Consider the following 71750-nt stretch of genomic DNA (forward strand, 5'->3'; position numbering starts at 1 on the left):
ATGGGGATCCAAGAAGTTGAGTGCTTAATTATGATACTAGTTATAGCTTAAGAACATTATTCTCCTCTCCTTCCTCAAAAAATCTGCCTGTGCCATTGATGATGACTGTCGTGGCGGAGACAGGAAGAGCACAGCCACATAATAGAGTGAACTTAAATGTCCCAATTTCTATACAACCTAAATCTGGCTATTTAACAATGGATAATTCTCTATATGAAGACTGACTTATTAATATAAACAATAAATAATTCTTAGGCACAGAACCCCCAGGGATCGAAAAAAAAATGGTAGAAACTTTACAATAAATCAAGGACAAAACAAACGGCCAAACTTTAGTCAAAATCATCAACAGTAAGCCAGTCATTTGAATCCTCACCTTCTGAATCTTTATCTCGAATATTTGACTGCCCTTCCTTTTGCTGTCCATGGCCACACTGAGTCTCAGGACTTCGATTGAGTTGAACCCAGTCATTGCATCCATTTGAATGGCCTTCCTTTTGCTGCTTTAGACTAAGGCATGAGAGTCTATTAGAAAGATCATTATCATCATCCTCCAGATCACTGAACAATACGTCCTCCTCATGTTCAACTTTGTTTTGAGCATGCACAGAAGTCCCTGTATCAATATCTTCCTCTTCCAACCACTTTTCAGTATCCCCTTCATCATCCATTGCAACTTCTGCTCTTCTGATATCAGTTGAATCAACTTTTAAATCAGATTGCATATTTTCCCCTTGTGTCTTGCTTGCCTTGCTACTATCTTGAGATCTATCAAGAGTCTTACTGTTATCATTCTCCAACTGTGCATTCTTTTGCAGCTTTTGCAGAAGTACATCCCTCGCTTCAAGAATCTGCAAAGAAACAAATTTCAACAAAGAGACATTTGCTTGAAAAAGGTTTGTTTGAAAGGGAAGTTTCTTACACAAAATGAAAGTGGGAAAGAACATATATATTTTCCTTACTAGCTTTAATAAACAAATTTCCTGAACAATACTATACATGGGAAGCTCAAGGTCTGGACAAATATAACAGTAGACATTTTGAAAGTGCAGTTTTTACTTTTTTTTCTTTTGACCACTCTCATGGGAAAAACTTTAAATATAATGAAAATATAAATAAAATGGAAACAAATTATTTAGTACTAGTAGCACAGAACAGCCAATTCCTTTGAAGTAATAGTTCACTCTTTCAACAACTGATTTCTATCTAAATACTATGGAAGTACAAAAACTAAACGTTTAATAGCCAGTTTAGAAGAAACAGAAAAGGAATCAGAGCATCATTTACATCAGAAAGGCGGGGAAATGTATCTATGGACTTTTAATATCAAAACAACAGAAGAAACAAGATTTTCAGTAATATGAACTAGAAATATAATCCACAAACATGTAATACTAGAGCAAGATGATGGATTGACCATCCCAGCAGTATCACGGGATAACCCTTCAGCGGAACATAACACAGCTTTCCACAACCTATGCTTTGGGATTAGTGAAAGGTGGCTATAATGTTTACAAGTAGGGTGGCACACAATGAAGTTGAATGCTCAAGGAAAGCATGGTGCGAGAGCAAGAGAGACGAAAAGAACCACCAAAAAAAAAAAAAAAAACAACAACAACAACAACAATTACTGACTGGGTTGCATGATGGCTCATAAAAGATTACAAGTCACGCATATCATGGGTCCATTTATTTGAGTCACATAACAGGAACTTCAGGTCACAAGTATCACAATCATTTGTAACAAAAGATCGAACATACAAAGAAGCATTCAAAATCACATACAATATGCACAAAAACTAACTTTTTTTTTTTGATAAGTAAGAAGAGAATATTATTGATAAAAGAATAGCAAGAGAAACACAAAGAGTTCACGGTAGTGGACAAAGGAAAAGAAGAAACAAAAAGACAGAAGCATCCCCTAATCTATTCTAATAGATGAAAGAAAATCCAAAAGGGTAGAACTATCCGAATAACCCCAACATCGAGACCAATAAAAGAGGGTCCACTGGCAATACTCTAATAACTGAACCACAGTTTTTCCCTCATTCTCAAAAGACCGTCTATTCCGTTCAGTCCAAATAGTCCACATTAAACAACTTGGAACCAAATCCCAAATCCCAAATACCAGAGCTATGCTTCCCAAGCCAATGATACCAGCAAAATAATAAGTCTACAACTAAACCTGGCATGACCCATTTGATCCCAAACAACCGAATCATATACATCCACAAAGAATGAGCTATCGGATAGAAAAATAACAAGTGATCCATAGATTCCGCATTGTTACAGCACAAACAATGATTCGCCAAAGGGCGACCACGAAGCATAAGATTATCCAAAGTTAGAATCTGGCCATTGGCTGCTGTCCACATAAAAAAAGCCACCATTTTAGGAATCTTAACTTTCCAAATTCCCTTCCAAGGGAAAGTGGGAGGAGCTGCATTGCATTTCGAATCTTATGATAAAAAGACCGAGTATCAAACTTCCCACTGCCATTAAGATCCCAACAAAGTCTGTCACACCCTCCACCCCTTGGAATTCGGGTTTGGATGAAATGAAGAAAGGAGTAAGAAGCCGCCAACTCCCAATCATTGAATTCCCTATGAGCAAAACATGCCAACGTCATGCCAAAGAACCTTTTTGGAAGAAGAAGAAGTACTTTTTGGCTGGCACGTTGGGTTTAGCATTGTGAAGGACAACAATTTTAATTATCACTGTAAATTGCAGAAAATACGTTTCCAATAGTATGATGCTTGCACCTAATAGGCATAATTTTGCGCTGAAACGCCAGAAAACATGCCATAAGATCATTTCCAGGCCCATTATCAATCTGCCCGTGGGTTTGCCAATAGCATATTATATTTGAGTTTATAATGCATGCAAATGCAATTGAAAAGAAACAAAGGATAACATAGAGAAAAAAATTCTTGCCTTAGACGTAGATAGAAGCTCAAAATCATGTTCACTTAATCTTGGCAGCAACAATATAAAATAAATTATCCAAAACTGTTCTTCACTCATATAACTTTGAAGTTTAAGTCTGAGAGCCGCCAAACTTGGGGCCAAACGTTCAACAGTTGAAGCATGTTCTTTCTGAACATCAGACATATTGAAATCTGCAATAAAACCAGCCAACCCGTAAAAATTATTTTCTTAATATGCATCTCCATTCATTTATTCCATTGTCTTAGATAACAGCAATGCATGACTTAAATATAAATATGCAATGTTCTAAAGCTTTGCTCTAATCATCATCAGCTTTCATGAACACAAATGTTTTGACTAGCAGTCAGCAAATTTTCAATTGATAATCCACGGTATACTACTACATCAATAGAATTGTAACTGAAATCGTTACCATAATAGAACCACATTCTACTGTCGCCAACGACAAGGAAAAGGTATCATCCATAGCCCACTAATCCTCAAAGGTTTTAGATTCCTTCTGTATCCCACCAAGCCCAGTTCTTGGCTCTGTGCAATTTGTAAGCTATTTGTTTCTTCTTCTTTCTCCTTCTCTGGTCTTTCGCTTTCCTTATGCATATAAGGACCATGCCCATTTCATTTTCTTTTCTAAATTGAAAAGTTAACTTAAGTACTTGTTAATTAACGAGGTGATAAAAGTGTATGATTTTGATAGAATACTATGACAAAGAATAAATAAATGCGTCCCAAATCCGATTAGTCCGTTGAGGATCAATAAGAGCCCATCAAAATCCAACAAGAAAAATTGGAAACAAGTAGCTACTAAAGTTTGACTATCTCACTATCTAATTCCTTAGCAATGAAACTAAATTGAAAAAGAAAAAAAAAAAAAAAAAATTGTAATCAAAGCCAATGTCATGCTATTTCACCTAACTCACTAATATTAATCAATTCAAAAATATTTACAGATAAACATAAAAGCTACCATTATTATCGAGTGGTAAAGGAAAATCGGTCCAGAGCTCGGGTCGCGTGGAAATCTCCGAAACGAAATCGAGAACATCATCGGTGACTCCAGGAACATCATCGTCGTCCTCGTCTTGTCGAAAAGCTTCTTCTTCTTCTTCCTCTTCCTCCTCCTCGTTGTTTTCGAGCAGTAACAAGTTGGTAGCGAGCTTCGAGATCTCACTCACGGCTTTGGCACTGGACAGAAGGGACAACCTACTCTTCAAGCTCCCACCGATTTCAACAAGATCGTTGCGAATTCCAACGAGAGCTTGAGATTGCGATTGCGATTGCGATTGCGACTGTGATTCTGATGATGATGATGATGATGAGGGATCAACGGCTGCGATTGAAGAAGGTGGTGGCGGGGCCAGGAAGTTGGCGACGCCGCGGAACTGGCGGCCGAGGGTTTGGCCGAGGGCGGAGAGGTCGTCTTTAACGCCACGTGGAGTGGTGGATGGGCTGTGATCATCGTGATCCTGCTCCGACGAATCTGGACCGTCGGATTGGAACGATTTGAATAGCCAAGACATTACTGTAAATTTGAGTTAATGAAATTGAGAAACAAAGGACATAATCGAAGAATGAGGATTAGGTACTTGAATCTGAAGCTATCTGTTTTTGTTTTTTTTCAAAGTGCTTTCTAGTCTTATCTAATCAACTATTTAGCGAGAAGCCGAGGGTAATGCTTTTTTTTTTTTTTAATTTTTTTTTTAAATTAAAGAGTTTGGGTTTTTGTTTTGCTTCGCTTTTTGTTGTCGACTTTGTTTTTGTTGTTTAGGAACAAAGGATGTTTTGTTGGAGTTGAGTTGCCACGTCAGTTTTCTTATAAAACCCGTGACTCTGTCTCTTTCTTGAGTCTTTTCGGTGGTAGAGTCGTAGTCGGTAGTCGTATGCTAGTTCATTCATGGTGATTGTATTTTGCACCATTTTCACATTTTTATTGTTGTTGTTGTTTTTGTTTTAAACTTTACCTTGCACATTTAGAACTTGAAAGCTGTGTGATAATTATTAATTTATTATATGGTGAAGGAAGTTATTGACCACAAGAATGAAATTCCAAATTAAGCACGTTAATGAAAACAAGGGTCAAGGGGCTATATATATATATCATTGTCACCCATGTGGGTATTATTGTGTGCGGTGGTTCTAGTGTAGGGTAGTGTGGTGTCCATTGAAAGTTATACGAATTTATGGTGCACTATTGTTTGGTTTGTTTATGGAAGAGGGATATAGTATAACCCAAAATAAGCCAAATTCATTTGTTCTTTGGAGAATATTTTACAACTTACACCGTTTCTCCTTCTCATTAAAAATCTTAACCACGCAATGAAGATCTTGGTTAAGTGAGTCCCACATCTAATTATTAAGCACGATTTTAAAACTTTTGTTATTTGATTGTTTAAATACAACATAACCATAATAAGGACTTCAATGAAGATCAAATACTCAGCTTAGGTCTTCATTCTTGGTTCCTTGGATTTATCCTTATTCGACTACTCAACTACTTGATCTGAGTTGCTTGGTTACTTTTTCAGGGCTGTAGGCCCAACCCCCACAAGTATAAAGATTAATCTTAAACTAAAATGGGCAAAAATAGATTAACAAAATACATTATTATTAACTTTCATTCTCTTAAATTCATAATATGGTACCATACTATCATGGTGAAATTCTCATAAATTAATCATTGAGTATCATGTAATTAATGGATTTCAAGAAGATTGAGATCCTAGAAGTTGAGTGCTTAATTATGATACTAGTTATGACTTAAGAACATTGTCCCCAAAAAATGTTAGCATTATTTGCTGAAATAAAAAGTTGTGATTCGCAGTTGGCTGCTAAGTGCTAACCAATTCAACTAAAAAAATGCACCAAAAACCAACCACATGTGAGGCAAATTAGTACCTTCCCAAGCACTATTAGTGCTTAGTGCTTGGACTTGAAGAGGGGGAGAGTGGGTTCAAGCTTTTAGAGGCAGTATATCTACTTATCTTCTAGTATTTATAATCAACTTCTTAAATAATAAAAAATGCGCCAAATAATCCTCAACTACAATAAAATGGACAAGGAAGAGTTAGAGGTTAGGAGTGAGAAGTGGAGAACCATAGGAGGTAAGAAAGGTTTTCTCCTAAAGCTTCATTTGAAGTTGTCAATTTATTACCTAAAATTGTATTCTTAATGGGATGATAATATATCCTATTTTATTAATTTAATGTTATTGACCCGTGATTATGAGTATGGTTTTCAGATCCAGATCGTTCAATAAACCGTAAATAAAAAAAGTTCAAAATTTTTAAAGTTCAATCGAGGTCGGACTATAATGATGTAATAATTATTTTATTAATTTATTAATACAAAAATAAATCAAATACATGAATCAAATTTAAAAATCTTAACCAAAATAATATTTAAAGGTGATAAAGTATATATGATCTTTTTGTAATTTATTCATAAAAATAAAAATAAAAATATTTTGTAATTTACTACAAAGATTAGAAAACATCTCTTTTAAAGAAAAAAATAAAAAAAAAAAGTCAACTAATCAAGTGATGGAAAAGGTAATAATAAAAAGCTGAGAGAGTGTGGCGTGACTTTTTAGGTAAAAAAAATTTAAAATAAAAACCATTCTCGTATTTCCAATATCAAATCCTAGTTCTCGTTTTTCTCTATTAGAGCATTCGCTTTAGTTTTTTAGCTATATAAAAAATTATTTTATCTATTTTAGAGCATTCATATCAGTTTGTAGATACTTATCTAAAATATAAAAAGTACTTCAATTTACACATTTTATTCCAAAATCCTTCCACATCAGTTCATGTAAAAATGTCTAAATATACATAATGTCTTGCAAAATGAACAGTAACTGTGCATATATACACGATTACTGTTCACCGTGTAAACGATTTTTTTATATTATTTTCTCTCCTCTGTCCAACTACTTCTCTTCCCCAACCATTACAACAACCCAGCACGCTAAAATAACCACCCAACCACCAAACCCAGCGCCACCACCAAACACCGCAATCTAGCACAGAGTATTAATCAAACTCAACTGAAAATTAACCCAAACACATCCACAGACAAATCAACATAGAGATACACTTGCTCAAAAGTGGGAAAAAAAATAATAATAACACAGAGATACACTTGATTGGAACGATCGGAGCTCGTGGGTCTCGCTTGATCAGAGCTCGTGGGTATAGGTCTTGCCTGATCAGAGCTAGGAAGATACATTAACTGATCGGTGCTTGTGGATCGGAGCAGAGAGATCTCGGTCAAATCTAATATGATCAGTGCTTGTGGATTAGAGCTAGGGAGATCGGTGCTTGCCTGGTCGAAGCTGTGGATCGGAGTTAGGGAGATCGGTATAGAGATGATTCAGAAAGGGAGATCGATATAGAGATGATCGGAGCTAGGGAGCTAGGGAGCTGTGGATCGGAGCTGTGGATTGGTATAGACCGAGAGGGAGAGTTGATTCAGATTTGGGTATAGAGATGGGTTATGGGTGTAGAGAGCTGTATCAGAAAAAATGGATTCAGAGAGAGAGAGAGAGCTGTATCAGAAAAAATGAGAATGCGCGCGTATAATAAAGGGGTTGGTTGAGGAAATAATAAAAAAAATTGAGAAAATTGATTATTTAAATAAAGGAGGTAATAAAATAAATGAACTGATGTGGGTGTTTTGTAAAAGTGAATGTGTAAAATAGAAAAAGTAGGTTTTTAGTGTAAAAATGGATGTGTAAAATACATGGATTGATGTGGTTGCTCTTATCTTCTCACACTTTATTGCAGTAGAGCTATTTTACCTTTTAACACAATAAAATAATATAAACACTACAATAAAATAATATTTCATTCAACCACCAACACACCACCATAACCACCATCAAACCCATAAAAATCACTGCACAACCACAACCCCACCGTGCCCATCAAAACCAGTGAAGAAGAACAAAACAAAAACCTAGAAAAATCAACACAGCCAAACCGAAACCCATGCCTGATACTCTGTCCGATTCGGTACCAACCGACGAGACTTGTGCCGATCATCGATCAGTGATCATAAATAGTGATGATAAGTGCAAAGCGAAACGGAATGCTCCAATTTGAGGTGAGTCAGGTAATGTGGGACCCAATCAGAGCTAAAAATAGAGAGAGAGAGAGAGAGAGAAGTGGGTCTGAGGCGATCGGCGGCATGGGTCTAAGGCGGATGGCGGCGTGGGTTTGAGGCTAATCGACAGTTTGGGACGGCTGGTGGGTCGGTGATGTCGAGCTTCGGTGGGAGTTGAGAGAGTGAATTGAGAGAGATGAGCTTCAGAGTTAGAGATGAGATGAGAGTGAATGAGAGAGAGAGAGGTACGGATAAAAGAATGAAAAAAAAAATGCAAGTGGAATTATTTTAATCACCGGTAGAATAAAATAATATATATTTTTTTAGCTCTCATGAACAGTGCACATCTATCTATAGATGAGCACTGTAGCAATGGAGCTAAAAAAAAAAAGATTTAGCTCCACTGCTGGAGCATCATTTTGGTGTTTGATGAGCTAAAATATAACAATATAGCAATATAGCACTACTGCTGCGAGTGCTCTCACTTTGTTCACTCCACCTATTCTCTATCAGTTTTCCTTCTCTGTTACTTTGTTATCTCTATCACTCTCGCCTCTCTCTCTCCCTCCCCTCTCGATCTTTCATCTCCAAACAAGAAAAACGATCCTTCTAATGGTTAGATCTAGTGACAGTAGAGCTTTTTGTGGTGGAAAAACGAGATCAAGACAGAGATTTTTTTAGCAAAATTTTGTGAGAAGAAAACCGAAAAAATCGTGCACGATTCAACAAACCGTACGGTTGAATCGAAGTTCAGACGGTTCACTGCAAAAGAGATAATTCCGGTTTTTTATGTTAAAAAACCATAATGATGACCCGTTCCTGATTAATTCGGTCCGACCATACGATCCAGTCCGATTTTCACAACCTTGATCATGATTTTTCAAAAATGATGAAACTACTAAATGTGTTTTTGTCTTTTTGTTTTAATTTTAATTTAAAGAAAAAATATTTAAAATTAGTTTTAAATTTTTAGATAGTTTTTTTTATTTAAATTATTTGGTCACTTTCCATCCATCACAATAGATGGGGTATACAACAAAAAGAATAATAATTTCATCAATTCTCGAACTTAAACTTGTTTAACAATAATATTAGTAAATTGTTAATATAAGGGGTGCATCTGAAATAAACCTAAACAAAATTTTTTTTTTTAAGCAAACGATATTGGTTTTCATTTTGATCATTTTTTTTTTTATTTGTACATTTTACGGTAATATTTATAATTGATTTTATGAGTTCAGCTTGTATATACTTTTCCTCCCAAAGAAAGACAAAAAAAATTGTTTTTACTTTATATTATACTATTTAAATAATATTTTACCCACTTTTTTTATCATAATTTTTAGCGCATAAAGTAGAAGCAGTGTTGACCTTTGATCCTTTTGAGGCCAACAACTTTTGAGTGTGTCAATTGCCTTGGAAACATCACTCATCACTATCACATCACTCCCAAGTCCCAAAGCCAAACTCAGTTTTAAAGAGCGTTGGGCTGTCTAATCCACAAGAGCCAAGTACATGAATTCAGGATATCTGTCACTGTGAGCCATTGCGTAAGGAATATGGGAAAGTTCCTATCAATATTAATTCACTATAAAGATTTATAAATCCACTGTAAAAATAAACATGATTAATATCACACATATTACTAATAATAATAAATAAGTATTTATATTTTATATTTAAAATTTGATAAATCAACTAACAATATCTTTTTTATGTAATTGAATTATTAATACTATTTTTATTATGAACTAATCATCGAATAAGCTTTAACCATTGAAAAAATAAATTGTTAGAAATTATGTCAAGTTTCAACAAACTGTTTGTAATATTTGCTGGGGGTAGGAAATGGAACTTATTAGAAGCTTAATTCAACCTTCCTTCTCTTCACCAAACTACCCTTCAAAAAATTAAATGTGATATCTCTTTTTGACAAACTGCCATTTCAATAAGGCTAAACAAAAACAAAAGCAATACAACTATCGTGCCTTCAAGCTTCAAAAACAGGAGGCAGCAAATTGCAATTTAAACGTGATATCTTTTATTGGTTGATTAACAATTGGTTGGTTGGTTAATCAAGTACATTCATTAACTGAAATATAATGTGAAAGTTATTAGGAAGAAAAGTCTAAACCAAACCAAAGAAAAAAAAAAAGACCTTGCCATCTTTGGGAAGTAATGGTGGTTGTAGGATTCTCAATCAACAAGTTATAGACCTTATTATAAGTATATTAAAAAAAAAAAACACAAAAGTACACTAACAAATAGTTGAAAATAAGAGGTGACAGTGGAAATAAATGTCAAACCAAAGCTGACCAGGAGCCACAAATTGAAATGCCTATTCATTACATGAATGTAGTATCAACAGCCATAGTTTACAAATCATTCCTATAATCTATAAAAATAAATAATAAAAGACCAAAAAAAGAGGGCGGAAGAGAGGAATATCAGAAATTAACAAGAATAAATTTCCTGCTTAGGCATGAACAATAGAGCAGGTTCAAAAAATTCCAAAATCCAAAGTAGTCAGGAAAACATTATTACCAACCTTCTTGTCCATAGAATAATCAAATGATCCAAAGCCCTCTCCCCTCTAATTATTAAACAAAGAATCTCACCCTAGCTAACTACTGCACATACACAACATATGGTACACATCTATCTAATCTTCATATTTTGCACTCTCAATATTTATAGAACCGACTAATCTCCACATGTTTCCTGATAAAGAATGTGTTTCTCTGGACAAATGATCTAGATAAGGCCTGTATATGGATTGTACGCTTGAACAGGCATACCTGAGCCATACGGGTGGACAGTGGCTCCATAAGGAGCTCCGAAAGGATTTGAAGCCGGTGGTTGTTGTGGACCCATCATCATCATCTGCTGCTGCTGCTGCAACATGAAAGCCTGTTGCTGGTTGGCCATTGCTGCCATTTGTACATTATGTGGTGCAGCCACTGTGTTTGAGGAATAGAACGGATCTTGTGCTGTTGGATGCATCATGACACCAGCCATTGGGACTGGCTCCCAAGGGTTGTAGCTTACATTCTGGTTGCTTCTTCTGATTGCATCGTCATAAAGGCTGTCTAGTGTAAGCTTGTCTAATCCTCCCGCCTATTTTCAATATCAATAGAGTTGGAAAGAATTAGTGAAGTATCAGTCATTATGCTCAGCCAAAAGCATCATTCAATAGCAAAACAGCAATCTCGCTCATTACTGAAACAGCTAACTTGCGTTTGCTGTGCATCTCTGTGAGCGTGTGTGTGTTTACTATAGCCGTTAAATGTAAGAAAATGTAAACATCTTAAATACCAGTTTACTGGCAGCCGCAGCAGTCTCATTTGAGCTTGGAGCTGTAACAAGCGCCAACTCCCAGCCTGTAGTTCCATTAGCTTGAATTGGAGCAGTAGATGTTGGATGAATATCTGTAACAACCACCAGCAGAAAACATATGAGCTCGCCCCTATAAATTTACAAATTTTTAAATCTTGATTAAAGCTTAATCCAATTGGCAAACTAAAGCTTATATTCTCAATTTCCTTAAATTTCCAGCTAGAGCTTTATTATTTAGAATAATCTCTCTCAATCCTGGAACAGAACCAGTTCAAGTTGACTCTATCTGGAACAAAATTCAGTTCTCAACCTTCAGTGCAGGCTAAGCATTACAAATCAATTGGATAAACTAAAAAATGGAAAAATGACTTACCAACTGGAACAATAGCCAAAGCCATAGCGTTCTTCTCATCTAGTTCTGCAGCTTCAGGAGTAGGATCATTCAAACCCTAGAAACCGAGAAAAAAAGGTCACCTTAGGGAAACTATGAAGGACTCATCAAGTTTATAGGCATGCTAGCAGTAAAAAGGTATGTTCGACTATATTTTAATTTTTCCGAGATAAAAATATGTTACACATAAACATAAGATTCAGTTTAACTGAAAACTTTCCAATATAATAGTATGCAAAATACACGAAAGAAAGATTTTGAGAATTACCAACAAATCAGGTGGTTCGGTTACAGCATCTTCTTTTTTGACTGGTTCAGCTGGAGGTGGAGGAGGCGATTCAGGACGTGCCTCCTGCACCTCTGGGGACTTCTTATCTTCTATGGCCAAGACTACATTGGGGGAAGCTATTTTATTGTTAACCACCTACATGGTTTAAAATAAGAATCAGAACAAATTGATATGGTCAGAATAATTATTATTCTGAACAATGACGACACCAGGATTACAATTCCTTCAATAAACTAAAACAAAATGTTGAAGAATTTTTCCACAGTTCACTAGGATTAAAGTTTTCCAAAAAAGATAACATTTAAACAACTATTAAGTGGCATATGCCACAAAGATAATGCAAAAAATTCCAAACAAAATAAGAGAACTCTAGGGGAAACCCAACAGGAAATGTGAATAATGAACACAATTCGCTCCAACTGATACCTAATTGTCCAATATGCACAGAATGGTGCATTATCCTTTTATTAAAAAAGAAATATAGGCTAAACATTACAAAACATGAAGTTTCATATTTTGTTTTTGTTATCAAACAAAATATGAAATGTCATGTGTGCAAACTGCAAACCTACACATGCCTGCCCTAGTGACAATAAGCCAAAATTTTGTAGTTTTTTGCTGTTGCAACCAGTAGCTAGGTTTGGACAGATTATTAAGGATATCTGATGTTCTTTTGCTTTCCCGTTTTCATATAATAAAGCAACATAGAAAATTATGTCTAGTTAAAATCTTCATATCCAAATCTAAGAAAGTTTGACAAAGAGCAGTTCCATACTTGATCCTTGACAAATGATGAACCCCGTGGAGCTTCTCTCACATACTCTTCCATAGCTTGTAGAAAAGATGCAGGGGGCTTCAACAAGAACAAATAGTTCTCTCAATAAAAAATTTTAGTTAAAATCAACGACAAAAAACTCAAAGACAGAAATATCTGTTCCAGAAGGCACCACAAGTGAGACATTAAACCTGCTCAATCTTAATAAACCTCTCTCCACGTCCAATATCAAGATTTTTACATATTTCATAGAATTCTGATAGTCGCTCGGCCTGAAAATATAGAGAATAGAAAATGACATAAAGTAAATTCCTATGCCATTAAAACTAAACAACAGTCTGTATTAGAACAAATATTCATAGAAGATATTACCTGCTGCCCAGCCCTTCTGTATATATCCAAAGCCCTCAAAGCATCAGGGCGTTGCATCTCAAAGAACTGTCAGAAATTAAGGTTATCATAAAGACTTTTATGCTCAATATCCAATTTTTTTACATAAAAAGCCAAGATTGCATCCTACCTTATCAACCAAATTGACAGTACCATCACTTATAGCTTGGTAAATTTTAATGCTTTCTATAGCAACCTGTTTAAATGATAAAATTCTGTCAGGGGAAACAAGAATAATGTGAAGTTGATTAAAGCTAAAATTAAGGATAAGCAAAATGGTTACAAGTTTCACCCACCAATGACAGTGCTAACTGAATCACAAAGTTGTGAATTGCTGCCCCTTGTGGCTGCACAAAGTATCATTAAATTTTCCCATTAGATGAGTCTAGGATCATGTTAAATTTAGACCAAGTCCACAAAGGATAGCACCCAATAAAAAAGTTAAATTTAACCTATAATTGACATGTGCTGGCACCCATAACTTGTGCTTAAATAACATTCTACCATAATCACATCCATCTTGAACTGATTGAACTCAAGAAATTACCTGGCAACCAAGCACACGGTAAAGTAGCTGTTGCAAAGATGGCAAATGTTCAAGCAGTTCAGCAGCATCCAGATCTTTCGTTCTCTGCATCAAATTTGCAGCTATCAATTTCCTATAATCTACTTCTTCCACAAGATCACCAATCTAGAGTTTCACAAGTCAAATGCAACGCAAGAGAAATGTAGAAATAAACATCTGGCAGGATCCTTCAAATTGTGTAAATTTAGACTCACGCATATCAAGCAAAGTTACATAAAGAGGATAGACGAGCATGCAACTACAATTGAGATATAGTGCTGGAAACCACTTGCAGAGCCCTTTCAAAGACATTTTTAGGGGGATAAGTTGTAATGCATGATCCATATCCAAAAAGTGACACAGGCAAGTATTATTGACGCAGTTTTGAAAATGACAGCACGAACTAAAAGAATTTGTGCATCTAGTAATTCACTACCAATGCCAGTGTGACACTACTATAAAGAGTGTAGGGAGGAAAAGGGTGACAAAATTTGATCCTTCTGAATCTACCATTTTGAAGAGGGGGGTCACTTCCTGATTAGCTTCGTCAGAAATTAACCTATTAGTACCTATCAAAAGCTTACACTTTCTTGATTTTGAACTGTCAAAATGCAATATTTAGCTGGAAAGTACCAATTTAAATGTGTGTGTGTGTGTGTGTGTGTGTGAGAGAGAGAGAGAGAGAGAGAGAGCGAGAGAGAGAGAGAGAGAGAGAAATCAAAATTCAAAAATGAAAGATCTTTATAAAAGGATCAAACTTCTTACAGGGCGATCTGTCTCAACGTCATACTTCAATACACGAAAGCACTCCAGTCTCTCCTCCAAATATAAGGCATAAGTACGGACCCAAGCAGAATAATCCCATGCTGCACAGCAGATCAAAACAATCTCAAAAATAAAAATAAAATACCCAATTCTTCAATAGAAAAGTGTCTACAATGGGTGAGAGGAATTTGGTACCATTTGGACTGGAATCATCTTTGAAATGAGCCATGTTAAGCATATGGCTTCTGCTTCTTCCATAATTAATGAGTTCTTCATGAAATGTAGGGTCAACTTCCCTCAAAGCACGATGAATTACAATCAAAGTTTTCAATGCAACCTAAACAACCAATAATCAGTAAACCAAATTTCAACAATAAGCACATACATCAAATTGATAATCATACATAATGAATAAATAATCATGTAGTTCATCACCAGATCAACAAATATTCATATATAAACCACAGTCATCACCACTCTGAAGTGCTTAACTATCACTACTACCACTCTCATTAAATCAAATCCCTCATTACAAACTGGACAACAATAAATGCAGTCAATAATGAGAAATTACTCCAATGGTAAAGCATATTAACCACACATGAGTACCTTATTGTTTCACAATTTCTTTTAACTAATTGGTTTCTTAAGGAAACAACTTGCATCTCACATCAGACCATTCTAGTCACATGCACAATTCTGTAGGATAGCAAAGTTTATGAACATTATATTTAAAGTGGCTTCTTTTGGCTAGATTTGTTTGATAGGGAAGATGAAGACCAAGATCATTATAACTATAGATACAGAATAACTGAAGAAAATATGACCATACATGAAGTCTCCCCCTAAAGGTTACAAGCTATACCTTCAATTGCATAAAAGAACACTGCTCTATATAATCAAGGGCTCCTAACAATTTAATCACATTTATTATTTCTCCTATTCAAAATTAAAACAACTATAGTCTATAGAATGATAAAGAAATTCTTGATTTACTTCAGATAATGAAGGATAAAACCCTATGCTCATTCATCTTATGATAAAGTATCATTGAGGTGAAGCACATACCGCCCAATTATGTGTCTTTGCTAACCGCCTAGCAAGAGCATGGATGCAGTAAGCAACATCTGCCCGAGGTCTTGTAGCTGAAATAGCAGAGAAAATAGCTGCAAAGGAAAAAATAATAAAATCCATCAGGGCCCCATTCAACAAATTACTTCTACTTAAAGATCACCAACGAATCAAGCACATAATTGCGTCCCACCTCCAATAGAGAACAAGAGAGAGCACCCACCTCTAATGTGTCTTTCTTTTGCTGGGCTCTCAACATGATTCGTGGCTTTAACAATAGCAATGTCCAATTCCTGCAATGTTTTTTGCCACACCCAGATAGTTAGATACATCCACAGTTCAAAGAGCCCTCAAAAGCATTGTATGTAACCTGTATACCTTGTAATCACTGTTGACTTTAGCCAATGACACTGTGGTGGTGTCCTTGATGGCTCCAAGTGCTTTTCTCAAGCTATTTTGAGTACCCCCACCTGACATTCTCTACTTCTCAACCCTGAAATTCTACAATAAAACACAAAAAACACTTAACCTGGGTTCACTTGTATAAAACCCCATTACCCACCCAAACATAATAAAACAAAATCCCACTCCCCAAAAAACAAATTTAGTGACATCAAACACAAACCTACACCAAAGTTTAATATAATTCCTTAACAAACCACAATTTTTTTAAAATTAAAGAATGAAGCTCTTTTAACTCTAATCAGATCCAGCCCAGATAGAATTTCATCATTGACCACAAAATGGTTACCATTAAAAACCAAAATTCAACAAGTTTTATAAACAATCAATGAGTAATCATTATTCTATTTGAAAAGAAAAAAAGACACAAGCTTTCAAATTTCTGATAGAAAAAACTCATCGAAGTCACATGAATAAAAGCATATATATGCATGACAGAACAACCACCCACCACCAAAACAACGAAGAATGAGGCCACAAATGCAAAAGAAGTTTGATTCTAAAAACAAACAAAAGCATCAGAGATACTCATCAAAGATCTGAAGAGAAAGAAAGGCAAAAGAGTAAGAAATCTACGGTACAATTCAACAATTACATTCATAGTTAAAGCTCCAATATTTGAAAAACAAAAAAAAAAACATAGACAAAACACAGAAGCAAAGAAAGACAGAGAGAGAGATCAGAAAGCTCGAATTACCTGTAACTCAATCAATGAGAGAGAGAGAGGAAGAGAGAGAGAGAGAGAGAGAGTAGAGAAAGAGAAATATAAAGAGAGGTGGAGACTGGTGTGTCTGCGACCAGAGAAAAGTCGACCAAACAATTGAGTTCGGTTTGGTTGGGTCGTCGGCGTCTGACACTGTGTTTTTTTTTTTAATTAAATAATAATAATAATAATAATAATAATAATGTAGTGTTTTTTTTTTAACTTTATTTTATTTTTTTGGGGGAAAAAGACTCTTGCGTAATTTTTTTTTTTTTATTGTGTATATCTATGCCAGTTTTCTCTATCTTCTATCTATTTATCGATCTTATGTATCTGTGTGTCAGAAAAATACGGCAAATGTAAGAAATTTTGCATTATCCTCTCTTTCTAACTCTATCCTATCTTAGTAGAGTTAAAAATTAGAGACTTTTTTGATTCTCTGCACTCTCTTTTTTATGCTTCCTTCTTCCTTCTTACTCCACTCTCTCCCTTTTGATTCGCCACGTTGCTACAAGGAGATCCTCCCCTCTTTTTTTTTTTTCTTTTTTTTTTAAGAGAAATAATATATCCATAATATTTTCATAATATTTTTACAACAAATCTTAAGTGGTAGGTTGTTACTGATTGTTATTGTTGGGGCAAAAAAATAATTTTGGTGTTAGGTTCAAATTTGAACCAATAACAACTAACCACCTATGATTTGTTGTAAAAATATTATGGACGTAACACCACTCTTTTTTTAAATGAGATCCTCTCTTAAAATTAATTATCTGATTAAACCAAAATAGTTAGTAACCTGAGCTGATCTATCTATTAAAGAAAAGAAAAATGTTACGTCCATAATATTTTTATAACGTTTACACAACAAGTTTCAAGTGGTTACAATGTTATTAGTTGTTATATGTTGACAAAAAAAAAAAAAAAATTCAATTTTGATTTCAAATTAGAATCAATAACAACGTAACATTTATGAATTGTTGTAAAAATGTAATTAACGTATCACTTCTCTTTAAAAAAATTATGAATTACAAACATTTTTATAAACGGTTAACATGAATAAGAAATTCAACGACAAAAAGTCAACTTGGGTAATGCACCAAAAATTTGATATTAAAAAGAAAAAGGTAAAATACAAAAGTTATACTTAGTTTTCGCTATGTAAGGTAGTATGATATTTTTTAAAAAAATATGCCTTGGCTTTTCTTTATTTGAAAATTTCTTGGCTTTTCTTTTCCTTTTTTATCTATGACTACTATTTATTTATCATTGATCATTCAAACATTTTCTTTGTGCATATAATTATTATAATACAATTTTATGCCATTAAGAAAATGAGTAATTTTTCTATAAAAAAATGAATAATTCTTATGTATTTTTGGAGTGTAGTGAAATTGTGCTCTCTCTTCTCGTATTAATAATGGGGTTCGCTCATTAAATTAATGGTAGGTCCACCATAAATATGAGAGAAATACCTAAAAATTTTCCCAAGAAATTTTTTTGGAAAGAAGTAGAGTACTTAAAAGAGTAATGAACTTTTAAACGGAGTTTAGTGTTGTTTTTGCTTAAGGAGAAAATTGAATACTTTTGAAAAAGTTTGGTAGTACTTGGTATTACCCTAAACCTTAGGAGTGGTTATTATATTTTACCCAACAATCTTCATATATCATATATGTGTACCAAGATGATGAGACTGAACAGAATCAAGTTTCTAGAATAGGTTGATCCATTTGTATAATATTTACACATACACAAAACAGGCTATAATGTTCTTGATAAATTGTAACTTTACAAATTTGATCTTTTTACTTACAATGAGTATTTTTTTTACTTATAATGAATAATATTTTTTTTTGAAAGTATCGACCAATGACGTCCGCTCTTAATAATTGATATTTTATAATTAAACCAAGACAACAAATAGAGTAAGGAGGATTTGAACTAAACTATACCATTGAACTACAAGAAGTTTGACTTCCACCAAATTCAATCATTTGGATATAAGAGTGATAAAAATAATTTTTTTTTTTTTTAAAATTATACTTATAAGTGTTGCCTGTCCTATTAATCAAATGGCCCATGTGGGTGCCAGGTGTTTGAAGACAATAAATGGCTATATGTACAAGATCTATTCTTATAAACCATAAGTAACTTAAGGATTACTCTTTAGTAACAAATTCTTGTCTTTAGAACCAGGAATGGGAAGAAAGGGAGGTTGCTTAGAATCAAGAAAAGAAAAGAAAAAAACTAATACTTCCAGCTGTGGCTAAAGACAGCTAGTTTTGAATTAAGGTTTGATCCTAACCTTGTTTTTTGATAAAACTACAAAACTGGCCTTTCCATTTTGAGAAAAGCACAACTCTATTTTAAAATGGTGAATTGGATGGGGACCATTTACTTACTCAGTTTAATGTATAATGATTGCCACATGCAACAAAAAGAAAAGGTGCACCTACAAATTTAAAATTTGAACATTATTGCCATGATGAGTTGGAGGCACCAATTTATTTTATTTTATTTTTGATTCTCTATGTTTTCATTGTCTATGATAATAATAATAATAATAATAATCCGTCAAAAATACATATGCATAAGAAAGAAAGAAAAATAGAAATATAATTTCTTATTATTCAATTTTAGCAAAAGGTATTCCTAGCAAAAATATCACATATTTACCATCAAATATTACAAAAGTCATTCATTCTGTATTCAGTCTACCATAAGATTATTCTTCTCAAAAAAAGTTTACAATAAGATTCCTTGGCAACAAATCTAAGAAAATTCATACGTTCTGATATCAATTTTAAATTATTTCCATATCTATCACCTGCCGTCCTTTGAAATTCTAAGTAGTCAATAATGAATGCCAAGTAAAAGTATCTAAAAATAAACTTTCAAACTATAGATATATTCAACGTAAGCTGATTAAAAATATCTGACTATTCTCAGTATTACTGCCCGATGCATCTCATCCCTCCGAACCAAGATATTGGAATAAAAAGATGGGCCTCTATTAAATTAAAAGTGGCTTTAATAATCGGCGTTTCAGCTTTTCTCTGAATCAATGGGCAGTGGTATGGATGAGTCCAGCTCGTTCAAAAGCAGCAGTTTGGCTCTAAAGCAGCTTGAATTTTTTTATTTTTTTATTTTGCTTTTGAGTTTTGATCCATGTAAGTGGAGAGATTTGTCTAATTTTATACGAGGGAGAAAGTATTTTATGTGACCGTATCATAAAGTAACTTTTTAAAATTTGATGAATCTAACATACATGTGAGATTTATATGTGGTGAGAGTGGCACTCAATGAGACATCTCATAAGATATTTTTTCTACTTGAGGGGACAAAATATTCTCAAACCATAAAACTTATTGGTATTTTAATAATTATTTTTTAAAAAATTAATACAAGTGGAGAAGAGGGAATTCTAGTTCTACTTATAAGTTATAAGAGAAATCAGACAACGTCACCAAGTTGCTTGATTCTTGATAGCATTTATAAATAGTTAAAATAAAGGGGTTATCTTTTAAAAGAATTGAATGCTATTATGACAGTCATCTTTTATTATCTTTGGTACCCTTAATAATTTATAGCTATTTTGATCAATTAAGTAAATAACTATCAATGATTTTCTCGTTGAATAAGAGATTTGGGATTCGAATATCGCCTACACAATAAACCAATAGATGTTTTAACTTTTTTTTTTGAGAATGAATAGATGTTTTAACTTGATAATAAAGAATAATTATCATAGAGTGGATTTTATAAGTTAAAATTTTATCATATCTATAAAGAATATCAACTTCCTTTTAAATTTTATTAAATGAGATCACATGATAAAGAGTTGTGAATTTAAAAATTTATCATTTGAGGTGCATCAATAGTTTTATTATATGCATAAAAAAAAATAGTGAGATTGAAAATTTAAATCTTATCTCGATTGAGGAGCTTTCTAAAACAGTGATTTTTTTTGTTTATGAATATTTATTATAATTATCTTGCCGTGTTCAGTACCAATGCCAAATTATAGAATATCGAAAGAGTATAAAACTCAAAAAAGTATTTACTATTTAATTACTATTCTAAATCCCCCCTGGGAGGAAGTTTTCCTTCTTGTCCAAAACATGGAATCTGCAATAACGAAAGGTTTAATTTCTTAATTTCTATACTTCGACTAAAAAATATTTATGACTTTTTCTTTTAATTTAAAAATAATAAGAACAGTTGTATGATATTTAACTGTCATGATTTTCATTTTATAAGTAAGCCGCATGCCCGCATCTAAAACAAAAAAGAAAAAAGAAAAAGAAAAGTCAGTACTAAACACACATATATATTACACATAAATTCCACCTCTCACACATATATAAACGGTGCAGAAATAATTGTGTCTTATATATATTTAAAAAGCACACATATTAAAAAACATATATGCTTGACTAAATCTCGACAGTATAATTTTATTTAATTTAGATGATCAGGTCTTAATTTCATATATAATTTGTATGTATGATTTTAAATGACTAGAGATAAATTTATTTTAAATTATAATTATATGAGATAATAATTTTTATTTTGGTCGAGTAAGTCAATGTGAAATATAATAATAAATAACTTAATTTATTTAGATACTCCTTTAGAACCGAATGTTTTATTCAAATCTGAAATATAATAATTTATTACTATTTTTTCATTGTCTTTTTCTATGACCTGATTTTCTAAAAAAGGTTTGTTGAAACTTTGAATCAAATACAAGGTGTACATTTTCCATGCCATTTAAATGGTATAAGTTTTATTGCGTATATTACTACTAGAAATCTAGCTCTAAAGCCTACAACCAATTAATATACAAAATAAGTCTTAATTCTACATTTTTAGATCCGGTAATTTGCATTATTTTTCTCTATTTTATAATTTTTATAAATTTTATAATTTCCTCAATTGATAAGTCATTTTTATTATTTTTATCAATATTATTTTGAGTTTTCTAGTTTTTCTCTTTTTTTTTTTTAAATTTCTCAACTTAAATAATTTTTTTTACTAATACATTAATCGCTATTATCTAAATATGACCAAACCACCTCAAATTACTCTCTTTTATTAATAGGAGCTATCTGTATTTTTAAAAAGATTTAATTATCTCAATTATATATATATATATTGTTAAAATTTCAAAATTTGGATTTTATCCCCCTAAAGTTTTTGGGTGTTTAGATTTTACACCTTGACGTTTTAGAATTTGGATTTTACCTCCTAAAATTTAGAATTGTTTGAATTTTACACCTTCAAATTCTGAAACTTTAGAGTATAAAATTCAAACACCTCAAAATTTTAAGGAGTAAAATCCAAACATTTCTAAAATATAAGGAGTAAAATCCAAATTTTGAAACGCCAAAATATAAAATCCAAACATCACCAAATTTCAGAAGGTAAAATTCAAATTCTAAAACTTTATGATATAAAATTTAATCACCTCAAACTTTAGAGGTATAATTTGCAATATATTCTTCCTATTTTTTATTTTTTGAGAATCTTGAGCTATATATAATATATGGTAAATCCAGGGGTATTTAACAAAAGACATCACATCACAGCTATTTGGGGCATGTGGAACATTGATAGATACCAACCTGCCAACAGTGATCCCTATTATAACCCATGTGAATGACACCTCTCCGAATCCCATCCCATCAAAAGGACGATCGTACCCCAAAACTAAAACAATACACCAACCAACAACCACGCAGCCAGGCAGCCAGGCACCACAAATATGAATATTATTAATATGACTAACTGACCCTTCATCCATGCCTTTTTACCCAAGTGAAGTCAAAGGGTAATTTGGATTTTGTCTTCAAATGTCTAAAGCACATAAGCATTTGACGCTTTATTAAATATAATATTTTTATACATTTTATAATAATAATAATAATAATAATAATGTATCAAATTGTACAAAATATATCCCAAAATTTTATGTATAATCACAATAAATTTATCAATGTAAGAACAGCATAGGTGTTTTTATAATAGAAAAAAAAAATGCTATACTTTAGCTAATTAAAGTCAAAATTTACCTACATTAGTTTATCTAAAGTTGTGAAAAAATGCATAGTTGCTAACTTACTACAATAATCATGTAAATTTATATTGACATTATTTATTTTGCATTTAATTTTTTGTTTTTTTTTTTACGTATTTTAAGGATAAAGAAAGAGAATGACTAGTAATTATTGTGTGTGTGAAGAAATAAAAACAATTAAAAAAATCAAGAAAATTTAATATTTTAATGAAATATAGTGTAAAATAGATAATATGTATGGTGTTTTTGAAAAATTAGTACTTAAAATATATTTTAAAAAAAAGTAAATTCTTACTATCAAAAAAAAAAAAAAGTAAATTCTTATGTTAAAATAAATAATAATTTTGCAATGCTGTCAATAAACTATTAAAATGTATATTTTATTATTTAATAAATTATTGAAATGTGTATTTTATTTTTGAAAAGTGCACGTTGCAGCTTAAAATTAAGGACCCCATTATTGAGGTTTTGTTTTGCTACGGTACTTTCCATCCCCATGAATGAATACATAAATTTCAGGACCCACCTCCAACATATGGACCAATGGGCCTCCGCTGTACTTTATTTCACGGAACACGAATGGATGTGGATGGTGGGGGCCCACTCTCCATCTTCGATTCCTTTGAAGATCTGTTCACCGTCTGATTTGTCAAATTTTTTAATGTACAAGGTTTTTCTCGTGCAGGTTACCCCTATTTTATTTTCAGCCTGCCTGTCTATAGTCCAAGATTTGACATTTGCATTTGATTTGGTTGCGACTTTAAAGAAAGTCCATGTAGAAAGGAAGCTATATATATATGTATGTATTTTATCTTTAATCGTAGTTTTTCCTTTACCAAACAAAGTCTATACAATAAAGGTCATTGTAGTCCTTAATTGAAGCTATGTCCGTGTATAATTTTTTTATAGTTAGGATTAAAAAAAAATTTATGTCAACTAATTGTGTTGCTGAATAGTTAAAATGAAGTGGGTCAAAAAGATTCAGTCACAAATTAGATTACTCTTTTGAAATGATGTGTGCCCTTTGGATTAGATTATTGAGATGTTAGTGGCATATCATTTTCATACAATAAGCCAAGCCACCCACTATATAATTTATAAATCTATACAAACTTGTAGACTATAAACTCTACAAAATGTAACATCTTCGGTAACTTGAAAAAAAATTTATATAATTTATAAATATTTCTCTCTCTCTCTCTCTCTCTCTCCCTCTCCCTCTCCCTCTATGTATCTATATATATATATATATATAGAAAACTTTGTATCATACTATCCAATAGCTTTGTCTTGGAGTAATTTAAAAAATCCAAACGTAAATGTTCTTAATGTTTTTAAGAGTATTCATATTGGAGGAGGTAAAACCTCCAAAGAGCTATTTTTAGCCTTAACAACCAAAATACATACTTTATCAATGGGTGTAAAGTTAAAAAGGTTTGGCAATTTGTTATAGTAAACTACTATCTCTAAGAGCATTCACTGAAATACAGCAACTGCTCCGCTGAAACCTAGCCACACTTGCCGAACCACTGTAACTCTAATTAAAAACCCACCAAAAACGACTTTAAGACCCACGAATTGAACCACCCACGAACCATGAAGTTGACCCACAACAGAGGCCCACAAACCACGAAAATCAACCCAAACCCACGACCCATGAACTTTACCCATAACAAAGAACCACGAACCACAAAATTGACCTAGACCCATAACCCATGAACCACAAAATCAACCCACAACAAAGACCCATGAGATTGATGGCGAGAGAAAGGAGAGTGAGTGAGGGATCCAAAAAGCTAGGATTGGGAAGAAAGAGAGATAGAGAGAACAGAGAAGCAAGATAGGAGAGAGGCGGAGAAAGAGAGACAGAGGAGATTGATTGGAGAAGAGAGAAAATAAAAGTGTTATAAAAAAATTGATAACAAGAAGTTATAGTAAGTTGCTACTAGTAGCAACTTACTGCTTACTATAGCATGTTTGTAAAATTTTTTAAATATATTACCACTGATGTTGGGTGGTTTTTAGTGTTTGGAGGGGTAAAATAGGTTTTTTTTCCCCCCGCTATTTTACCATCTTCATTGTGAATGCTCTAACAATTTAGAGTAGCAACCAAGTTATAAATTTTTTTTTATTTGGTTTCTCTTTTTTTTTTTTTATTATATACACACACACTCTCTCTCTCTCTCTTTTCTTTGGTTGAGCCTCTCTCTGCACTCTCCCCCCTTCTCTTTAGTGTGCGTTTGGGTAGAAATTATTTCTACCCACATTTGCGTTTCCAGCGTTTGACTCTTTTTTTTTTTTGGCACGCATTTCAGGAGACAAATTTCACTATTACGGCTACTATTCATGCACTGTTCATGAACAGTAGCCGTAATATTTGACTTTTCAGCACATCAGTAGGTCTCGTGCATTGTTCACGAGATCCACAAATCTCACTTTTCAGCAACTTTTTCATTAAAAATGGATCCTACGATACTATTCACACATTTAAAAATTATTTTACTACAGTGTTTTCAATTTTCAGCTGTATCCAAACGGACCCTTAGTCTTTTTTCTTTTGGTTAGGGCTGTTCATGCTCCAACCACAACCAAAGAAACTGATTGCCACCAATCCGATCGCACCATTGGAGATACCTACCAATGATTGATTGGATTTGTTTCAAAGATCCAAGTTCATGTAGCTCCAATCTCCAACCTCATCTTTGTCTTCCTCAAGCCTTAGTTACTAATGTGGTTTGGGTTTTTGAGATCAAAAGTTGATTTCAGATATACTTTCTCTCTGGTTGTGTGGTGTTTTATGTTTTGCTCTCTCTCTCTCTCTCTCTTAACAACCGAATTGACTAAAGTCACCATCGATCAGGTTTTTTTTTTTTTTTTACCGGTGAAGGTGGTGGTTGGCAAAGGGTGTCAGTGGTAGAGAAGAGAAAAAGATGAAGAAGAAGATAGAGAAACTCAGAAAGAGGAGAGAGTAAGAATAAAGAAAGGATATTTAAATGAAGTGATTAAAAAAAATAGAATATTTGATATTGGTTGTATTATAAAGTAGGGTATTAAAATAGATAAAATAAATTTATAAGTTGCTAAAAGCTTTTTTTTTTTTTTTTTTTAAGCACCATCACTGTAAATGCTCTAACATGCATCCAAATGCCAAGTGCTTTTAACTAAATTAACATTTTTTGGTGTTTCCAACAAAGACATTTATAATTTAAATCCTCTCTCTCCCAACTATCGAATTATAAAAAATATTAAATAAAACATACATATCATATTTTGTGTTAATTAGATATTGTTCACTTTTTGCTCCATAAACTCATTTTTTAATATAATGTTGAGATTAAAAATCCTTAAAAATTAAACATTTTATAAATGATATAGCTATTATCCTCTAATCTTTTTGATGTGTTGTATACTTGAATTCATATAAGGCATAAAGAAGCCACGTAATCCATGGTTAATCGTCATAAATACATATTTAACAGAACGTGATAGAGTGATTTTATGAAAGTTATGGTGAAACAAAACTTCAATCCATCTGGGCCGGCCATCCCAAAAAAAAAAAAAAAAAAAAAAAAAAAAAAGAATCCAACTGGGCCAACCCTAAGAAAAGAGATGATCAAATTATCAATATTTATCACGATTCCTGATTTTCTACTTGATTTAAATGGATACGGATGATGTAATTGGGAAGATGATAATATTTTTATTATGGTTATCCCTAATCATTCAATAATGCAACTTCGTTCAGACAGCTGAGATCATCCTAGTTGCATAGTCGGACAATAAAGATGTAAGACTTCCTCCTTTTTGTAATGTTACAAGTCCTATCCTGTCTCTATTCCCTGCCTCCATTCTTTGTTTAATTTCAACTGTTAGTCATAGTCAGGTTGTGACACTGACATTTGGACACTTCTTACCATAATAATACCATTGACAAATTTTCCAAACTCTTTTGCACCCCATCTGATGGAGTTAGATATAATCAACAATACCGATGATGACTGTCCATTGAAGAAATTTTGTGCATCAAAATTTATAGAAGCAAGGGTATTATTTTCAAGTACATATTAATATATTTCAAATACCATTTTAAAAATAATTGTACACTGAACGCAATTTGATGAAAAAGGGCCTGTTCGACCTTAGACTTTTGATAAACTTTGTCATACACATGCCAAATTCAAAATGTCCCCCCAATTTACAAACTTCTTGTATGATCCTAGGGTCTTGCAGTCGATGACACATTTTCCATGTGTGTTGAGATTATATCTTTGCCCACCCTAACCCCCAACCCAAGAAAAAAAAAAAGACAAGAAACTAATACATAAATGATTTGTTTTTATTATTATTTATTTATTTGTTTCTCAATGAAAATTACAATCTCAATATAATAAATAATTGGGAAAATTGATTGAACAAATAGTAATGTTACAACTTACAAGTACCATACTGCATGACTCAATTGCCTCTGAATCCTGTAAAGCGTTTTCAAAATTGTTGATTAATATAGGACACTTTCAAGATCTCTTGACAACGGCTGTAGCGAAGTACGGATGGTGGCTGAACTCAAAAGAAGCCTTTAGTGTAGGGTCGAGGGCTCCTACCCGGGAAATAACATTTAAGGCAATGCTATTGTGCTCTGCCACTTGCTCTATTTTTCTGAGTTCGGCCAATTTGTCAGGGTCATTGGAAAAACTACTCTTAGCCTCCTTTGCAATCCTCTGAGCATCTTTAAAGTAATTATACATAACCAGGGTCTAGGCAAAGAAAGAGAGATCAGTCATGACCGTATGAGAGAGGATTATAAATAATAATAAAAAAAGAGAGAGGATTATAAACACATATACAGGGTTGATGAAACACTTACGGATAAGCGAGCATAGGTTGTGGATTCCCTGAATGAGTGGAATGAGACGTGGTCAGGAATGCAAGCTTTCTGTAAAAGTTCAAAGTGCTGAATAAATCTCTGCAAAAGAAGTTAAAAATTTTGTGAGAAGACAAATTTTACATATTAAACTAAAAAACCATAAGGCAAGTCAAATGGAGAAAGAAGCAAAAAGCAATCTAGTCCATATCATAGCTTACATGATTATAATGATGGAACTTTGTCAAGAGTTAGATAATTAAATTTATTTTAACATGTAAATTAATCAATTTCATATGCAAAAAAAGTAGTCACTTTCTACTAGTGTCTTGAAGATGTATCTCAGGAAAGATTGTTTCCTCCATCCACACCAAGAAATTTATAGGGGTGGAAAAACAATTGAAACTGGCCTCAATATAGCTTAGAAATTATTCCAATACCATGTTTTCCCACCATGGCTAGGATACTTCAGATATAAAAAAAATATACAGAAAATAAGCTTAGAAGCTATACCTCTTGCTCTGTATTAAAAGGATTTCGACTTTGTAAGATCATGTGTTCATTCCTCAAAGCAGCAAGCATCTGCAAAGAACCGATATATGTACACAACTTTTGATATTTTCTTGAATATAAATCACAAGTAGTGCATCTAAGTAGAATATCTTTAAGCAAAGGACCTATATTTAAGACCTGTCATCACATCTGCAACATATGATGGCCTTTCTAATTTAAACTAGAAAGACCTCTTTCATAAACCTGAGCAGATATGGAGAAATTATACCGTTCTCATGGTGGACCACATCACTTGTCCACCATTCCAGTAAAAGACTCCCACCTATTTAAAATTGCTGAATCAGTATTCAGTTTTTATTTAAAACTCCACAATTTTAAACAAGTGGGAGTCTTTTATTGAAATGGTGGACCACATTACTTATCCACCATGAGGACCTTATAATTTCTCCAGAGTATGGGTCTACCAACCACGAAACCCAAGAACCTTGCACAGGTCAGGAAGTCAACATCTATTCCCAAGCATCTTAAATGGCATTTCATAGAAGTGGTCATCCATGATCTCATAAAATAAAATTAAGATCAAGCAGAATTACCATTGTGAGCCCTTCAGCAAGACATATTTGGCATTGAAGAAACAAGACTGCTGGTGGGATTCGATATTCCCTTGCAACATCCTTCGCGGAATCCCTTTTCTTCTTGCCCTTTCGTTTGCCTGTTCGAAAGCACAGGAACACATCAAATTGGAATAGTTTTTTTTTATTGATAAGTTACGCACGCAATAGGCTTGAACCATCCCATTATTATAGGAGGAGGAAGTGCCAATTGAGCTATAGCTCATTGGCCAACTGGGTATCATAAACTCAATAAAATTTCTCAATAGAGATACAATCACATGCAGATTACAAAAGAATCTATTTCAGTTGTTCCCAGATATCTGATTGCAGATAGAAAGAAATAGAACACATTCACAGGGACCTGCTGAAGAGTTTCTTCATCCAAAATCACCTTAATCAGATAATTCATGCTACAGGCTTTCTCTGACCTATATGTCAAATTCCTAGCCTACCAAAAGAACACAGCATATTAGATGTTTGGAATTATTCACTATTTTTTTCCAACATCCTCATTTTCAAAGATGCAAAAAATCCACGGGTCTTATGTGTCTACTTAGATTCATCAAACACTGCAAGTTTCTTATAAAGTACCAAGTGACCACTTAGCGAGCATACTTACCCATGTCATTCTTTGCTGCCATCTTAAGATGTGTCTTCTCTGAAAGCTTAATCAAGACAACATACATATACCAGTATACCATGCAATATTCACTTGGGGAATAGAGCTCCAACTCAAAACCCAAAATGAGAAAACGCGAAGCTATCCAGTATGTTTGCTCCTCTACCCAAAGGAGGATATGTTGGAATATTTTCACACAGACGTTCTGCAAAACCAAAAAAAAAAGTTTGAAATAGATCCTACTGGTGAAAGCATCAGGGTTTGATAATTTTAGCAAATTTATAAATCATAAAAATCTTGACCGAACAAGCAAACACTTTCTACAATACTGGTAGAAAACAATTCAGTTAAACCTATGGCAGACTAACATACCTCATCTTCTGGAATTCTAGACACTTCTCCAAACTCCTTTCTAAACGCTAGCTCTAGCTGTTTGCCAACAGATAAAAGAACATAGATGCATTAGATATCAAGCCTAATTCTTCTTGCAAAGCCAACATGAGATTCCTGGCTTAAGTTAAAATCAATAATGCAGTATAAATGTCAATGTAGCAAAGGTAACAGCTGCCTTATGCAGAATTCATGTTTGCTCCTAAAGTTACATCATACTTCGAACCATAAAAGTAAATATATCAGTTATATTTGCCAAATTGCAAAAGATACAGCTTTGGTGGGACTGGGGACACAGATTACTGATCTAAAGTTGACAGTTAACTCAAACATCATCAAGTTATGAATATATCATGCTTCAGGGTATAGTGCAATTTTTAAGGCAAATTCTCAGGGTAAACTACCAATAATAAACAAAAAGGACGGTTATGGGATGCTATTTGAAAATACAATCTTATAAAATCAGATTACACCCCCTGTTATGATAACTTGCATGAAATGAATTTCAGAAAGAGAAGAACAAACAAATTAATAACGCACGTGAAATATGGTCTACAAATATGGAACACACCTGCACATACATAACACGCCAATCTTGTAGCATTTTCCCTAGCTTACGCCTTTGCCATGCAGCATTTGTACAAAGAATTTTGAGCATATTGATTACTAACTGCATTACATAATGACATTGCACATATTAGATGAATATTAGATGAAGCACCTTCTGCAACAAACCAGAAGAATGTTATAAGCAGTCCTGCTGCAGACACACCAAGTGACAACAAAAGTATAATTTAACAATGCTATCTTCTGATGAAGCTGTTAACCTAAATTGATTACAATAAATATAAATCTTTCTTGTGCGTGCGTGCAGGCATGTGTATTTAATAAGTAATATAAGGATAATAGGATTTCAATGACCATTTCCCCAGATTCCAAACTCAACCCAAACCAGTGAATAGAACTAAATAAGAGGACAGTGTGGGATTATCATTACTAAAATGACTTGGTAATAGAGAGCAATGGCATACATAATTATGCCAAAAGATGATATTGTCTTCACCTGCCCTAATTGCACAAAATATTCATTCTTCTGAACATCATGGTTCTTTGCAACTTCGGGCAACACTGCAGCTCTGGTGATAACAGTAAACATAGAATCCCGTCCATAGAGTTTCCCATCTTGAACCAGCAGAAGCTGTTCAAAAGTTATCAGGTTGAGAATCCAGACATAAGAACATAGACAGAGAAATAAGTACCTCAAATAAAGTAGACATCAAAACATTCCCACAAGATCAAGAATTATTAACATTCTAATGCAAATCATAAGCATCATATAGAAGCACATATTACAAATAAGGAATTTGTAAGTGAGGCTATATTACCTCTGCCACTATGTGCTTCCCAAAATGCAGAATATCTTATTTTTGGTCAAAGCTTCATGCTACAGTGTATAAACATGTCACCTCGACGTACAAATTTCTCAATAATCTAGTTCAAAGACATAATCCTCTCCCAAGTTTATGATCTGGCTCATGAATTTGACAGCACAACTAGTGTCACCCTGAACATCAGCTTTTAGTTTCATGTAATTAACTATCACCAGTTTTTTTACTACTCACTTGACTGTTTGTATTTTTCATAATTTTAATGAACTTGATTGTTCAAATATAAACAATTAGCCCCAAGAGCCTTGTAGCTCAACTAGCACCTCCTGATGTTTCCAGCAACGACATATAGGTTTCAAATCCCTCCTCCCCCATTGTAACTATTGAATTATCAACAAAATATAAATAGTTAGCATGCAGATATTTTTCCTCTACAGTACATTTCCAGTGTATTGGTTTTTTTTTAAAAAAAAATTTGTTCTGTTACTTATATATAAAAAATAAAAAAAAGGACTTTCTTTTTTCAAAATAAATCACTTTTTTTAATCGACCAACAATGGGGTTACCCCTCCCCTCCCATGCATTTAACCAACATAAAGAGGGAGACAACCACTTAGCATGCAGAAAATTTTTGGAATAAATGTTTCTTTTTTCTGTTTCTCTGTCTATTTTTTATTGTTAAGTTACACACACACAATAATTTTTGAACAGACAACCCCACACTCCACCTTGTTCTACAGGGGGAGAGGGTATTGTTTGAAATACCATTTAACATGTAGGGTTCAACTTTTGGAATGCAACTGAATTTCATTAAAAATGAAAAAGGGAGCCAACTCTAGTACACTGGGGTGCAGTAAAGAATTTAATGATGCAGTAAAATTTATCAATTCATAAAAATAGATGCAGTAAAAATCAACCTGGAGATGAGCTCTTGCAACCAAATCAGGTTGAGATTTTTGGAACTGAACCACAAACTGCAAAACACCTTCTAATGATGGATCCAATGAGTAGGAACATATAATGTCTAGATCATGAAGCAATTTCACAAAATATTCAATGGCCTGGCAGAACACAGACAAAAAAATCTTAAGACATTTGGCATTTTTTTTTTTTACTTTTCATAAATAAAAAAGAGATTTTATGATACAAAGACTTAAAAATGCAATTACTGGACATATCAGAAGTAATTATCTAAATTCTTACCTTTTTCCAACTAAGGATTTTAATTGCACGAGGTGGAGTAGGTGCAGATAATCTACAATTTAAGCTAGCATCAAACCCAATAGGCTGACAGCCAGAAGCAGTTGTTCTATTTTCTATGCCATCCTCACTAGTTCCACAGGCACTAGATCTAAGAAAATCTGATGATCTATAAATGCAGTCTAGCTCTGATATGCAGGTAGCTATATGTTTCCTTGCCAACTCCAAACCTCTCCCTTGAGGCCGCCTCATAGATGTAAGAGCATGGTAAAAATGCTGATAACAAAGAAAAGATGTTGAAAATACCAATTAAACAAAATTTGATCTGGGTTTTTGGTCTATGCATTAGAAAAAAGGTCATAAAACAGTGCGTATGTACAAACACCAGGAGAAGAGACCAAATAATAACTTAGAGGAAAACATGGAAAGTAAATGACGAGGCAGAACTAATTTTTTTCACTTGTATGTAACAAAATAGAGATCTCAAGCCTGCAGTGTCAGGAATAATCAGAGTTTGCAAAGACAAGGAGGGTAAAACATATACAGAAAATTAATTAACAAATTCTTTATGTTTATACAAGAGTTATATGTACAACAACAAAAAAATGATAACCCTAACTGATGCATCTTGTCAAGGGCTACAAGCATAAACTCTCAATAACTCTTTCAAAAAATCAAATAAATATTCAAAGCACCAAAGATATATACAAGATGCTATGTACTGAAGCACATAATAATGATCCAAAAACAATAGAAGGGGTGCTCATGAGCATACTTTCAGAGGATAAAACATAAATTTCTATGCAGACATATATATGCGATCATAGATGATGCAGAGACAATAACCTAAATAAATTACAGAACATTAAAGAGTCTACACAGGATAAGACCTTACGAAAGCGTAAGCGGCATAACAAGGCTTTACAGTAGCCTTCTTCTAAATCAAGATTTGTTTGTAAGGGCTCCATATCTGCATCAAAATAGCAAGCAAATACATGAAGAAATTTTTTCTGAAGATTAGAACTTACATGCAGTGAGAAAGTGTGCCTGATCCTATAAAGCAGAAAGTGCTATCAATGCCAAAGGCTCATACAATGAGATAAAGTTTTTATTACACTTAACACTAATACCAAAAAAAATTGAGCATGTTTGCCACATAGCCCAGAAATTTGTTAGTTTAAGTGGCATACCATTGCTAGCATACCTTCAGACACTCATTAGCAACCACTTCTTATATCTCACAACATAGCAACAGAATGGTCTTAGAATTAAGAAAAACCAGATAGGCCACTGTAAGTTATGTTTGACATAGAGGCTTACAAGATAAGAAATTGTGGGCAAATTTTTAAACATGTCTTACATCAAATATGTAACAATTCACACTTAAGATCAACCGATCCTAGTCTGGCCTAAAAAAATAAAAACAAAGAAGAGCAACCATATTCATCATATGTGACTCCTTTGAATCCCTTGCAATCTTGACAAAAAATGACTTGCTTATAAAAAAGAGAGGAGGAACATAAGATTCAAGCAAGTTATCTGACAACAACCTTCTAAAACTCTTCTTCTAGACGAGGGGGCTTTGCAAGCACGCAATTGGCGAGAAATTGTTTCTTCAACAGCATTTAGCAATGACAAGCACTTTTCATCTCCATCCCCATCCAAAGGAAGGCCATATGCCATTGTAAAAAGATCATCTTCCTGCCAAACAAACAAATGAGACAAAAAAGTATTTCTAGATATGTATGTTTCATTTTTTTTTTTTTTAAATAAAAAGATGATTAGAAACAACAGATTGAAATTTAATGAAGGTTAATAACTTAATATATGCAGTAAATGAAGCTTTTCTTTTAGACTAAAAATGAAATCTTTGGCAGTGTTGGTAAAAGCACACTTATGCACACTCAAAGTGCAAAGCATCAACCTTTAAGCACTTTCCGCACCTAAAGCGAAGCGCTTTCTGTACACTTAATTTTTTTGAGCTTTTAATAAGCTCAAATGGCGCCTTTTGAGAAATATATCTAAGTGACCACATGATCTCACCACACAACACCACTAGGAAAAAGTCCAGCATCCAGACAAATCCAGTTAAAAACATGCTACTAATGATGGAAAGACTATTAATTAAAATGAAGTAGCTGAGGAATATGATGTAGGGTACATCTCTTGCGATGACAATGATGATTGTCATCTGCTTAATGGGGATGCTGATTATATACTTTAGGACTGCATTGAATTGCTTATGTTAGGCATTGAAGTCGCTACTTACCATTTTAGTACTTTTTGGCCTTTGCCTTTTGGATATATTTTAATTCAGCCATGTACTTCATTTTGATCATAGCTATCAAATATCATGGTTGTCTGTGTATATTTTATAAAGCACAAGAGAATTATAAAAGATGCTATGTCTTAATTTAATATCATTAGTTGTTCACTTAGTTGTGTCATATTGTACACTAATAATTCTTTTCAAATTTACCATAATATTTTTTAAAGATGTGTGCTTTACTTCAATCAGGCACATGCTTTGCACTTACGTGCACCTCACACTTTCACCAACACTGATTTTCGGCCAAGAGGATACCAAAAAATAATTTGAATCAACAATTACTATTACATACAAGCAGTCTAAAACTAGATTCACTTTCTCACTTTTACTGTTCTCCTCACATCATACAAGGAGCCATAACAACAAAATACTGCAACATTCTTTTAGTTTTAGAAATCATCTCCCCAACTGTCTGTACTTGACAAAAAAGTAAAATTACCTGAATACTAAACAACTCCTTAAGGCAATGTTGACTTTAAATTAGGGAGGAAAGTGAGACCAAAAATTTGTTCTATAAAATGAAGAGAAAAAAAGGGATTTGTTGGAATACTTTACTTCATGTGTACGTGCATCCGAGACAACCGAAATAACCGCCTTGCAGGTTGCACGTATGACTCTGCAATATGAATGAAGCAAGGCATGTGAAGATGTCCTATCAGGTCTCAAAAGATAGATACAAGAGAACACAGTTTGTGCCAACGAATGACCCTTGTGCCATGTCGCCTGCATATAGGATCATATTTTAGACTCTAGAGATAAAGATTAGGTAGGTCATACATTGAAGATTTATAGTTTAGATAGAAAAACAAATAAAAAGCAGTCACTACAAATACAAAAAAGGGGAAGAAAAAGCAATTTTGTATAGAGTCGGCATGTCAATCAAGGTCAGGCTATGTCTTTGCTACATAGGGTAAGACTAATCATGAAAAGTAATACTGCTGATACCTCACATGCTAGAAGATGGTCCATGATGTCAATAGTGCATTGAACATCAACAGTTTTGTTAATGCTAATAGGAACTGGAGCAGCACCGTTCTCTATGGCTTCATCAATGGAATAGTATTTACAAACAATACCAGAATCCATCTTCGGGTCCATTATCTATTAAGAATAGCAATTACAAACTAATGAGTATAGGCTGAGCATATAGAGAACAAAATTAAACATAATCAAAGTGGAAAAACCATTGTTGAAGATGATAACAGTAAGATTATGCAAGTATTCATTTATAAATACAGTGAGATTATGCAAGTCTTTATATTTATAATCCCATACAATTCACTTTAGGTCACATCCAACAAGCAGGAAACATAGGAATGACTTGTCAATAGCATCACACATTTGAACAGAGCATCACACCACAAAATACTGCGATATTAAAGAAATTTTTCCAACAAAGCATAGATTGAGCAAAGAAAACTAAGGAAACACTTTAGTAGAAATAGCAGAAAAGAGATTAAAATGGCACAGCCCCAACAATGGTGCTCTTTCATTTTTTTTTTTTTTTTTTCCCTTATTAGTTCATCATTTTGGCTCTCATTAATCTTTTCTAGATAAATTGATGCTCTTAATTTTATGCAGTAGTCTCTTTTAAATGGGCAAGGTTCCTGTATGCTTCCCATGTACTTGGGCTTTGCCCATGTTATCTCCCCCCTCCCCCCCCCCCCCAGGGAAGTAAAGTGTATTCTTACCAAACATGTGTGTGTGTGTGTGTGTATAAAGGGTTGAAAAACCATCAAATTAGCAATAGAAAACATATTTTTGCTATGCTATTTAATGCAGCCTAAATTGAATAAGAATACACATAATTCATATTTAACAGCTAAAAATAGCATAAAAAGGTTAAGTATAATCAAAGACATAATAAGTACCTCCAAAGCAGACATTGCAGCAAAAAGATTGAAATTATCTCCATGAATAAGTTCACCGTCTCGAAGATCTACAAACATTATGAAAGGAAGATAGAATCAAGAGAAAAGCCAACAACATGCGGGTACAGCACCACATTTTATATCTCAATTCTGCTATGCAATTTTTAAATGAAAGGCTTACACCAACCCTTCACATCCCTTTTAATGCCTAAGCTAAGGCATCAGTACATGCAGAAGTAAGAGCCAGTCAATTAGGAAGGTGGCCATCCACATGATACAAATATCATACTTAACTTTATTTCCGTTTCATCTAGTACTGTGTGTTATCCTATTTTAGGTAGGAGGAGAACTGAGAGGATTATAGATTTTTTTTAAACACATTTTTAGTGGGGGAGGGGAATTTGAGTCTTGGACGTCTCCATTGTTCACATTAGGAAATGTCATTTGATCTGAAGGTCATTGGAAACTGATTATATATATATATATATATATATATATATATATATATTTTAAAAGTAGGGAAGGGGGATTTGAGCCTTAAACGTCTCTATTGAAAACACTAGGAAATACCATTTGATGTGAATGTCATAGGCAACAGAGAAGATTATAATTTATATATATGTGTGTGTGAAAAAAATGTAAACTTTCTTTAATTGTTAAGATTAGCATTCCTAAGAAAAGAATTTGAATTTTTAAAAAAAGGTCGCATCAAATACCAAGCATAAAATTTAAAATAAGAACAATAGTAAAAGCCTCAATATTGTTCACATTTATTTCTTTTCCAGTACAATTCCAGCAACAAATGAAGCATAAAATTAATAACCTTTCCACACATTTTTTACTGTTTAATTTCTAACAAAACCAAAAACTCAAACTTTACTCATTCAATCAGTTCCCAATTGAACCAAAAAAAAAAAAATTCCAATTTCCCTCATCATTCCCTCACTTAATCCTCCATTTTCTCAGCAACCAATCAAAAACCCCATTGTTTCTAATTACGCAAACTGAATAATCCCCTTGAGTTATACTCTTTCAAGAAAAAAAAAAAAAAAAGCATATATAATCACAACTTTCTCGGGAAACAAACAGAGATGGAAAGCGAGAGAGAAAGAGTGGAGTAAGGGCAAGAAGGAAAGAACCTTTGCATGCGGATTCAAGGAGAGGCGACACGTCAGCCCAGACCGAGTCGTCGCCGGAGGGAATGGAGGTACGTTCGGGTACGGAGACCGCCGCCGCCGCATCATCTGCCATTTGTTTTTGCTGATTGATGCTTTATTGTTGTATTTTCAGTGCTTCGGATTCTTTCTCTCTCTCTCTCTCTCTCTCTCACAGTGTCTCTCTCTCTGAGTCTTTGCTTTGGGACTGTGTTGGTCTACGCAAACGCAAAGTGCCTTTGCTTAAACGAAGAAGACCCAAGTTTTTAGTTTTAAATTTTAAGGTGGTTTTTTTGTTTTTGTTTTGTGGAATTGTGAAAGTACGACTTCGGAGGGGGCTGGAGACGCTAAAGGATTTTAGAGACACATCGTACGTGTGTGTGAGTGAGGGTTTTAGGGCATGAAAACTAATGATTTTCTCGGGTCGGGTCGGATACCATTACCCACCCAAAATATGGGATCTGTTTTTAGTCCATAGGTCTTTGGGATGATGTTTTTATAGTCGAAAGATTCTCGGGAATTCTAGGGTTTTATTTTATTATTATTATTTTTTTTTCAATCACTTATCACTTTTCATTCAATTTTCGTTATTCATTACTTATCACTTAAAATACCCCAATTTCCTAAACCCACCCGTTTGGCACATATCACTCAGTTATGTTTTCAACCAAAAAATCTAAAAAAACTGGGACCCACACTCTGACCCATGTCATAAGACTTTCCTTTTTTCTTTTTTTTTCCCCTACTCTCCCCTTCGTTTTTCTCTGCTTTTCTCTTCGTTTTTCCCCTGTTTTTCTCCCTTTGTTTTTCTGTGATTTTCTCTTCGTTTTTCCCCTAAAAAAGCCGATGAGCAACAAGCAATGCCATTGATGAGCGACAAAGTCGGATCGACGAGCGACGCCATTGATGAAAAGTTTGAAACTGAAAGAGAGAGAAAAACAGAGTAGTGGGTCAGAGATTTTGGAGATTGTTTGAATTGAAAATTTTGTTTCTTGATTTTGGAGATTAATGGGTTTGAGACCGAGATGATGGTGCCAACAGTGGAGTTAGGAAGGATGGAGAAGATGGTGGGTCTGAGCTCCGATTAGTGGTGGTATGAAGATGGTGTTATAGTTTACCCAAAAAAAAATAAAAAAGATGGTGGGTCTGAGCTCCGATCGATGGTGGTATGGAGATGGTGATATAGTTTACCCAAAAAAAAAAAAAAAGATGGTGGGTCTGAGCTTCGATCGGTGGTGGTATGAAGATGGTGGTATAGTTTACCAAAAAAAAAAAAAGAAGAAGAAGAAAATGGTTGTATGAAGATGAAGGAGTGATCTGATTCCCATTGATGAAGAGAGCCGTTGCAAGTTGTATCAAAAGGTGGGCTGGTGTGACTTTGCACTGACAGTGGGTCTCATATATGTGTGTTTAATTACGAAAATGCCATGGAAGTTGAGTTTTGGAAACTGAAAACACATTTATGTGTATTTAGTTTCCATAACCCATCACTCAAAAATCAGAGAATTGAGTGATAGAAACAAAAATTGAAAACATCCCCAAATAAACCATTCAGCCATGGGACCCACATATTTTGAGTTATGGGTGATGGAAACAGAGTTATGGGTTATAAAAACACAAAACCCAAACAGCCCCCTAATCTCCAATTATAAAACCAACAAAAAAAAAGAAGCTAATAATAACGCTCATAAACCTAATTTCACAATATTGATATTGATGCAGTGGATTGTGCACGGTTGAATAAAAGTGGTGGGTTGTGTTAAAGGATTGGGTGGTGTAAAGTGTCCATCACTCACAATTAACCACTTAATATATTATGAAATTAAGTGTGAAATTGAGTGTGTCTTTAGAGTTATTACAATTTAAAAAAAAAAAAAAAATGCAATTCTTCTATAGCCACACACTCTGCTACAACTTATTACATAAGTAGTGTAAACTTTTGATTAGATTACATACCACTCTTATTTGGTGAAAAGTAATCCAATTATCACTTGATATGTGTAAGTTGTGGCAAAATATGTGTTCTTAGGCTTTTCTTTTTATATAGTAATGAAATTCATGTAAAAGACTGTTTCAAAACATATATTCATGTACAATTAGTCTGCAAATTAGGTTGTCAAAAGCCTTGTAGCTGAATTGGCACCTCCCCATGTACAAAGTTATTGGGGGTCTAGGGAAGAAAGGGTTCGAGTTGCGAGGTTAGCATCATATTGTAATTATTCTCAAAAAAAAAAAAAAAAGTCTGCAAATTAGGTTGGGCTGCAAGTCATTTCCTGATCAATTAATTAGAATTGATAAAATTAGATTCAAGCCCATCAATTCATCGAAACCCAAAGGTGGGTTTGGTATGAATTTGATCCAACTAGGTATGTTAAAACTTAAAACACAATTTTGTCCTAAACTTATCAAAAATCATTTCACAAAAGGTTCTTTATGCGTGTTTGTGTGTATGAATTTTTAGGACTATTTTCTTATTTTAGTTGTAATTTCTTGAAGTTATTTGACTTTGAATGTTTGTAAGTTGTATTAATCTGGTCATAGATCATAAACATTCTTCTTTTGGTGCATGGTTGATAGTACTGTACGGTACCTATTTAATTGGGAGCAAAGAGATGAGTATTATATTGGAGAGACTTATGTATCATACGATATGTTTGTATGTTGTTTGGATCATATTGAATCACTTTATATATGAAATTGGGCTGGCCTTATATCATTCAATTCATAAATAAGTGAATTTAGTTTGGGCTAATGAAAATTAATGAAATTGGGCCAGGTCTTATTGAGTCCAACAACTCTAAAATATAACATTTTTAGGGAGAAAAAGCTTACAATGCGTGTACAAAATACATTTTTGAACATCACGGCACCTTTTAATTTTATGAATATTGTGACTTTTTATATTTATTCATAGCACTTCAAAAAAGCAGTGACATTTTAAAAATAAGTTTTTTTTTCTTTGGTATAAAATCATGAGTAATGATCAATGCATCTCATTTTATTTATTAAAAAAAAAAATGCATGTGCCTAGTGCGCCACACAGACATGTGTTTTATAAATGTCCATAGATTATTTTAATTATTTTATTTGTTAACGATTGTGTTATTTTATGTACTCACGAATTTTTTTTTTTTTTTTTTAAATGTAGGATAGTTTTAGAAACAAATCCACTTTGTTTCCTTCATATCACAATCTACACAAATACTTTTAACAGTTGCTACAGCTGATTTAGGGGAAGGTATGGGTGTAGAACATTAAGTCTGTTTGGATAGAACTTATTTTGCTGAAACTGAAAACTGAAAACACTGTAGCAAAATAATTTTTAAATGTGTGAATAGTGCCGTGGAACCCATTTTTAATGAAAAAATTGATAAAAAATGAAATTTGTGGATCCGTGAACAGTGCACGGATGCACTGTTCACAGAAGACTGGTCAAAAGTTGCAGCTACTGTTCATGTACAGTACATAAACAATAGCCGCTTGTTGGGAGAAAAGGCATGCAAAAAAAAAAAAAAAAAGGGAAAACGCAGGAAACTTAAACGCAGCAAATGCAATGTGGATCCAAACTGAGCCTAAATGCATTGACAATGTTATGTTGCAAGATATTTTATATTTCTAGCTAAATGATTAATAGTTGTCAACTAACGAAGGATTTAGAGTCCTATTGAACTTAACCAGCCAACATAGAGGCCGTGTTTCAACGTAAAATAATGGTCACCAAAATCTGTGTTGAACATGAAGTTTTGTGTCTTTAGAGTTTAGATTATGAGTAAAAACTAAAAATCTTGAAAACTTCAATAGAAGAAAATGCAGATTACAAGTAATAACTAACAAATATTATTGTTGTATTTTTTTTTTGCTAATAATATTATTGTTGTATTTAACTTTAAATAAAAAATAATAATCATGCATTCTTATATTTTATTTAACATAAACAGTTAAAACATACAAATGATGATTAGAAATCTATGCACAAAGTTGATTAAGGAAATTATTGCAGCCTAATGTTAAGTCTTCTAAGCCATACTGAGTGAAGCAACATATGAAAAACATCAAATGGCTTGGCCGGTCGATTCAGCTCAAAATGCCTTTGCACTTTTGTCACCCTCTTCTGCATTTTCAAGTACTTGCTGTTTGAAATGCCTTTCAAAATTGTCTTAATCTCTGGTATTCTCTTTGATGGAATATGCAGCGAAAACTTGCTCCAATTAAGAACATCACTAAAGGGTAACACATAATAATCAGAAATAATCACTGGAACACACTCTGCAAAAATTGCCTCAACCAATCTTGGGCTTGCCACTTCGAACCCACTTGGGCACAAGCAAAACTTGCTTTGTCCCATAAGTTTACTATAGTTTTGGTTCTTGGGAAGGTACTCATGGACTCGAACTTCATCGTCTTTGTCCTTCCAATACTCCAATAAAGCATTCCTTATGTTTCCATGGGCCCCTCCTGCAAAGAATGCGAGGATAGAACGCTTATTAGGGGCTAGGCCAAGGTTGCGAGGTGGGCTGAGCTTAATGGGTTCCAAGTTATATTCTGGTAATGAGACATCCCTTCCTGGTTGGAATCCTTCTGAGGTGTTGGCATTGCATAGTACTCTCATGAAATTCTTGAAAAGTTTAGGATCATCTTTTGATACTTCTGGTCCCTGGAATATCAAGAAGAAGATGCGTTACTAGATAAATATGTAATCTAGTGGTTGATTAACATTTGGATGATTTATGTTTATTACACCCAAGAGATAGAGAAAAGCTTTCTATATTATTTTGATAGAAAAATGAGACAGACTATTAGTTAAAATTTGAAGTAGAAGAACAATTCGAAAAATGAAAATTGAACTAAACTGGACCAAATCTTCAACCTAGATGAACTACTTCTTTGTAGATAGAGGATAAATTTAGGTATACTCCAAAATTTACTTGTGTTTCACTATTCCAATGATCAAATCAAGTTAAAAGTGGAGTTGATTAGAGAGTGAATAGTATAATAAGATATCACATTGGGTACATTAAATCATATGGTGAGTACTAAGTCTTTATTTCACCAATAGTTCATAGGCTTTTCCTATTATGGAAGTCAAATCCAAAACTTAGTGCCCTTGAGAATGTGCTAATCTTATCCCAAATAAATTTTTAAGTGTATTATATAGCCTGATAACAAATTAACAATATATTGAATTTCTATAGTCTTTTATACAACTCACTAAGTTCAATCGAGACCATGACCACAAGTCTTGCTTTAAGTTTAAGATTTTTGAACTTTGAATTGGACCAGCCCAAGACCAAATCACAAACTTTAATTGAAGTATTGAACATCTGGACTTTGGGCAGACTTTTGCTCTAATTAGAACCAACCAAATTTGTTTATTAAAAAAAATTCATAAGATAAAGAAAATAAAAGAGACTTAGCTAAAGATGCTAAAAAAAATGCACAATTTGTAAAATAAATATTACCCAATCATGACAAGAGACGAAAAAGTGGTCCGCTCCACTGCTTCTATTCCAATATGGGTATCTATCCGCTACGGTATAGATGTAATCAGTGACGATCCGGACTAGTCGATCACGAGCGTAGTCAGTGACAGGCATGTAGATGTACTCAACAATGTATGTAACACTTATGGGTAGGAAGAATACATGGGCCTCATCAGGATGGCGGGCCATGAATGTGCTCTTCCCACTTTCCATTTCATCAATGAAGTGACCTTCAATAGAGTAGATGTTCTTAGTGGGTCCATCATGGACCAAGGGTTGCTCTCCTTCCTTGTAAGCCCACACTTTGAATCTCTTCACCATTTCTTTATGACTCCTGCTCAGCCAAAATCATGAGAAGTAAACAAAATTGTTATTTCTCTTGTATGAACACAACCTATTTAATAATTATATCAAAATCTCTCAACGTCAACACAATTTTTTTCCCCTCTAAATGGGTTAACTCAACATGACCCATATCACTTGTTTAATAAGTTGGTCATATTAGATTGACACAAACATGATTCATTTCAATCAAGTTATGTTGTATTGACACAAACACAACCTATTTCAACCCATTTAAAACTATAACTTAAATCATTAACATATTCTTATATTTTATAAGCACATTAAGTATAATAATCATAAACAAAAAAAATTTCATATTAAAGTATTGGTAACATAGAATCTAAAATTTCACATTTCAACCTAATGAAGTACCATTGAAATTTAGAAATACATAATTTTACAAAAATAAAATGAAAATGAGATTTTTTTTCCCTTTGTTTTGGATTAAAGGATTAAATACTTTAGGGTTTAAATGAAGAAATTTTTAATATAATCAATAGAATTTCTCTATTTAGTCAATTTTACATTTAAAAATATGTGTTAAATGATTTCGTGTTAAAATAGACTTGACATGAACGATGAATTGAATTAACCTATTTATTAATCATGAGTGGGTTCACTCACTTTGACATAAACTCATTTATATCAAATACTAATCCATGAAGAATCCCCATAAAAAAGGGGGAAAAAATCCATAACGAATCGAACGTGTAGCGTTTGCAAATAATATCAAACATTACCACTCTTAAAAAAAGAAAAAGGTAAAAAAATCAATTTCTATAATCTAACTTACATGATCTATCCTATGATTTACTTCTACTAATTAAAATAAAATTTTTCCTGACACATTTATACTCTTCTAGTAATATTTAGTGTCTGTTTGACATTAGTTTATAAGTTCAACTTTTAGTTTTTAGCATTTTTAAGCTTTTTTCTCACTTTTTCAAAGTACAAGTATACTTTAGTATATTTTCGATAAAAAAATTTCCAGTGAAAAGTTAGATAATCTGTTTCCAAATGGACAGTTTAGTATAAAGTTAGAAGCCTAGATATAAATCTCATTACGCATATCTACTAATATCTAATTTTATTATTAATTTTTAAGTTGTGCAAGACTTAGGAATTGTTACACACTTACACCAAGATAAGTTTGAATCAAATGACAAATGGCTTCAAAAAAAAAAAAAAAAAATTCAAATGACAAATAAAAGGGCATACACAAATATACCATGTGAAGTGTATATTTTAGGTAAAAATGTGATTAATATTTGCTATTTTGGGAGAAAATGTACAATTCTTATAACTACAATGTACACTTTACATGAATAGTGCAATGTAAAAATAGTTTTTTTAACTTTTTTCATAGAATAAAATTTGACATGCATATGAAAAAAAAAATGTAATTCAAGTATTCAATGCTTGGATTTTTAAAATATTAGTTTTATATAATGTAGTGTAATATCATAGTAAAATATACTAACGCTCCGTTTGTTTTTACATTAACATTTTTAGAACAATGAGTACTTGTGGGATGTGGGGAGTAGGGCCGGAATTCAAGTGTACAGGAGAGAGTTTCACATACATATACACTTAGATTAGACTAAAGTAGAATTTTTATAGGGTATTAAAAAAAAAAAACAATCAATCATTTTCTATAAAGTATTTTTTAGAAAATTATCTTACTTTCCTATGTTTGGTAGCAACTTTAAAATGAGTTGGAAAGATAAAGTTATTTTCAGAAAATTTTAATAGAAAACAACCCTATCTTATGTCAAACTAAATAAGGGAAGTAAAGAGATAGATTTTCTATGATTTTTTTTTTTGATACTATCAAATACAGAAAAATGCAAAAAAAAAAAAAAAAATTATCTTCACTTAAAGTTTTTTATATTAATACAAAAGAAAAATAACTCAATCCTAACTTATATACATATATATATTATATATATAAAAGGAGTATGACAAAGAAGAAAAGATTTTGTACAGAAATAGAAGTTAATAATATAATATAATATCATCACTTCACCGCTTGAATGATAAAAAGATATATAAAAGGAGTATGACCAAGAAGAAAAGATTTTGTACAGAAATAGAAGGTAACCTAGATTTATAATATAATATCATCACTTCACTGTTTGAATGATAAAAAAGCTAATGTTTGAAGATAATAGCTAACCTAGATTCTATAAAAGGTATGTAGCTGAAGTCATGGCCATCACTACTCATTACTTTATTTTAAAAGGTCATCTTTAAGGTAATAGTTAATAATTTGTTTTAAGAAAGTTTTGACACAATTTTTATAAAAAATAAAAAAATTATCAAAATATTAATTATTTTTTCTTTCCTCATAAAATTTTTTTTTAAATTAATTATTAAACATGCCCATAAGGACATCATCATTTCCCTGTTCTAAATAGGCAGCACTTAATTAGTCAAGTTGCATGTTTTACCAAAATTTGGATCCTCTCTCATAATGCATGCATATAAATCAATCCGATCACACAGTTGACTGGCACGAACTTCGGCAAGAGTCTTCTTGTATCTCACTACTATAAATCAAGATTAATTTGGGTTTGAATCCTCCAGCGTATCAAACGGTTTTCACGTGTGTTAATGATCACTCACGCTTTCACTTTTAATTCGCAAATTCATCGACCCGTGTCTCTTACTCCTAAACTTTGACTTGCAATCTTAACCTTAACCCACCAACACACCAAAAAGGCAAAAACAAAATTCTTGATACCATGAAGGTGAACCGTTTGAAGATCTCAACATTAATTTCAGGGTTCTCAAACTTTAATATTAGTAGCAAGCAATTAAGCAAACGAGGAAAATACTCAAAACTCAAAAAGTTACGTTTCGGGATTATTGCCAATTCACTTTATTAATACTAAAGTTTTATCATAGAATAAACGAAACCAAATTAGTAGATATCTCTGAAAACTTAACTGATGAAACGCATAGGCATTTCTGTAAATGGAACCTCTTGGGATGAAACTTCCATCATCATCATCAGATGTATAATTCCATTTCCTCGTACGAATTGCTTTGCGAATAGCCGCTCTTGCTCTAGCCAAGTCGTCTTCAATTCTTTTCTTACCACTCTTGTTCTGCAAAAATTAAAAAAGAAAAAGAAAAAAGAAGATCATATATATTCATATTGAATCAAATACATATATTATGAATCTTTCAAAATTTACAAGCACATTTTAACCATTGAACTTACTCTGATATGTAAAGGATTAAGAGGAGCTTCTGCCATGGCTGGAGCAGGTGCAGGTGCAGGTGCAGGTGCGGGTGAGATTTGTGGGGTTGTATAATTCGTTTGCATATGGTCAAAAGATGTTATGGAAGAGAAAATGAATGAGAGATGGGTTTGGTTTAAGGTACAGAAGTGGAGGAGGAGAAGGAGGAGAACGGTTGGAAACAGAAAAAATATGGATGAGTGAACTCGGAGGGTTGCCATGACTTTTAATCTATAGTCTCTTATGTCTCTCACTCTTTCTTCTTCTTCTTCTTCTAGGGTTTGAGAGAGAGAGAGAGAGAGAGAGAGAGAGAGAGAGATATGGATAGATGGATGGGAAATACTAATGAAGTTATTTAACCAATCTTTGCCAACTTCTGCTATGCTATAAAAGAAGATTAATGTGATCTTTGATTTATTAGCAGAGAAACGTTTGAGATTATTGTGTGTGTGTTAGCGTTAATCCTTGTTTTCTCAATCAAAAGAAAATATTTTTATTTATTTTTTAAATTCAATCAAAAGAAAATCATAAAAATGAATTTAGGAGTAGAAGTCATGATTTCCTCAAAAGAAGAAAAAAAAAAAAAGGAGTAGAAGTCATGAACCAAGATATAAAAATACACTCTAGTCTTTACTATTTTTTGTATTCTACCAAACACAACTTACCATATATTTATTTTACATTTCATATAAAATAACAAAAGTTTTAAGTGGAAAAATATACCAAAATTAGTAGATTATAAAATGGAACACCAAAAGTGGAACAAAATATTTGTCTTTTGAAATTATGGTAGGTATATATGGGAAACATTACGGTTCTACCAAAAGTGAAAAGTGAGCAGGACCCCATAGGACCCCATAGAAAAGTGAGCATAACTTGTGAATTCCAAGAGGGCTTGTTTCTCTCTCTCTCTCTCTCTCTCTCTCTCTCTCTCATCAATAAGATTAATTTATTTGTAGCCAAAAATTACAACCTTACTCATTATTTTTTTATTAAAGGTGAATTTTGACAAATTCACCATTGGATTACATCTTTTTCTTATATCATCTATGCTTACAAAATTTCTAGTAAATTAAAGATCAATAACTATGTCATTAATAATTATTTAAATTCCAAATTTTTGTAGTTTAAAATTATGTATAAAATATAAGCTTATAGATCATATAGTAAATAATATCCGATTGATACAAAATTTGACATGTGTATTAAAAGCATAAAGAACATGAATTCAATGGTTAAATTTTCAAAATATGTAATGATGTTTATTTTATTATGTAAGGTTAAAATTTTAGGTTACAACCAATTTTGTAACTAAACTTTGTCCTTAATTTACCTTTCACACACTTATTTTTTTTGGAGAGATAGTTTCAACTTATAGCGTTTATTCTTGATGGTAGCTTTTTATTGTTAGACCAAGACACCAATTGGATTTTTGGTGTAGAGCGGAATCAAACACTAAATCTCTTATTCGATGACCAAAAACTTTATCAATTGATCTAATTAATTAGAACCCTTATCTCTCACACACTTACCTACCTTTCAAATTGTATCTAAAAGAGGACCAAATAAAGGATCACACTTCTTCATTTTTTTTATAAAAAAAATTCAATGGTTGGGAAATGAGAGATTTAAACCCTAAATGTTTCTATCAATTGGAAACATTATGAGGTGTCATTTGAACTACAAAATTTTTTGCCACACTATTCAATGTATCCCAAAGCAAAGTGGGGAAATTAATATAATGTTAATTAATATATGAAGCATTAAATTAAATTGCTCGCCAATTAACTTTATACACACTTAAAGTATTTCGCTACCATAATTACGAGTCCAAATCTTCTGTCTTATTTTTCCTGTTCTACAAATAAAAACTTGTCACATATCTACCTATTTAATTAAATTTTTTTTTTTCTTGTTTCAGATACCTAAAATAAATAAAAAAGAAAAAAGAAACTTGCACATAGCCGCCAACGTCGTGAACCCCTCTCTCTTCTGTATAAGACTGTCGTCAACTTGCCTTCAAAATAAGCCCACCTCATCGTTTCTTCCAGATTTACGTCTTTGTAGACCAAACCACCAAATTGCTTCGTTGGTTTGAATTGAAACTCAAAAAGCGTAAACTTTCTAGCTAGGTTTGCAATCTGTTGTGATTCAAAATTTAAGAAGCAAAAAGGAAAATTTCGGTGCCTTGATGATTGAAGAAGAAAGCTACAGAAACAGTAAAGGCAAGGAATAGTTACAAACAAAAATCAAACTTTATTTTGGTTTCTTGAACATAGAGGCAGCCCCACTATCAAAAGGCTCAAAACTATAGGGATTTAATATTTGGGTTTGCTGAACATAAAGGCAATGCCTTGAACAAAGAGACAATGGTTGACTGTGAGCGCTGGTGTTGATGGCACTGGCGATCTTTGCTAGCGGTGACCGGTGGTGGTGGTGGGAATGCATTTGGTTATTTATTTATTTATTTTAGGTGTTTGAAATAAGAAAAAAAAAAGAATTTAATCAAATAGGTAGACATGTTTAAAGTTTTTAATTATAGAATATAGAGTAGAGTAGGAAAAGTGGGATAAAAGATTTGGACTCCATAATTACACTCATTAACATATTACTTGATGAAAGTGCCAAATTTTTATATTAATTTTATTACAAAATGAATGCATGACAATGAATATGACTGATCAGGGGACTCACTAAATCTATCCTATCTAGCCATCCTAATTCGACTTGAAGGGTTGCAGTGGAAGACCTCAACAAGAAGTCAACAACCCAATACAACAATAACAGCGACAAGGATAAGACAACGGCAACATCTTTGTGCTTTCCATAGTGCCATAGTGACTTGACTACACTAGATGGCATTGCATCTCAATCCTGGAATTACATCAACGACAATGATGTAGAGCTCTAGATAGATCTGTAGGTATGATTCAAGTTCAAGGTAGATTTGTAACCTTTTTTAACATTTAAAAAAAAAAAAAATTTATGTGGCATTGTATCTGTAGATTTGTTTAGTTGGAGCCTTGGAGGTCAAAAGTTATGTATTTTTGTGATTGTTAATGTGTATTTTGGGATCTTTTTTTGAGATGTTGTACCTAAAGATTCGCTTGAGGCCTGTTCATCTAAACAGAGATGGGATATGCAGAGTTTTGTCCAATATGATGGTTGATGGCGGGTGGGATGGTTTCCCACTTGAATGGGAGTCGGTTGACACCAAATCCTGATTTGACTCGTCCTGCATAAGAATTCCCCATAATATATGTGATTAGAGTTATATCAACAACATGATATATAAATTTTTTAAGTACTCTTTTGGGGTAAATTGTCTTAACCTTTAAGATCCCTTGAACTTTAGGGCAGTTGCTCTTACACCTCCTAAACTTTTAATTTAACTAATTTAGCACATGAACTTTGATATTGAAACAAATAGATCCCTAAACGTTTATATTGTTTCAATAAGATCCCTTCATTTTCATTTTTAAAAAATTATTTGGCACAAAAAGTGGTTAAATTGGTGAGGAAGAAAAAGTTAAAGGGGGTGGTTGTACTAAAGTATCAAAATTTATGTATTAAATTGGCAAAAGGAAAAGTCAAATGGGTCTATTTGCTATAGTACTAAGTATATAAAAAAAAAAAGTTAATTTAGAAGGAGTAAGTGCAACTATTTTAAAGGTCAGGGGTGTCAAGACCCTTTTTTTTTTAGAGAAAAGACTTTCAACTTTATTAAGATAGAGTGGCCTGGGTGTCAAGACATTGCTTTGTAAATATAGTAAATTTTGTAATATACATAGCATTACTCTATTCTAAAATGGGTGGTGTTTATGTTTATTGCACACACCTTATTACACACATGACACCCTCATAAAATGTACTGAAATCATGACTTAAATTCTCAATTTTGAACTTCAAAATCATGATTAGAACATTTTATGGGTATATATAAACTTATATAATAGCATTTTCCCTTCTAGAATGTAGGCACACGTCTGGTTACAAAGGAAAAAAAAAAACTATAAATGTTCGCTAAACAAGTAAACGGTTTAGGTGTACTCTCTTGTCACCAACGAGTCTTTCATGATTCTCAAAAAAAGAAAAAAAGAATTGAGTCTTTCATTATTTCAACCCAACGGGTCATATATATATAGACACACACATAATACATGGTTGCACAACAGCAAGAGTAAGAAAAGTATTGCTAAACCGATTTTCCCAAAAAAAAAAAAAAAACCCTATTGCTAAACCCATGACCCACGTGATTGTTCCAATACTTGACTTTGAGGTAAAAATGGCTAAATACCCACCGTGTTTCGCTGTAAAATAGAGGAACTTGACCAAAAATAGAATTTACGTGTTAAATTAATTTTTTTTCTTAGAATATTAAGTATTTTAACATATACAGAAATAGGAGAAAAAATCTTAAATAAATTGATAGTGTTAAATTAAATACTTAAACATCAAACTTTTGTGTGTTTAAAAAAAGAGGGAAAATTTAGTTTAAAAAATTCAATAAAAGAGAACTTGAAAAATAATAGTGGCTCTACCATGCATGATTGCAACCTCATGGGTCATGGTTATGTTTTTTGAGAGATATTTTAGGGAGGGTCTCACTTGTAAGTTATAAGCATAATAGATAACATCATATCCTTACACATTTATCTGAGAACCTAGCAGCTACATTCACTATCTTATAACCATAAAGAATTCAGCAAAATAACACAAAATTTGCATATTGAAATTACATATATGACATGTCCAAGAGGACCAAGACTGCTTCTGCATGGAAAAAATAGTTGTAGGCCAACTTGACCTAGAGTTTAGCACTTTAGCGTGTAGTTTGTAATTTGTATCCCTTTCTCACGCAAGACCCTCTAATTCCACGTATATTTTGTCAAAATTCATTTTCAATGCAAGTGATATGTACTATGTAGTGATGTTTCCACACGATTCACATGATTTGGAAAATAATAAAAATCATATGGGGTTTTATTGACTTTCTTGCTTCATTGGATGAATGGTTTTTTTTTTTTTTTTTCATAGACTGAGGTATGTTTCTCTTAAGTTAAACAATTAATTAAGTGAATGTTCTCCATGGTTACAAGGAGGAGGGGCTTTTGTGGTATTTCCGATCCTTAAAAGGACTTGCAGAAACATATTTAGTAGCAGTGACAAGTGACAACAACATGACTAAAAACCGTTCTAATATTGTAGTTTTAGGTATGCCAAGTTGGTTGCTTGTGATCACATCCCAGAGTTTTTCATACTTTCCTCGTGGATACTTATTTTATTTTATGAGAACTCTTTTATTTTTTTTATATTTTAATATCACATTTGACATAATAGTCACTCCACATATACAAAATTTTTATGATGAGATGAGTGCAGGAACTATGGTTCAAATTTTCAGGAGAGACAACTAGGCTAGACCAATGTCCATATTGAATATTTTTAGAGAGTTTATGAGTATTTAATTAGCTCAACTATTTACATTTTACGCAATTACACCAGGTATGGGGTGTCCTTTTTGAGAAATTATTAAGTCCATCAGGAGGACTGCTGATATGGTCCTCCCTAACCACCCAACTAATAAAATATTGTTATTTATCTAAATATGACATCATATGGTAATTTTTATTTTTTATTCTTTGTGCTTATTAATAAACTCACTCATACATTTATATAAATGACATTATTTTATTGGTTAGGGAGGACCACATCAACAATCCTGTCGGTGTAAATAATAATTTCTTGTCTTTTTATATATATATATATAAATTTTTTTTTCCTTTAAAAACTTGATAAAGTTGTATTTATTTTATAAAATACTAATCTTTAGTCAACTTCGACAACTGGCGTGCGTGACTATAGTTGCTTTTAAAAATCTATTTTTAGAATTTTTTTCTAATAATTTTTTTCTTTTTTCTATAAGGCTTGCATAAAAAAGAATCACAGGACCAAACCAACTGCTTGAAACAGACCGAATTTTTTTGTGTCGGTCAATTTTCCACCCCTGAAGTCGGTATTACGGTAAGAAATTATAAATTTCAAAAATTTTGATTTTAGGTTTAATCTTGGTCCAGATTCTTTTTAACCAAAATTGGTTAAATAGGTGGGTTCGAGTTAGTTCAACTGGTAAAGTCTCTGATGGTTGTATAAGAGATCTGGGGTTCAATTCCCGCCTACACCAAAACTGATTGGTGTCTTGATCTGATAATAAAGAGCTATTATCAAGAGCGGACATTATAGGTTGAAACTCTCTCTCAAAAAAAAAAAAAAAAAATTTTGGTCAAATAGATTTTAATTTTTATGAACGATCAAATAGAATTGATAACTTAATTAAGTTTGAAGTTTGAACTCCATCCAAGCGCTTTTGTGTTGTTTTCCCTCCCCATACGATATCTTTTGGAATCCAGTATATTAGCACTCCCATTGACCCTACTTTCTTTTTTCTCCCCACGCCTTCTTCACCTCACTTTCAAGGATCACCTCTTTAAGATTATTTTTAGCTGATTTAATTTTTATTATTTTCAAGATCAACTTGCAGACATCTTTATCAAATCACATTCCGAGGGACACTTTCATGATCAAGTTTCCAAACTCAATGATAACTCAAAAAAAACAAAAAAAGTTTCCAAACTCAATATGTTTTCTCACACCCCACCTTGAGTTCTAGGGAGACTATTAGTGTACAAACCCATTGTACTATGCTGGTACTATAATAATATTACTTTACACAATACTACTATCTCTATCTATATGAAGGCAATCCCTCGAGCAATTTTACATATATTAATATAGCGGTCAACAAGTCACTTATTGACATGAGTTTCGAACATGACTACTTCTTTAAACCTTATTCTAACTGTTAATGTATGGACAGATTCTACAACAAAAAGAAAATAAACAATTGTTTATTACACTTTCAAGAACTCATATGGAGGTCCTAAAACTTTTGTATTTGTGCAGAGACATTTGAGTTCAAACCTTTTAACATATTGGTGACTTTTGGCTTAAATGTGAGCCAAAAATTACAATTCAGCTAGGGACAGAACTACTTTAGGGCTGAGGGAGGCCATGGCCCCCCCAACCTTTGAAAAAAAATTCCCTAGTATATATTTGCATAAAAAATATACTTTTGACTCTAAAATTAATATACTTGGCCCCTTTTTCCCAAACAATTTACAAGCTGACCCATAAAACAAAAATGAAAAAAAAAAATTTATCAAATTATCCCTTGTCTACATTTAGCTAAACATTTGGACAATTTATAGATCCGAACAACAAGGAGAATCTACAAAACAATTCACATATTCAAATAGTAATAAAAAATTCTTTGGACATGGTCTAAGTTAAAAAAAAAAAAAAAATCAATTATAAATCATAGCAAAACAAATCACAAAAACCTAATAACCTCTACCCAATTTCTACCTCTCATTTGAGAGCTTTTTGTCCCTCTCAAGTGACTCCATCCCATAGTTATAGAAACAACTTCTATGCTGCTAATCACTCCATCCACACACCAATTAGTGTCACCAGCAACTTGGATCAATTGGTGTCTTTAACTCAATCCATGACAAAAATTTATTTTTTTAAAGATCTACTGCTCACTTGGATTAGTTAGTGTCTTTTAAAAATTTACTTTAACAATGCATTATTAGCATTAATTTATTCTTGATTATAATATCTATTATTGATTTTTAAAAAAAAGAAAAAATACAAAAAAATAAAAAATTAATGCTAATAATACATCATTGTCAACCTTTAGTATTAATATTCTAACTTTTAAAATTCTTGAACAAAGAACTTTGGCCCCCCCTAAGTTTGAATCCTGGTTCCGTTCCTGAATTCAGTCGAACAACAAAAGTTCTATACACATAGCTGATCAATGTAATCAAGTTATCATGCTAGTTAACATTAAATCTCCTAAGCCAATCAAGCAGGGAGTGCGAAGTTAAGTCTCCTCAACCACACCGAGTGAAGCACCATGTGAAGGACATCAAATGGCTTAGCCGGCCGGTTTAGCACAAAATGCCTTTGCACTTTTATTACATTCTTTTGCAATTTCTTGTACTTCTCATGGGGAATCCCTAGCAAAATCTTCTTAATTTCTCGAATCTTTTCCACTGGAATTTGTACTGAAAATCGACCCCAATTGAGGACGTCACTAAATGGTAAATGATAACTATCAGAAATTATAACTGGAACACACCCTTTGTATATTGCTTCCACAACTCTAGGACTTGCCACTTCGAATCCACTAGGACACAAGCAATACTTAGTTTGGGTCATTATTTTGGTGTAATTCGGGCCTTGAGGAAGGTACTCATGGACCTGTACATCATCGTCTTTGTCCTTCCAATTCTTGAGTAAGATTTCACGAATGTCTCCATGAGCCTGACCACCAAAGAAGGCGAGGATTGGGCGGTTGTTTGGGCCGTGGCCCTGAAGAAGTGGGCCAAGTGTTCCACTAGGTATGTAAATTTCAGGAATTGAGATGTCTCTAATGGGCTGAAATCCTTCAGAGGTGTTAGCATTACAATGGGCCCTAATTAAATTCTCGAAGAGTTCATGGTTGGCAACTGAGATATCTGGTGCCTGTATTATGAAAACATATAAGAATATAAATATTAGAAAACATTGCTTAACTAACAAGCTGGCCAATATGAGGATACTTGAACTTAGAATATTAAGTGAATTTATTCTCAAAAAAAGAAAGAAAAAGAATATTAAGTGACTTAGTATAAAAATATAATAACTTCCTTTATACAATTTGCTAATGGTTTGATGCAATAATAATAATATAAATTTCATCAAAATAATAATAATAATATAAATTTTTTGCCATGCATTTAATTGTCTTTTTATGTATTTTTCAAGAAATTATGAAAGCCCTGTATAAGTAGAATTTATATTGTTTCTGGCTTGAAAGTGTTAGACCACAACTTAGTCTTATGTAAATTTAGAAAATCCAACAAATAATTTTAGTCAGACCTAAAAAAAATTCCAAGCCGATTTCAAAAGAAATTAATCATGTACATTTTTTTTTTCCATTTAAGTAAAGAGACACTTAAAGGCATGCATTTTCAAACAAAATTACTTTTTTTATTAGAAACAACACATACATATAAGGGAGAGGGAAAAATGTTCTAATACAAAGGCACATTACAACTCCACTCAAAGGCATTTTCAAACAAATTTACTTAATTAGGCTAAAATGTTTACTCAAAATTATGGCAAAAACTACTTACTCAACAAAGTTAATTATAGTGGCCATAGAAATTCAATAAATATTGTGGAAGAACTCATTAATCCATGTCTCACAAATTTTTTAAATTTTTTGGAAAAATGCTATGTTCACAACAAATTTTAAGTGTCAAGTTGTTATTGACTATTACAAGTAGGTAAAAAAGTAATTTAAGTTGTAGATTCAAATTAAAACTAATAATAAGTTAATAACTTTCCATCTATAATTTACTATAAAAATGTTGTGAAAATTTTATAGACATAGGCACATAGCACTTAAAAATTATCCAAATGAATACCTCAAACTCATCATCCCCTCCTTACACATTTTTCTTCCCCAACAAAAAACCACACTTGTCTCTCTTTGGCTTTCACACCAAAAACACTCGACTTACCATGACCTTAATTACTAACAAATTAATCTATACACACGAAGATTGATTTATGAGTAATTTATTTGTTCCATTCTTTCCTTTTCTTTGCCTCACATGGGTTATCATTTGTTTCGTCCTTTTCTTTTTACGACTTCACATGGCTTAATTAAAACTTGATGAAATATTAATTCTAATAAGTCCACATGGGGAGTATTAATCAATATCATGGGGTTGAACCCACGGCCACGGGACACGGACACCCCATAGAAAAAATGGTCAACTCACATATCTTTAGCCCTTTGACAAGTGTAACTCAAATAGCTTTAGCATGTGTATATTTTGACTTTGCAAATTACAAAACAAGTCTTGCTTCTTGGGAAAAGTAATAGTAATAGATACTACAACTCATCATATTTTTAAAAAGAGTAATTTTAAAGTATAAAAAATAAAAATAAAAATAAAAATTCACAATTGCAGACCATTTATGTGTACCTAGATTTATTGTTTTAAAAATTAACTTTCCACCTAGGATACCAAAATTAACTAATAATGCAGTACGATTACAACGGAAAGTACGTACCCAATCGTGACATGAAAGCATGAAATGGTCAGCACCATTGCTTCTGTTCCAGTAAGGGTGCTTATTTGCAACGACCTTAACGTAGTCCATCACAATCTTTTGCAGACGATCACGATAGAAGTCTGCGTCTGTGGTGATAGGCATATAAACATAATCAACAATATTGGTTACGCTAATGGGCATGAAAAATACGTGTGCCTCTTCAGGATTGCAAGCCCTGAAGGGACTTTTATAGCTTTCTATTTCATCTATGAATTGCCCTTCTATGGCGTACGCGTCCTTCAATGGTCCACTGTGGACTAAAGGTTGCTCTCCTTCTCCATAGGTCCACACCTTGAACCTCTTCATCATCTCTATGTGGCTCCTGATCGATTACATAATGTACCAACAAGAATTTTGTTACTCATCCATAATTTTGTTACTGTGTTTTATTTATTACAAATGTTATACAAATTGACGTGTATTAACTTTTAAACATAAAACAAAAATATATTTAAAAAATTTGTTTATGAAAAATATTCAATTTACTACTAATTTTATTACAAAGACTTAAAAATGGTGTGGCAATGAATATGCTTGTTGAGATTTCAACAACATAATAAATAAATGTTTCTCAACATAATAAAAAAAAAATGTTTCAAATTTTTATTTATTTATTTATTTTTTTGTGCTTGATGACACATTAATTTATAAGCTTATGGAACCAAATTTGTAATATCTATATACAATCACTCATTATTGATTTATTATGTTGTAAACGTAAGATCAATCAAATTCATTGCAACATTAATTTATTATAACGATTTTAGAGTAAAATTTGTACTAAATTTAACATTTTTCAAATCGTTAATACTAGCAAACAGTAATAAAGGAAGTTCTGAAATTTTCAAACTTAACTGATGAAAAGCATATGGATTTCTGTAAATGGAACCTCTAGGGATAAAGGTCTCTTTCTTCGTGGACATATATCTTCTTGTCCTAATTGCTTCACGTATCGCGGCCCTTGCTTTAGCTAAACCTACTTCAATTATCTTTAAGCTATTTTTCTTCAGGTCATAACATATACATTAACAAAAATAAAAAATAAATAAAATTTCAAAGTACAGCTAGCAATGATTAAACAACGAGCAATATCAATCATAAAATTTAAACAAAAAGTTAGCAAAATTTAGATGTTTCTTACTTTGATATTACCAGCCTTATATGTATTGCAATTGGTTGAAAGAAACACATCTTGGGATACTTGCTGTGGATTTGTGTGGTGGCTTTTTCTAAGATAGGAAGAAGAAAAGAGAGTGGAATAGTCTATGTTTAAGGAAGAGGAAAAGAAGAGGAAGAAAAGAATTAGAGAAAATGGAATAAATACAAAAGATATGGAGCAGCTAAAGCCTGCCATGGCTTCAGTTTTTTTTCTTCTTTGTCTCACTCTTATGTAGGGTTTTCTTATCAAGAGAGATGAAGATATATGTGAAAGACCACATATAGGCTGTAAGAGATCGAAGTTGCATTAATGTTGCAAGCTTTAGTTTAGTTTAGTTTGCCAACATTTGCTAAATCAAAATTTATATGGGGAAGTGTTCGACTAGTGAAAGGCCATTAGCATGGTCATGTGATTTACATTTAAATTACATTTGAAATAAAGATCGGTCGTTGATATCGATACTCATGTATTTAACTATGTTGATAATCGAGTAAATTCGCAGCAAATTAATGCCATGACGACAAAACCAAAAAAACGAATTTCAGCCACGAGTACGGGTGCGACTTTTGGTAGAATAGAAAGTCTGGGTAAAACCTGTTGTAAAATAGCGAAAGCAGAAGCTCAAATTCAATCAAATATTAGGAATCAAAAAAATTTTAATATATCAAATTTGGAAATTTGGGGTAATACAAATTAGTATAAAGACACTCTTACAAATCTAAATCTCAAATACATCAAAATAGCTCTTTCTTATAAATCCAAAACTAAGGGGCAATAAAACCTCTTTTACTATTTTAAATTGCAACCCACAAATATCAAAGAATCAAATTATAAGAGGACATGCCGAATAGAGAGCTTCTTTCACACACTTATGCCAAAGTCAGTTTCCAAATTGTTATAAAAGGAGTTTTAAACCCAAAAAAAAAAAAAAAAAAAGTTCTTATTTCAAATAAAATTTTAAATCAAATAGAGACAAGACTTATATAATTGATAGTAACCAAAAAGAATAAAAATTCCTCTTTTTTTTTTTTCTTTTTTTTAATCCAAAACCAACAAGGAGTCAAACTCCTTGATTCAAGCCATATGTCTACAAAACCATGCCAATGTTAACCCCACAAGTATATGATCTCGCAAGATGGTTGGCTTTACAACCACTCTAAGGAAACCTTATTATATATACCAGAGTTCATGAATCAAGTAACAGCTAAGAAAATTTCCACAGTGAACTTTCTTTAGTACTAGGAGCCTATAAGATATCGACTTAGTCAAAATCAGTAATCTGAACATGGATCCCATCATGTGTCATCATCATTACTCAAGTAAATAAAGGGTGTTTGTTACGCCATTTCAAAAGAAAACATATGTTTTTAAATAACATTATACGTATTTTCACGTACTTTTTCATCCATATGTATTTCCACAAATATTTTTAAATAACAAAACATATTTTTTTAAGTGCACATACTAAACACTTCCTAAGCTTTTGAGTTTTGACTTTCACATGTAATTGATAATTAATTGTCTATATCTCCTTGAGCAGTGAGCAAAGGTGACTGAGATTATGGCTTAAAAACTTTAAAATGCCTCAACTGGTCGGTTCAGCATTTGCTCTTTTGTCACCTTTTCTCTGTATCATTTCTTTGGTTATAAACTGAGCTTATGGCTTAAAAAGGGCCAAAATTTCCGTCAAGAACGGCATTTGTTTTTTCAATCAAACCCCTAGTGATTCGTGAAAAGAGAAATTCTAATGCAAAAAATCCGCTAAGGTATTTCTCCCACTTAATTTAGAAATCTTGTTCGGATCCCCATTGGTCTATCAAATACTATAATAGAGTTATTTCAAATTACTTCACTAATTGTGTTGTAAATCATACTTATAGGGAGGCAAATTAATTTGTTGCCCATAATTTTATAATAATAATAATAATACTGCTATGGAATTTCTTTAATAAAAATAGAGGTATACGCATTTTTGGGGGGGGGGGGGGGGGGAAGGCATATTATGTGAATTTGATTAAAAAGTAAAAGGAACTCACGTTCCATTCTATTCCCTCCTATTAAACTTTCAAACAAGCTAGGGATAAAATCTTTTCACTCCATTCTCTTGTATTTTTCTTGTCCAAACACAAACAAGTTGTAAATGATATCATATTATCATATATATTATATAATAAAAGTTGGCTTTATAAGTCATGGTTGTGCCAAGTGATTTCACTAACTTATATAATTTTTTTCTAAACTGTAGTTGCATTAAGTAAAGAACTTCACCTAAGTTTCAGAAATTTAAATTCTACTCTAACTAAAAATCTATTATCAAAATTTCAAAACTTATATATATTCACCAATGCTCTTTCCATAGAATCCCTTTTGCACCCCACGTTTTTATTTTATTTTTTTCAAGTTGCAACTTAAGCATATGGATTTGTATATGATAGTTTTGATTAAATAAATTTATTTTACTTATTGTTATTTGTTTCTAAATTTGCATGTATGGATATTATGTCAAAGGAAGTCTACTATAAAGAAGCAAAACAAGAGACACCCATATAATTAAGTTTTGGTTTCTCTTTGGTAAGTTTTTTATTTTATTTTTTAAATTCTCAAGTTTTGAACTATTTTGTATGTTTTAGGTTTTGGTTATTTTATGTATTTAGTTTGTAAGTGTTTATATTTTTTTAATTGACTAATACTACAAAAAAATTGGTTCAAAACATGTTTTCATGTGTTGTAGTGCAATCTCATTCAAAGATACTGTAGGAACACAATTTTAATGATCCAATCCTTGTTGGTCAGGTCTTGGCCCAAGGAGTCCCACACAATGAATTTCTTGAAGAGTATGGGTTAAAGAACTTGGTTTCAATTAGTTTAGACGGTTTGTTGCATGGGTCATGGAAATACAGAAACAAGAATGAAGAAGATGGATGTGAAAAGGGAAATTTTATTCATGGGCATACATTCGTACAGTGAAATTTTGCTCTTGTGTTCCTTCTCTCTTTTTTCCGTCCCCTTCTCTTGGGGGACTCTTACATATTATATAGGCCCTTTTTTGTCATCTGGGCCTTACACTTGTTGATCATCCAAACTCCTACTTGAGCACCTGTCCCATCAGACACCCTTATCAACTCTTTGTGAATTGCAGTGGCCAAGGTAGTACTGTTCAGGAGTCTTCTCCTCATTAATGCGGCCAGGAGAGTAGTTGTGATGCATTTAATGTGGTGGTGGCAGCCTTTGATGAGATATTTCAGGTTCCCTTCTTTTTCACATGTTTAGAAGATGGACTGCAGTTGCTGGGGCGCACTTTTGATCCAGATTTTGCAATGTCCGAGGAGGAATTACTCCTCAGACTCGTTTTCTTTGTCTCTGGGCCTAAATAAAGATTGCCCGGGCCATGACGTCTTCTCGGACGGCCTAGTCCTCGGACGGGCCCAGGGCCCAGCCAGCTTATTATTCTGGGTCGGTCCCCACAGATACTTTTACTTATTGGTTGTTAAGACTTTATCAATATTTATCAATTTTTGTATTTTAAAATTTTGTTTGTACTTTGTGTTAATTTCTTAGTATGCAAAATTCCTCCCATAGATCATATAATTTAAGCTTCCTGTAAACTTTTTCATTACCAGTTAAGCTAATTGAAAATCATATGTAAGCCTATCTTTAATTAACTTCTTTTTCATTTTTTTTTTTTTAAAGTTGAAATTTGATTTGTTTTTCATTAATGAATTGGGATTTTGGCTTAATTTTGTTATAAAATATTTTAATCATTACATTTATTATTCTTTTCATGTGTAATATTAATATATGTGTTCTTAAAGACTAAAACACAATATAATTAGAGACATTACTCAAGTTGTATAAATTAGAGTGTTAACCATTTGAATAAAATCAACACTAAAACAAATTATTTGAATATCAAAATAAGACTTAAAAATAAAATTTCTTTTAGGTGTACAAATACAATTGATTTTTTAATCTTAAGTTTGGAATTAATTATTTTAGGATAACTTTATTTATGCAAGTATTAGAAAAGATTTAATTGCTTGAATTCAAATCACCCTCCTCGTTAATAAATAAGAAATTATAAATAAAAAAAACAATTAGAAAAGTTTTTATTGATCATTTTAATTAGAGATATTATATATAAGGACAAATTTACAAAATTATGCATTTTATATAATAATAATCATTCATTTAGTTAGAAATGAGTTATAAAATTATGTAATAATAACTCATTTAGTTATTATTTCTCACAAAAATATATAAGAAAATTAATGACTAAAGCGTGCAACCCACGACACTTTCACTAATATTCTGAAAACAAAATCAGTATTGATTTTACATTAATCAAATCTATTAGATGGGTTTATAGTGACATTGTTTTGGCAACCCTTAACATCTTTGTAGGGAAAAAATAACCTTAACAAAGAGAAGAGGAAGATGATTATTGTCATAAAAAAATTTCTCATATTCCCTACAGTTTCAATTTTTTAGCTACAATTTTTCCCACATTTCCCTATATCTTTATTTTCAATTATATCACTCTTATATCCCACAATTAAATTTTAAAAAAATTGACTTAAATATTCAATCTAGTAAAAATTACTGATTTTGAAAATTTTAAGACAATAGAATCACCTGTACAAGTTTCACGGGGTAAATGAATATTTGTCCTTAATTTACAAACTATGTAGTAAAATGTCTATATTTTGAAATTATTTAGTAAAATACCCTTTGTAAGGACACGATTCTCTGGCGGCCCAATAAGGATGTTGGGCTCGCGTACGAAAGATCCCTCACAATATGATTTGTAGAGAGTGGGCTTGAAAAGCTAGCCTCTGGTCACGGGGCGATGTCCGATCCTGGCTTTAGAGGAATTCAGGTAGAAAGAGGAGTTGGGCCTGAACATTTAAGCCCTAAGACGTCGCACCCTATGGGATGGGACTCCTCGGAGTTGATCCGAGGACCATTGAGGCCTTACCCCGGTTATCCAACGACGGACTTTCTTCAGTGAAGTCCGGTGTTGTTGAGATGTTCTCCCCCATGTGATCTTTCTTTCTTTAGGTGGGATCGGGTCCCCTTCAGATTTATTTACTTTCTTCTTTTATACTCGTCCGTGTTCATTATCCTTCGTCCAAGTGTAGGGTCAATCTTTACAAGACTGATATTTGTCCCATCAGTCTAATCCCAGAATTGTTGGGTATGGTTGATAAGGCTGCAGAGTACGGCTCTGTCATGTGTTGGGTCTTATCCGGAAGGGTAGTAAGGATAACTTCCCCAAGATATTTTGGATCTCCTTACAAATTCGTCCCTATACCAGTTTTATCCCTTCATTTCGGTGGGATTCAAGATCTGCCGATGACCAAACTGTCCTCGGCTGCCTTCCAAAAATTGTTTTGTGCTCTGCACTGTAGAGCTTGGGCCACAGCTCTCCTCGGATTGGGCTTTCGGATTTTCCAGGAGCAATTGGGCTTGGTCCTTAAATTATTGGGCCCCACACCCTTATTTTTTAAACTCAATTTTAACAAAATTGAGTTATGTGTAAAACTCGATATTCTCAAAATCAAAATATATGTATATTTTTAAGTGGAACACAACATTATTAATGTCGAGTTTCACTTAAATTTTCAAAAAAATTTAAGTGGTAAAATATACATAGAACTCTATATTGCTAATGTCGAGTTCCACTTGTAACTTGATTTTGTTAAAATCGAGTTTAAAAAACAAGAATGTTTTACTAAGTAGTTTCAAAAAATGTCATTTTACTGCATAATTTGTAAATTAGAGAAATATGTCCATTTTCCCCCAAGTTTCACTCTCAACTAATAAGGGCTTGTAACACTAGTTGAACATAATTGCATTACAATAAAATATTGTTGCCTTAACAATTAGTAAAGTGTGGGTTCTAATTGGTTCAACCGATAAATCTCTTGTCTTCAAATAAGAGATATGTAGTTCAAACCTTACTTATATAAAAAATCAATTGGTATTTTGGCCTCATGAAAGGGTGCCATACATTGAAATTGTATTGTTAAAAAAAAAAAAAAAAAAAGTGGTCCAAAGCGGGCCAAACAACGCGCATTTTAATCAGTCTAACTTGAGTTGGGCTGCGTTCCACTTAGCCCAAGCTAGTTTGCCCAACCCAACTTGACCGACTAATATATGGACAACTGGGATGAACTTTTTTAAGACACAACAATCTCATTAGGTGTTGATGGTCGCTGGAAGTGGAAGTTTAAAACTGTATAGGCATTATTTATGTTTGGCAAGTCAAAATTTTTAGTCTTAAGATAATCTTTTGCAACAAATTATAGTCAGAGCATTATGAATTCACAAAGTGTGGATTGCTTCCATTTCCAAATTCCTCAATTTTGTCCAGTTTTCAGCTGTGTGATAAGGAGCTTAAAGAGGTTTTTTTATTTTTTTTTTATTTTTTTTTATTTTGTGTTTATAACTGTAAGGACACGATTCGTGACGAACCACAACAGTGTCGGGTTTGCTCGTACTAAGGCCCAAACAATATCATTTGTAGAGTATGGGTTTGAAAGGCTAGGCCTTGGTCACCAGGCGATAGGTTTTTCGTGATATCCATACATGGTTAAGTCGTCTTCGCCCCTGGAGTCTTTTTCCTGGAGGCGGGCTAGGAGGCTCTGGTTTTTGGCCATTTTTCCCAGCCCTTTTTATGAATTGCTTACTTTTCCTTTTATACTAGCCTGTATTTTTTATCCTTCGTCCACGTGTAGGATCGACATTCCAAGACTGATACTTGTCCCATCAGCCCATACTCAGAGTGGTTGGGGGTGATTGTAAAAGCTGGAGAGTATGGCTCTGTCAGGTGCAGAGTATTGAATGGCAGTAAGGGCAACTTTCCCTGGTCGTTACACTTTCCAGCATACCCTTTTCTATTGGCACATATATTTTAGATTTTTTTTCAAGTTGTTTCTATACCATCTTTGCTCTTTCTTCTTATGAGATCTCGGACATGTCGAGGACTGAATCGTCCTCGGTTGTGTCCCAAGGCCGCTTTGTACTTGTTTTAATGATCCTGGGCTATAACCCTTCTTGGCTCGGGCCTTGGGCCCCAACGAATAAATGGGATTGGCCCATGAATTATTGGGCCCCACAATAACAATTAAGGAAATGGATTCGAACTCAAATTCTCTGCTATAAATAATTAGACAATATTACTGTGTAATAAGACTCAAGACAGACCCATAATAAAAAATTAAGGGGGGACAGAGAGAGAGAGAGAGAGAGAGAGAGAGAGAGAGAGAGAGAGAGAGAGAGAGAGAGAGAGAGAGAGAGAGATTTCACTTAATTAGTACTGATGAAGGAAATATCATTATAAATTTTTTTTTTTCTAACTCAATAAGGAAAGGGGGTAGATTCTATGGCAGACCGACTCGCATTCTTCTCCTTCTTTCATTTTATTTTTCTAGGAACCAACTTGCCTCTTTCTTTTACACCTTATATATACAGCTTTTTATTTTTTGTTTTATCTAAATTTTTTGATATCTAAGAGTGAGAAAAATGTAAATATGGATATGCAAGTAAATATGATGCTGATGTGGGTGAAATTACCTTCCTCTCTAAAAACAAAAAGAAGTGGTTTGTACTTTTTTTTTTTTTTGGCTTGAGGTTTTTATTTTTTATTTTTATATATTTTAAATTATTGCTTACAACAAATGGGAGAGGAGGTATTGCATCCAAATTCTCCTTATGGGATAGATCAAGCAATGCTATTGAGTCATGCATATGAGACTGTTGGCATATTTAGTGAGTTATGAAAAGCTAAAACATTTCTCCCCACTAATATTCACTCAAAAAACAATAAGGAATTGAAAAGTTAGTCAGTCTCCATTCCAAATCTCATTACTGGATCAGTTCCTTTACTTCAGATAAAATGGGTGTATGAATATGTTAGTAGTAGATACGATAAAAATTATTAAATCTTCAAAAAAAAAATTGTATGCTTCTATACCATCTATTTAATGGAATGAAACTCCACCTAATAATCACAACTAAGCATGGCTTTAATTATGCGCACTCTTCACACAGTAAAAATCCACATTTTACGATCCCCATTTTAGGCGGATAAGAAAAAGTTTTTCAGGTGAAGATTACATAGGGATTCCATAAGATTATCTTCCTCAATCCCGATCGAAGGAATAATAAGCGGTTTCAACACATTATGTTATGCATGTGATCTCGAATTGTAGCGAGTCTTGGATCACTAAACAAAATAAAAACCCCCAGCTCTAATAAATTGCTTCAAATACAAGTTTCACTTTTACAGAATTTAATTAATTAATTAAAATTTTTTTTTGGAATGGTCTAACAAGATATAGTAGCACTATGGTGTTCAGTGTCAATTTGGGAACAACCACTTAACTTTTTGTTGAGAGTATGTGAAAGTGCGCTAAAATATACTTATATTTGGAAAATGTAAGGAAAAAAAAAAAGATTTTAAAAAGTTGTACATAAAAATTAAAAACTAAAAGTTAAACTTATAAGCTCAATATTAATAACCTTGATACTACTGCTTGAAGTTTTTTCGTGAAATGCAACCCCCTTAGAGCATTCACAGAGGTGGTGCTAAAAAATATAGCTTTTAGTACCTAAAAAAAACTATTTTATCTATTTTATTTTATAATTTCACAACTCACTCAACATCAATGCTCTTATTTTTCACAACAAAGCTAAACATTATTCATTTATTTATTATTTTCTCTCTCTCTCTCTCTTCTTCTCTATCTCTTCTCCCTCTCTTCAACCCAAAGCCACCACACCCACAACCCCATAGCAATCAACACCACCACAGCACCACGTCTCCCTCTCTTGAACCCACAACCACCACACCCACTACCCCAAAGCAATCACCACCACCACAGCACCGCATCTCCCTCTCTTCAACCCATAGCCACAAAATCCACAATCCAAAATCAATCACCACTACCACAATCACCAACAGATCGAAGCCCACAAACCCACTGATCGGAAACCCACAAAACCCAACAACCCAAACAACCATTGCACTAGCACTGCATGTCCGGTTCTCAACCGCCACCGCATAGGCATACCACTAACCACTAATCACTCGCTATGCATTTTTTTAATAGAGAGTTTGAGTTAGAGAAGAACAAGAGAGCAAATTGGAGAGAAGAAAGAGAGAGAAATAGAGGAAAAAGAAGGAGAAGAAGGAAGAGAGAAACAGGATTATTTTTTAAGAAAAGAAGAGAGAGAATGAAATAAAAAAAAATATTTTTTATAACTTTGGAGTTACAGTAAGCTGTCATTTTTGGAAGTTTACTGTAACTTTGATGCTAAAAGTTTTAACTTTAGCACCATCAATGGAGTATGCATTTTGTTATTTGTGGTGCTAAAAATAACTTTTTAGCAATATGACAGCATCATTGTGAATGCTTTTAGAAGTTTGTAACGTTTGTTATATTTTGAACAAAGGGACTTGTGGGTCAGAAAAAGTCTGCTTTTTTATTGAGCTCCAAGATTTGAACGTGCATGATTGCTTTCTACTTTTATATCAAGATATCAATGAGTTTTTTAGGTGTATGCATGATTCGAACTTAGATCCCTAATTTAAAGATAAGAGACGTTATCAATTCACTACTCGTGTCAAACTTTATAAGGGTAATTTATGACTAGGCTTATGTTTGAATAAGGTTCTTTTTTCTAGCTTATTTTTGTTTATTTGTTTAGGTATAACTTTTTAAAATTTTACTTTTCTTTTCTAAGTACAACCGTAATTCTACACAATATTTTTATTGTTAATAAATGGGCACCAAAAATTACATTTCACTGAACAACTAAAAGTTACATAGTTGGCCAATGTGATCGAATTGCTAGTCTAGATTCTCAAAAAAAAAAAAAAAAAAAATGCTAGGCTAACTAAGATTATGTATCCCCATCCAATTAAGTAGGAAGAGCAAAATTTAGTCTCCTCAACCACACTGAGTGAAGCACCATGTGAATAACATCAAATGGCTTAGCAGGCCTATTTAGCACAAAATGCCTTGCACTTTCAATACCTTTTTTTGCAGTTTTAAGTACTTCTCATAGGGTATCCCTTGTAATATTGTCTTGATCTCAGGTATCCTCTCCACTGGAATTTGTATAGAAAATCGGCTCCAATTAAGGACATCACTAAAAGGTAAATAATAACCATCAGAAATTATCACAGGGACAAATCACAATTGCTTCCACAATTCTAGGACTTGCCACTTCAAATCCACTAGGGCATAAGCAATACTCGGCCTGGCCCATTACTTTGGTGTAATTGCGGCCTTTTGGGAGGTACTCATGGACTTTTACATCACAATCTTTGTCCTTCCAATGCTTGAGTATGATTTTTCGAATTTGTCCATGGTCTCGACCGCCAAAGAAGGCAAGGATTGGACGGTTGTTTGGGGCTGGGCCTCGGTGAGGTGGGCCAAGTGTTCCAAACCGTAAGTAAATTTCAGGTATTGAGACATCTCTTGAGGGTCGGAACCCTTCAGAGGTATTGGCATTGCAGAGGACCTTCATGAAGTTCTTGAAGAGCTGAGGATTGACATCTGAAACATCTGGTGCCTGAATTATGAAATAGGAATTTGAACATTAGAAGAACATTACTTGACTAACAATCTAGTCAATATTGAGGAGGCTTGAACTTAGCAAGTTTTAATTATTTAGGGGTCTTTTTTTTTTTTTTTTTTTTTTTTTTTGTGGCTACAAGAAAAAAAAAAAAGTTTACTAAACACAAGATGGATACCAACTCTTTTTTTTTTCCCCTCTATTTTTTGCAATAAATAAGTTCAAAGATATAAATTTTTATATAATTTTTTTTCACAAACTGACAAGACGATATGTTATTGTGGGGCCCAATAATTTAAGGGCCAGGCCCAGTTGCTCTTGGAAAATCCGAAGGCCCAAACCGAGGAGAGCTGTGGCCCAAGCTCTACAATACAGAGCACAAAACAGTTTTGGGAGGCAGCCGAGGACAGTTCAGTCCTCAGCAGATCCAGAATCCCACCGGAATAAAGGGGTAAAACTGGTATAGGAACGAATTTGTAAGGAGATCCAAAATATCTTGGGGGAAGTTATCCTTACTACCCTTCCAGATAAGACTCTGCACCTGACAGAGCCGTACTCTGCAGCCTTATCAACCATCCCCAACAATTCTGGGATTAGACTGATGGGACAAATATCAGTCTTGTAAAGATTAACCCTACACGTGGACGAAGGACAATTAACGCAGACGAGTATAAAAGAAGAAAGTAAGTAAATCGAAAGGGGACTCCCATTCCACCTCCAAAAAAAAGGGAGACGATCTGGGTGAGAACATCTTAACAACACTTGAGATTACAGAAAAAACTCATCGTCGGGTAACCGGGGTAAGACCCTAATAGTCCTCGGATCAAGTTCGAGGAGGCCCATCCCATAGGATGCGATGCCGTAGGGCTTAAACGTTCAAGCCCAAATCCTTTTTCTACACGAATTTCTATAAAACCAGGACCGGGCACTGCCCCGTGACCAACGGCTAGCTTTTCAAGTCCACTCTCTACAAATCATATTGTGAGGGATCTTTCATGCGCGAGCCCAACATCCTTATTGGGCCGCCAGAGAATTGTGTCCTTACAATTGGCGCCGTCTGTGGGAAAGCTTGCGCGTTGGCGCAGGTGGCGGTGGAGTCAGCTCTCTAGCAAGCAGAAATTCCTGGGGCTTCCTCCGACTCCGGCGACATACAGTTGTTGCTTCGGCATAAGCTTCTGCTAGGGGCTACGCCTTACAGTGCCAAGGGCGCGGGCATCTCTAGGGGCTTCCGGCCTCAAGCCAACTTTCCCCGCCCTGGTATAGGGGCTTATGGTCGAAAAGTAAACCGAATAAAAGAAATTTTACAAGTTTTGGACAGAACCAAGGCCTTGCATGGTCCTCGGACTCAAGCCTATGAGGAAACCAAGTACATAAAAGAAATTTTACAAGTTTTGGACAGAACCAAGGCCTTGCATGGTCCTCGGACTCAAGCCTATGGGGAAACCAAGTACAAAAAAGAAAAAAATCACAAGTTTTGGACAGAACCAAGGCCTTGCATGGTCCTCGGACTCAAGCCTGTGGGGAAACCAAGTACAGAAGAGAAACTCAAAAGTTTTGGACAGAACCAAGACCTTGCATGGTCCTCGGTCCTCAGGACTCAAGTATGGGGGAAACCAAAACCAAGTACAGAAAAGAAAAAACTGCAAGTTTTGGACAGAACCAAGGCCTTGCATGGTCCTCGGACTCAAGCTATGGGGAAACCAAGTACAGAAAAGAAAAAACTACAAGTTTTGGACAGAACCAAGTCCTTGCATGGTCCTCGGACTCAAGCCTATGGGGAAACTAAGTACAGAAAAGAAAAAATACAAGTTTTGGACAGAACCAAGGCCTTGCATGGTCCACGGACTCAAGCCTATGGGGAAACGAAGTACAAGAAAATCATAAGTTTTGGACATAACCAAGGACTTGCATGGTCCTCGGACTCAAGCCTATGGGGAAACCAAGTACATAGAAAGATCATAAGTTTTGGACAGGATCAAGGCCTTGCATGGTCCACGGACTCAAGCCTATGGGGAAACCAAGTACATAGAAAGATCATAAGTTTTGGACAGAACCAAGGCCTTGCATGGTCCTCGGACTCAAGCCAATGGGGAAACCAAGTACATAGAAAGATCATAAGTTTTGGACAGAACCAAGGCCTTGCATGGTCCCCGGACTCAAGCCTATGGGGAAACCAAGTACATAAAAAGATCATAAGTTTTGGACAGAACCAAGGCCTTGCATGGTCCACGGACTCAAGCCTATGGGGAAACCAAGTACATAGAAAGATCATAAGTTTTGGACAGAACCAAGGCCTTGCATGGTCCTCGGACTCAAGCCTATGGGGAAACCAAGTACATAAACAGATCATAAGTTTTGGACAGAACCAAGGCCTTGCATGGTCCACGACTCAAGCCTATGGGGAAACCAAGTACAAGAAAGATCATAAGTTTTGAACAGAACCAAGGCCTTGCTGGTCCTCGGACTCAAGCCTATGGGGAAACCAAGTACATAGAAAGATCATAAGTTTTGGACAGAACCAAGGCCTTGCATGGTCCACGGACTCAAGCCTATGGGGAAACCAAGTACATATAAAGATCATAAGTTTTGGACAGAACCAAGGCCTTGCATGGTGCTCGGACTCAAGCCTATGGGGAAACCAAGTACATAGAAAGATCATAAGTTTTGGACAGAACCAAGGCCTTGCATGGTCCTCGGACTCAAGCCTATGGGGAAACCACGTACATAAAAAGATCATAAGTTTTGGACAGAACCAAGGCCTTGCATGGTCCACGGACTCAAGCCTATGGGGAAACCAAGTACATAGAAAGACCATAAGTTTTGGACAGAACCAAGGCCTTGCATGATCCTCGGACTCAAGCCTATGGGGAAACCAAGTGCATAGAAAGATCAT

The 71750-nt window shown here is 33.4% G+C and overlaps 5 protein-coding genes and 1 pseudogene across 10 annotated transcripts; all 6 read right to left on the reverse strand.

Moving 5' to 3' along the window:
* Positions 1–70: 70 nt before the first annotated feature.
* Positions 71–4690, reverse strand: LOC115977113. The gene is made up of 3 exons (XM_031098777.1): positions 3914–4690; positions 2935–3119; positions 71–851 (listed from the first exon to the last, which is right to left on the reverse strand). Exons 1-3 carry the CDS (start codon positions 4464–4466, stop codon positions 333–335), a joined length of 1257 nt encoding a protein of 418 aa, XP_030954637.1. The 5' UTR covers positions 4467–4690; the 3' UTR covers positions 71–332.
* A 5650-nt stretch (positions 4691–10340) lies between these two features.
* Positions 10341–16961, reverse strand: LOC115977114 (putative clathrin assembly protein At5g35200). Of its 3 annotated transcripts, none has more exons than XM_031098780.1 (16): positions 16794–16961; positions 16007–16129; positions 15822–15921; positions 15626–15723; positions 14753–14894; positions 14558–14658; positions 13775–13858; positions 13524–13574; positions 13358–13423; positions 13210–13275; positions 13029–13109; positions 12838–12915; positions 12042–12197; positions 11756–11831; positions 11362–11474; positions 10341–11163 (listed from the first exon to the last, which is right to left on the reverse strand). In XM_031098780.1, exons 2-16 carry the CDS (start codon positions 16103–16105, stop codon positions 10801–10803), a joined length of 1674 nt encoding a protein of 557 aa, XP_030954640.1. In that variant the 5' UTR covers positions 16106–16129; positions 16794–16961; the 3' UTR covers positions 10341–10800. The 3 variants fall into 3 exon arrangements, with proteins under 3 accessions (XP_030954640.1, XP_030954638.1, XP_030954641.1); XM_031098778.1 differs by having other exon boundaries at positions 16788–16961; XM_031098781.1 differs by having other exon boundaries at positions 15852–15921; positions 16788–16960.
* A 10293-nt stretch (positions 16962–27254) lies between these two features.
* LOC115977115 (N-alpha-acetyltransferase 35, NatC auxiliary subunit) lies at positions 27255–38165 on the reverse strand. 2 transcript variants are annotated; one of them, XM_031098782.1, is made up of 16 exons: positions 37794–38165; positions 36655–36722; positions 35729–35884; positions 35339–35506; positions 34005–34155; positions 33345–33424; positions 32458–32730; positions 32172–32315; positions 30930–31064; positions 30438–30536; positions 29849–29905; positions 29477–29681; positions 28837–28955; positions 28244–28312; positions 27734–27832; positions 27255–27623 (listed from the first exon to the last, which is right to left on the reverse strand). In XM_031098782.1, exons 1-16 carry the CDS (start codon positions 37903–37905, stop codon positions 27384–27386), a joined length of 2175 nt encoding a protein of 724 aa, XP_030954642.1. In that variant the 5' UTR covers positions 37906–38165; the 3' UTR covers positions 27255–27383. The 2 variants fall into 2 exon arrangements, with proteins under 2 accessions (XP_030954642.1, XP_030954643.1); XM_031098783.1 differs by lacking the exon at positions 32172–32315.
* A 3534-nt stretch (positions 38166–41699) lies between these two features.
* On the reverse strand, positions 41700–47389 carry LOC115977116 (probable glycosyltransferase At5g20260). Its single transcript, XM_031098784.1, has 4 exons — positions 46860–47389; positions 46583–46743; positions 43268–43622; positions 41700–42462 (listed from the first exon to the last, which is right to left on the reverse strand). Exons 1-4 carry the CDS (start codon positions 47097–47099, stop codon positions 41800–41802), a joined length of 1419 nt encoding a protein of 472 aa, XP_030954644.1. The 5' UTR covers positions 47100–47389; the 3' UTR covers positions 41700–41799.
* Positions 47390–54807: 7418 nt separating this feature from the next.
* Positions 54808–58115, reverse strand: LOC115957163 (probable glycosyltransferase At3g42180). Of its 3 annotated transcripts, XM_031075392.1 has the most exons (4): positions 58036–58082; positions 57970–58005; positions 57073–57436; positions 54808–55470 (listed from the first exon to the last, which is right to left on the reverse strand). In XM_031075392.1, exons 3-4 carry the CDS (start codon positions 57421–57423, stop codon positions 54808–54810), a joined length of 1014 nt encoding a protein of 337 aa, XP_030931252.1. In that variant the 5' UTR covers positions 57424–57436; positions 57970–58005; positions 58036–58082. The 3 variants fall into 3 exon arrangements, with proteins under 3 accessions (XP_030931252.1, XP_030931242.1, XP_030931247.1); XM_031075382.1 differs by having other exon boundaries at positions 57970–58115; XM_031075387.1 differs by having other exon boundaries at positions 57073–57437; positions 58004–58109.
* A 10082-nt stretch (positions 58116–68197) lies between these two features.
* LOC115957181 overlaps positions 68198–71750 on the reverse strand; it is a 13752-nt pseudogene continuing 10199 nt past the window's right edge.

This window comes from Quercus lobata, chromosome 2, assembly GCF_001633185.2.
Source record: "Quercus lobata isolate SW786 chromosome 2, ValleyOak3.0 Primary Assembly, whole genome shotgun sequence".
NCBI lineage: Eukaryota > Viridiplantae > Streptophyta > Magnoliopsida > Fagales > Fagaceae > Quercus > Quercus lobata.

What these genes read in the sequence shown, in the direction of transcription:
- LOC115977114 (XM_031098780.1), bottom strand. Translation starts at nt 16,105, where the DNA reads ATGTCAGGTGGGGGTACTCAAAATAGCTTGAGAAAAGCACTTGGAGCC. An exon ending in AAGTCAACAGTGATTACAAG is followed by an intron (nt 15,922 to 16,006) that starts GTATACAGGTTA and finishes AAAACATTGCAG; the next exon opens with GAATTGGACATTGCTATTGT. An exon ending in CATCATTTGTCAAGGATCAA is followed by an intron (nt 12,198 to 12,837) that starts GTATGGAACTGC and finishes TAAACCATGTAG; the next exon opens with GTGGTTAACAATAAAATAGC.
- LOC115977113 (XM_031098777.1), bottom strand. Translation starts at nt 4,466, where the DNA reads ATGTCTTGGCTATTCAAATCGTTCCAATCCGACGGTCCAGATTCGTCG. An exon ending in TTTACCACTCGATAATAATG is followed by an intron (nt 3,120 to 3,913) that starts GTAGCTTTTATG and finishes GTTTTATTGCAG; the next exon opens with ATTTCAATATGTCTGATGTT. An exon ending in AGCTTCTATCTACGTCTAAG is followed by an intron (nt 852 to 2,934) that starts GCAAGAATTTTT and finishes GTTTCTTTGCAG; the next exon opens with ATTCTTGAAGCGAGGGATGT.
- LOC115957163 (XM_031075382.1), bottom strand. Translation starts at nt 58,037, where the DNA reads ATGTCCACGAAGAAAGAGACCTTTATCCCTAGAGGTTCCATTTACAGA. An exon ending in AATCCATATGCTTTTCATCA is followed by an intron (nt 57,437 to 57,969) that starts GTTAAGTTTGAA and finishes GTAATCGATCAG; the next exon opens with GAGCCACATAGAGATGATGA. An exon ending in TGCTTTCATGTCACGATTGG is followed by an intron (nt 55,471 to 57,072) that starts GTACGTACTTTC and finishes TTCATAATACAG; the next exon opens with GCACCAGATATCTCAGTTGC.
- LOC115977116 (XM_031098784.1), bottom strand. Translation starts at nt 47,099, where the DNA reads ATGGCAACCCTCCGAGTTCACTCATCCATATTTTTTCTGTTTCCAACC. An exon ending in TTAATCCTTTACATATCAGA is followed by an intron (nt 46,744 to 46,859) that starts GTAAGTTCAATG and finishes TAATTTTTGCAG; the next exon opens with AACAAGAGTGGTAAGAAAAG. An exon ending in TCGTCTCTTGTCATGATTGG is followed by an intron (nt 42,463 to 43,267) that starts GTAATATTTATT and finishes TTGATATTCCAG; the next exon opens with GGACCAGAAGTATCAAAAGA.
- LOC115977115 (XM_031098782.1), bottom strand. Translation starts at nt 37,905, where the DNA reads ATGGCAGATGATGCGGCGGCGGCGGTCTCCGTACCCGAACGTACCTCC. An exon ending in ACCATCTTCTAGCATGTGAG is followed by an intron (nt 35,507 to 35,728) that starts GTATCAGCAGTA and finishes TCCTATATGCAG; the next exon opens with GCGACATGGCACAAGGGTCA. An exon ending in TTGCTGAAGGGCTCACAATG is followed by an intron (nt 28,313 to 28,836) that starts GTAATTCTGCTT and finishes GGTTCTTTGCAG; the next exon opens with ATGCTTGCTGCTTTGAGGAA.